General features: G+C 34.7%; 3 protein-coding genes and 1 long non-coding RNA gene across 5 annotated transcripts in view; 2 read left to right on the top strand and 2 right to left on the bottom strand.

The window, feature by feature from the left end:
- Prp5 (pre-mRNA processing factor 5) overlaps window positions 1–5,170 on the top strand; it is a 12,389-nt gene extending 7,219 nt beyond the window's left edge. Inside the window, exons 13-18 of the mRNA XM_053754481.1 lie at window positions 808–970; window positions 1,387–1,598; window positions 1,973–2,136; window positions 2,521–2,721; window positions 3,508–3,675; window positions 4,904–5,170. Of these exons, the coding sequence (XP_053610456.1) occupies window positions 808–970; window positions 1,387–1,598; window positions 1,973–2,136; window positions 2,521–2,721; window positions 3,508–3,675; window positions 4,904–5,146 (1,151 nt within the window). The 3' untranslated portion in view covers window positions 5,147–5,170. The remainder of the gene's footprint in view (window positions 1–807; window positions 971–1,386; window positions 1,599–1,972; window positions 2,137–2,520; window positions 2,722–3,507; window positions 3,676–4,903) is intronic.
- Window positions 5,171–15,289: 10,119 nt separating this feature from the next.
- On the bottom strand, window positions 15,290–16,327 carry LOC128675523 (enhancer of split mbeta protein-like). The gene has a single exon (XM_053754984.2). It carries the CDS (start codon window positions 16,252–16,254, stop codon window positions 15,655–15,657), a length of 600 nt encoding a protein of 199 aa, XP_053610959.1. The 5' UTR covers window positions 16,255–16,327; the 3' UTR covers window positions 15,290–15,654.
- A 29,425-nt stretch (window positions 16,328–45,752) lies between these two features.
- Window positions 45,753–57,301, top strand: LOC128675505 (uncharacterized). Of its 2 annotated transcripts, none has more exons than XR_008405289.2 (3): window positions 45,753–53,608; window positions 54,750–54,963; window positions 56,678–57,301. It is a non-coding gene; the product is annotated as an uncharacterized LOC128675505 (long non-coding RNA). The 2 variants fall into 2 exon arrangements; XR_008405288.2 differs by having other exon boundaries at window positions 48,231–51,514.
- LOC128675504 (enhancer of split malpha protein-like) lies at window positions 53,713–54,619 on the bottom strand. Its single transcript, XM_053754956.1, has one exon. It carries the CDS (start codon window positions 54,532–54,534, stop codon window positions 54,058–54,060), a length of 477 nt encoding a protein of 158 aa, XP_053610931.1. The 5' UTR covers window positions 54,535–54,619; the 3' UTR covers window positions 53,713–54,057.
- Window positions 57,302–72,089: the final 14,788 nt, after the last annotated feature.

Genomic DNA, 72,089 nt, shown 5'->3' with positions numbered 1-72,089 from the left:
TAATGTTAGTCGATATGTGGTATATGACTTAGATACTTGAGAGCCACTTTGGGCATTAAACACACACACTTTAAAATTTATTAAAACGAGCTAGCTCTATTTTTTTCCTTCAGGCACTTCGAAAATTATAGTTAACATGAATTTAGTGTGCGATCATGAAAACAAAAATAGTTCAGTTTCAAATATAACTGTGGTTGTTATATCGGATTTTTAAAGAAAACTTGACTAAAGAAAAATATTTTCCTTTCAGCATTTCGTCGTGTCTGAGAGCCGAAGAAGATATCTTTCTATTTTATTAGGCGTCGTTGAAGTAGTTGCGTGTGTTTAAATTTGTTGTCATAATTTATTTTAATTATTGTAATACTATGATTTTTTTCATATTTCCAGAACTTTTCTTTCTGAATAATTTTTTGAATTATTTTAGGTGTATATTAGAGCACAAAAATTTACTATTAGGTACAGGTTTCGTTTCAGTACGTTATGTTTTTTTTTTCGTAAAAGTTCGATACGATTGATTATATTATTCTTATTGAAATACTAAACAATTGTAAACTATTTGTTTGAATACCTATATAGTAAGCTAAACTTATGTTTCTCCTGTAAATAGTGTAATAAAAAGTTCATCTATCTATTTATCATATAGATTGGCTGGTTGAGAATGCAGTCAGCTATAACTCTTTACGTACCACATAGATATATTGACAAAAATATAAAAAAAAAACCGTTTAAAAACAAAACCACGCAGCAACTTCGCGCGTCCCGTACAAAGTATCGAGTGACGTATATATTAATGGTGGCCTGTTACAGGTATTGATCAATTCGACAGGGACTCGACAATCGTGGACTTCAAGAGCGGGAAGGTGAAGTTGCTGGTGGCGACCAGCGTGGCGGCGCGCGGACTCGACGTCAAGCAGCTCGTGCTGGTCGTCAACTACGACTGCCCCAACCACTACGAGGACTATGTGCATAGGTAGTTATATTATCAAAAAGAACATAAAAAAATTTATCTAGGTGGTGCTTGTGTGTATTCAACATTTTAAAATTCTTTATTCAATTTAAATTGTCCAAAAAATATTCCTTAAACTAAGTCTACCGCCGACTTCCATAGCGCAGGTGAAGAAGTGTGTAAATAAATTTTATCACTCAAAAAATAAACGTTTTACATTTTCGAGATTTTATTGACGTCAGTCAACATTCTTTGGGAATGCGGTCGTTGTCTGTCATTTGCCAAAGCTATTTCCCTTAGTCCCTTAGTCGCCCCGTACGACCAAGGGAGGATACAAAGTGGGAAGACCTATGTATTCTAGGGCGGAACTATACGCAAAAAAAATCGATATATTATAGAAAGTTGCAAAGAAATGTATAAATTATATATAAATTGATCAGATGCGGACGCACCGGCCGCGCCGGCAACAAGGGCTTCGCGTGGACGTTCCTGACGCCGGAGCAGGGCCGCCACGCGGGCGACGTGTTGCGCGCCTTCGAGCTCGCCGGCGCCGCGCCGCCCGCCGACCTCCGGAACTTGTGGGACAAATATAAGGAAGCGCAAGAGAAGGACGGCAAGAAGGTGCACACTGGCGGCGGGTTTAGTGGGAAAGGTTTGTTAATACTCCACCTGTCTCTTTCTCATCGTTATAATGATAATCAAATTTCGAAGATACGGCTTTGATTTTATGACCGACCCCCTTCTGGGAATGCTATTGTATCAGCTGTAAAGGCTTTTTTTTTCCTTATTCGCTCTTCGCCATGGAAGTTTATAGAGTGGTCTTATCTGGGGCGTTAGCCACACGCCTCAAAATACTTCATATTTTTATCATTAATATAAATCACAAAAAAACGATCAACACGGCAACAGAATTAAATCTAACAAAGAATTCAATGGGAAAGGTTTGATTATCTGTTGTGCAATATGCGCGATGAGAGCTAGGGCCTGGCATGGTTTTACAAAATATAATTAATATTTTGTTCACAGGTTTCAAATTCGACGAATCCGAAGCACAAGCGGCGACGGAGAAGAAGAAATACCAAAAAGCGGCGCTGGGCTTACAGGACTCTGACGATGAGGACGTGGAGGGCGACCTGGACCAGCAGATCGAAACCATGCTGGCTGCTAAGAAGATTGTCAAGGAGATCAAGGTATACGATCGCCACAGATGACCGACCCATTTACTTTTATTCTACAGTCGAATTTAGAATGCCTCCACGTAGGGCAATCGTAGCTGAAAGGAGCGGTGAGGGGGGGAGGATAATAATTTTCACAATATATTTTGTACAGTCTACAGTACAACAACTACTACAATTAATAGCCACGCGCATAGGTGTTCGATTGACGACTAGGTATGGGTACTTTAATAGTATCGATGATCAATTTATCTTCTTGATGAAAAATACTAATATTTCAATAGTTCTTTGCAGCTCTGGGAATTATTATGTAATTTAAAGTTTGACGTGAAAAAGTGCCTGGGACAGCTCAATTTCTAAATTACTACCGTGACTTTAACAAAATCTATTCTTCTTCAGCCCGGCGTGGCGGCGGCAGCGGGGGCGCCGGCAGCCGGCGCGGCCTCCGCAGCCGGCGCGGACGGGAAACTGGAGCTGGCCAGACGGTTGGCCAGCCGGATCAACTTGGCTAAGGGACTGGGTGCTGAGCAAAAGGGCGCTACCCAACAAGCGGCTGAAGCTATACTGAAGGGCGCACCTTCAGCTCATACCCTTATTACCGTAAGTTGAAGGTATTTTATCAGAATATATAGAAAACTGTTGCTGAAACCGCAATGTAAAACAAGCAATTTATGCCAAATCGGTCAAAGTTAGGCTAACGTTTTCGCGATGAAATTTTTGTCATACTCAAAGTGTGACTATGGATGGCGTGCCTTTATCATTCTATTTTTAAAAAGTATACATAATCCTTGTATCAATATTTATTTTGTGAGCTAAGCATCTGCTTCCGGGATTTGGTCTTTAATATAGATAATCTAGACGACATAATCCGTTGTACTTGTGCGTTAGCTGAGATAAATTTAATAATTTAAACTGCGATGTCAATAATATTAAGATTTATTGTGTAAGATAATTGATATTAGAAACCCACATGCCAGCTCGTAATAGCAGAACCATTTCTTGTAGACTATGATATACTTATATATATGATATGAAATACAGTATATTTGGTAGGTTAATACGCTTGTACATACAATTTATAACCATTTCAGCCATATTTGTCATAGTCAAGCGTTTCAAAAGTAAACAGGCAGGCTCGCTTGCTTTTCAAAAATAATAATGAGATGAAAACATTCTGGAATCGAGCGGGAATCGAATCCGCGCGGCTGCCTTGCCGTGCTCTTAATCACTGATCTTATTCTTAAAATTACTTGAAAGCAGGTGTGATATGTAAAATAAAACTATTTGAACGCATAGCATTAATAACTTAGGTACCTTGTACCATCATCATAATTTTTGAATACAATAAACTTTAAATATAATAAATACACAAATAAATCCATCCAGGCTAAGACGGTGGCCGAGCAGCTGGCGGCCAAACTGAACACCCGTCTGAACTACCAACCGCGGGACGAGAGCAACTCCGAGCCAGCCGAGGAGGTGTTCAGGAAGTACGAGACAGAACTGGAGATCAACGACTTCCCGCAGCAGGCCCGATGGAGAGTCACCAGCAAGGTACTTATGACACTTTTAATAGGGTATATTCCTTCTGCACCTGGGTGGTATCGTCTGTGTGGAATATTGAGTCGTTGAGTCATAATGTGTGTAGGTGATCTCAGACACAATGTCACACAATATCCACTAGAATTATTTTAAATTTTGCACATGATTGTATTGAAAATCAAAATTTATGTAATACTATTACTCCCGGGCTACGCTCCCATGAGAATTTCGGGATAAAATGTACCCTATGTGCTATTACAGGTTACATTCTATCTACCTTCTATTCTCAGTACACTTAACGAGATTGAGTACCAAACATCCAGAATTTTGCATATATGATATTAGTTGGATTCTATAAAATAACTTTTCATGCTGATTAGCCTGGTCATTAGTTTTACTTATCGCTTTTTTACTAAGTGCAAGTTCGTATGTACTTAAACTACTTAATGACTATATTTTTTATCTATTAGGAGATTAAAAATGCATCTATGAAATACGCCTTTGGTTCAGAAAAAAATAAAATATAAAATATAGACAAAATATGCTATATTTTAGCTATGCGCAGTTTTCTACTACGGGAATTGTGCTTCCAGTTTATTTAAATGCGCATGTTTTTACGCCTTATGTTTATTTGTGACAAAAATAAATCTATATCTATTTCCGTAACTGTATTATAAAAAAACACCGTGACACATAAATCATTCTGGAATTATCGTTCAGGGTTCGGCACTCGATTAATAGACTATCGGTGCACTTTTATCTCAATACATAAACATATTTTTTCCTCCTCGCCTTGCCATATCTCTTGACCTTAAATGTTATTATTTTTAATGCAAGTACACAACCTCATTCCGGTCGTATTTCCGTAGGGTCGTCGTTGCCACAGATAACCTATGCAACGATTTATGCACCCATGCGTTTTCATTCGCAGTGCAATTAGTATTCTCGTAGAAATCAGTCAAGATGTTGCTCAAACTGGCATTAATTGGTGCTTTAATATTTTTCTGTGTGAAAATGCTAAAGAAAAATCATAAGTGTTTCCATTGTCATTAGAATAACTAATAAAAAAATGAAGGTAAAGTATTTGTTATAGTTTGCGAAAAGCATTTTAATTTTTAACTCTTATTTTCCCTTCCCTTTTCGAACGGTATTAACATCAAAATAAACTGTAACGTGTTATAAAAATTATAAGTTTCGAAAAAAACAAAAAATTGCTAATATAATATATTGTCATTTATAGGAGGCGCTAGCTCTAATCAGCGAATACAGTGAAGCGGGAATCACAGTTCGCGGGACCTACGTACCCCCCGGTAAGACCCCGCCAGAAGGAGAGAGAAAACTGTACCTGGCCATAGAGAGCTCTCAAGAACTAGCTGTAGCTAAAGCGAAGTCCGAGATCACACGGCTCATCAAGGAAGAGTTGCTGAAGCTTCAGACCTCAGCGCATCACATGGTCAACAAAGCTAGATATAAGGTCATCTAAGCAGGAATAAATGGCGTCACTTCAGTTGTTGTTTTATTTCAATCCTGCTTGCTTTGTTCCCCATCCTATGTCCGTTCTAGATAGGATAAACTAGGTGCCGCGTGTTGCTCAGCGTAACAATGAACCATTGTCTATTGTGTCCATGGTGTCCACTTTCTGGAAGATCGGGGAAGCTCACTGAAATCTTACCTGAGGGATTACCTTGAAAGTCAGGGAAAATATAGATTTTTGGGGAAAAAGAAATGTGTGTGTAACATTAAAGTTTGTCTTTTGACTGTAATTGAAAAAAAAAACAGTAAAAATTATGCACTTTTTAAAAATTTTGTTGCGCAATTATCACTGTTTCTTTGTCTTCTTTGTGGTATTACTCACTTAGTATATGATATTTGTGTATGATTTCACAATAAATGGGTAATATTGTGTCTTTTACTTTATTTTTCAACGAGTTTTACCAACGAGTGGTTACCGTGTTTCAAGTTTATTTAAAAGAGCTTCTATGTACTGCAAAATATCTTTATATAACGAAACAATTCTGCTAAAGAATTGCATTTTAAGTACATATGTTACGGCTAGACCCCGAAGTGCACTTAGGTTTGGGCGGCCGGCTAGGTGCAGCCGTTCTCAGTTTGGTTTAATTTTAGCCTTTATCATTTCGACTAGAACTTGGTGCAGCCGGTCATCGATGGCTAACATTTAGGTGTATCGTACTTAGGTATCTTCGGATAGACCTAGGTTTTGCCTTTATTATACTGGCCAGACTGACTGTGTAGTTAAATGCATATGCATGTTAAATGTAAATTTAAGATTAGATTATTTCGTATGCATCCGTTTTTTTGACCTGAATGCTAGTAATTCCGCTACTGGTGGTCACGATGACTGTCTTCCTTTAGGATACGACTATGATGATGAATGTGGCTGTACCTAAATATGAAGGCATGCGATTTTTGATCTCGTAATAAGAGACATTACTCCGTTGCCCTCCGTCACGTTGACGTCCGTCGACGAATCAACGCGGAACAACGTAGAAATTGTATGAAGTTTCGACGTACATCAACGTATATCCAAGTCAAAACTTACATACTTACGTGTGTATAAAACGTAGCGCAACATAGCTATGAGACATGGCTCGAAGTGTGTAAATAAGTAGGTACCAACATAGATCTGACCCCGCGTTTTGATACATGATGCAAGAGGGCGCCAGGGTATTGATTACACATTGGCGCTTCGGCTAGAGCCGCTACTTATCCATAACTTTTCACCCACATAAAAATTGATTACGTAAGTATAAGTAGTATTTTTAAGTGAATCAAAGTTTTGCTAAAATTGTTGGAATTGATAGAAACTTATATTAATTATTCTGTTTTATTTCAAATATAACAAGTAGAAATGCTTTGGATCATTTTAGGTAGGTATGTATTAGTATGTGTGACCGTGGCATCATAGAAGCCAAGCTTAGCTGATTTTGATGTAGTTTATTTTTATGCAAAAAACAATATAATCGAGAGTGTTTTACCTATCTTTGAAAAATGTGTGATCAGCTGTTTGGAAACCGTCGATCTTTTCTAGCAGATGATAGGATGCCAACAATATCGTTTTATTTTAGTATTACGTTTGTGTGGGGATTGCAGGTCTCTTAATCGTCCAATTAAATATCCAAGACTGCAACTGCTCTATCTTTATCGTGTTTCCGGCTCCTGACACAATTGAGAATATTTCATAAGCCTCGGTCTTCACCAACTTACTGATAAGGGGAGAGCTAACAGCACGTGGCCGAGCAAATGTATGAGTCTGCGTGTCATTATGTTATCCTCGTCAATTAAAAATAACCTCAAATGGTCTCGTGCGGGCGCAGATACGGGGTTATCAGCGCGGGAAGATTCCACGGCAAACAACTCCAGACCGCCGACACCAAATGACAAATATGCTGATAATAAATTAAAGCAATAGTTACGTACTATTCTAAACTATCAGCTACAATCGTTGTAAAACGAATTACATTGCTTAGTATTCCTTTCGTTGATACACAACTCTTATTAAAACTCAGCAATGTTTTACTTCGATTGTGTAGGTGCGGGCATTATAAACGGCCAGTCTCACGAACTTTAAAACAACTATTGTTGGATTGCGAACACGTGAATTTCAGCTGTTTTTGTTCATGATAACGTCTTAGGTTGTGTCCAAATTGCCGTGGGATCAAGTGCTTCAGTGTTCACGCTTCGGAACACGAGTGTTCAATTTTGATAATAAGAATAGCTGATGGTAATGACACGGTGTTGTTACATGACTATTATGACGGTCTTTTTGCCTATGGCTAGCTTAGGCGCGTCTTGTCAAATGACGAAGTCACGATTTACAACGTTCAGTAACTATGCACTTTACTGCTCTAATTCATATCTCAATTTCTATCTGGAAAAATGAGACTGCAGAAACTGGGAATTGTAGGTCGTAGGTCTAATATGACTTAGCAAAAAAGAGAAAACAGTCGCTAATCGCGTAAAAATCATTACCGTCACGTTGAGTTGCATGATGCACTTGTTTGTATTTATCAATAAAATCGATAGTGACATTATTTCCTTTGTTATCTTATCTAATATTCTTTGAGCTATTGTATGCAGACCGTTACGTAACAATATCAATAAGTAATTTGATAAAATGGATGCATTTCCTTATTTCTTACCTCTTTTATAGAGTTTTGTATAATGTACCTAGTCATATATTTATAATATATTTATGACGACACAGAGCAAATGTTTAAAAAATATAACATTTTTTTTTGTTTGCCAAATTGATATACCTAGTATTGGCTAATTTGATTTGGTACGAAAAATCATAATTTTATGTTTTTGAAATTTTAATTCTTTATTTATGCAATTAATATTTTATGCCATAGCAAAGATAGAATAGAAAATAATATATTATCTCCTTATTGTGAGTTATTGTATGATATTCGATGTATGAAAATAAAAATGGGTTTACATTTAAAAAGCATAAGCCAACTTATACCTAAATATTGGGTTTGCTCACTCAATCCTATTATTAGGTAGGTAGCAACTTTGTTGTGTCCTATCACTATTGTTATAAATTTTATTTGAAACTTCTATTATGCCATGTAATATAGTGACTAAGTAGACTAGTAATGGCTGGTATGTCAATTTGATAGATACCTACATACCTACTTAAATCCTTACATAATACAAAAGTCTTCCACTGAATATTACCCCTATTTCCACTATCATAGGTACAGTTTATAAAGACAGAATGTCGTCATATATTTTTTTTGCGTTCGTTATTTAATGAGTTTCGTTAATTGTTCTCACATGCGTCTCCAAGTCACCTATTGATCCCTTATCGCCGAAAATTTGCAACTGTTGTGAATACATAACAGTTGTTGTTGCTAAGTACCGATAGCGCCGTCTCATTGAATAAAAATTACTTACTATTGATTGAGATTTTTTCCTGTCGTGGCACTAGATTCTGTTTATGTCGTTTTCAAGGCGAATTAAAAAGCCTTGACCGCTGAGAGGCAAGAATAGCAACCCCAAAGAAGGTTCACAACTCCCGTTTAGGTGCCGGTATAAAACCACAACGAAACCTTCATATAAATGTTTATTTTTTAAGTTAATCCGGGGTTTCGGTGTGTCGTCATTTTGGCGTCTGTCGTGAATGCAACCGGGAAAAAGGTCAGACGAGAGGGAGACATGTCGAATTACTGAGGTACATATTAAAATATTTTTCTTATGTAACTAACTCCTAATTTTGGACTCTTAAATATTTTTATACGAGAACAGAATAATAATGGCGTCTTTTTTTTATCTTTATGTGCATTTTAGTGCATTTGTATCTACATTGACGTATAGGTGAAGTAAAAAAAAATTAAGAGATTACTGAATAATGACTATTTAGTTATTAAATACTACTCGAGTGCAAACTCGAGTTGTCTTTGACTGAAAAAATGTGGAAAATATAAATAACTATCCGTTGGCCGTGACTCCGACCGCTTGCTCTCGCTTGCTCTCCAACTAGCTCCACAACAAAAAGCACTTCCATGTTCCGTTTGATGTTAAAGAAGGACAAACAACACTTCCACATGGATAATACTATGGAAGGATGTTTATTATGTTGGACAAAAGTTCGAAACATTATATATCGATAAAGTTTCAATATTTTGATCTTTTCATCGAATTCTCTGGAAACCGTGAGAACATAGTAATTTTATATACAATTAAGGGCTTTTATTTCATATATTATTGATATCATAAATAATAAAAGTGGGCCATCACCGACCACAAAAAGTGCCCGTGTTCCATACCGATAACCTGAGCAGATGGACCACGACGCCCGCCTTGTTTCCTTATTGCTTTCCCTATTCCTATCCCTTATAAATTTCATCATAATTCAGATCAATTCCGGGCTTTTAATTTCGCAATAATTAGGAAGTCTCTCAGTTGATTGTGATTTCAAACGTGTACTGTGGAGATATCAATATTACTTAAAATACCTATGACAACTTCACAGCCATAAAATTGGCTACAATGCTACATCGCACTACAGTCCGCGTGCAGTCCGCGCTGCTGCTCAGTCGAGCCAGCCCAGCTCCTTCTGGAAGCGGAGCACTGCCGTCGCATGCCGATGGCAGGGACCGGACAAGCCGTTCGTTTGCTTAATCCTTTGAAAAGCTTTCCCATATTCTTGTGTAACCTGTTCAATGGCTAACCCAATCCAATGACTATCCCATATGGTGAGGCTAACCCTTTCAAAGGATTTCCCATATGATATGGCTAACTCTTTCAAAGGGGTAACCCGTTCGATATAGTGCTTACCCTCTTTGGCTTTTCCCTTAAATGCCTGCGGGGGGAGAGGGGTGTACTTTTCATCACACCCCGCTCCTGCGCAAATTTGCGTAGCTCCGTGTGTGAAGAGCCTAAAAGACACGAAACGACATATTGAATCGTGTAAATAATAACGCACCGCTTTACCGCACGTGCTTAGTAGGTATTTGTTGTGCATTGCAATTTATTAAAATTAAGACCGTATGGTCTGAGCTTAAAGCATAAATTAGCCTGCTATCTGATCGGGTAACCTTTTCGTATGACTTACCTCAAAGAAAGGGTTTTGTAGTCGTTGAAATAGCGCTTACCAAAGCAAATTGAATGGGTTATAGCACCGAACGGCTTTCGAAAGCAAACCCATTCCAAAAACCCCTTCAAAACCGTGAAAGGGATAGCGGTCCGGTCCCTGGGTGTATCTACAGTAGGCTTCGCTCATGCTATAATGTATTTCATATACCTAACGATCAATTTCGATGTCTTATAACTAAATATCTATAAGATTACACATTTAATTTAAATAAAATACTTGCAACATGATTTACTTCCGTGTCGTCACATCACGCACCTGTTCGTCAGATTATCTCTACGTTAAGGCGACAAAAGATAAACTACTTAATCGAAATTTCCCGACACTGAGTGTGACGAATCACGTTATGTATTTTTGTTGGTTTAATCGAATAATTGTATTTATTGCAATTAAGTTATAATTCATTTAGGTATATTTATTTAGTGATGCTAACAAGGTTGCCTGCCTCAGCCGTGATCTGATAACATCATCATCTGCAACCTTCCGTAACACACAGCTGGGTACTGGCCTCCTTCCGTCTACGTCAACCATCTCTGTCCTGGGCCATCCTTATCCAGTTCTTGGTAACAAAATGGGGTAAATCCCTATTTAGTTCATCCTGGCTACGCCATAATACATACAAGTAGGAACTTGTGTGTATTATGCTGTATCGAGTTGCTTTTCATATTAATTTATTCCGTAATGCACTATATGGTCATAAAACTATTTACAAATTTATCTTGTAAATTACTTAAAATGGGCTCATGACTTAATGATGACTTATAATATAAATAATTACTAGATATATGTTTAATCCTTTAAAATATACATTACGATATATTATAATATTATTTTCGCAGACTTGCCACACAGTAATTTACACGTACAGTACGTGTAAATTACTGTGCTTGCGAATCCATTATAATAACTTAGATGTCCTTGCAGTATCACTGGTACCATGTTTATGGATGCAGCGATGATGACATCAATGCGACCATGTGCAAGAAGTCTCTATCGCAGATAGATGAGCTATCTGATTTTAACTATCTAAACATGCAATATCATGGTATAACATCAGTTTACAACCTCAAATGTTATCCTATTTTGTACCTTATCTCTCAGATTAATATAATTTTTAGTCCTGATATTTGTTATCATTCTTATTAACTTGTTTTTTTTTTCCACCTTACCTACTTTCTTTACTTGGTACCAGCTGAAAATCAATGCTTTGGCTCGTTACCACGGCACCGTGCTGAGCTGGTTCTTGGCTGGCATGCCGTTTCGGCTGACAATTTTTAGATATTCTTTGTATTGTTACTCTCAGGTGTTAATGTTTGATTTCTTTCTTGAAATGATTTCTTTCTTGCAATAGTCATAATCAATCTTTTGAACATTCCCCTTCCACAACCTAGTGCAGTGATTCCGTGATTTATCTTATCAGCGAGGATGACGTCGGGTCAAAAGGGAAGGAAAGTTTTGCTTATCTTGCTCTTTCTCAGTTATTTATAGACATCATTGGCTTACTCCGTACACATTTATATATTATTTCTGTCAGCCTGTCTGTCTATAACAGGCAGACTGGTCTAAAATTGTGAAAAATTCGGCAGGGACTAAATTACAATCGTTGTGTAATATTACATCAGCCAAAATAAAATACGCGTCATCGCAGAAATATATCATGTGACAACGTAGCAAGTGCCAAAACAAAAGGTGGGTAAGTCTTTGATAGCAGTGATAAGAGCTGATAACATCACCTGGGTGTGCCACTCCGGTTTTGCCTCGTGGCGTGAGGCGAACATGTTTGTTTACGAGATCAGCAAGTTCATAGAAACTTTGTTCTGCGTATTCATTTAAAAGAATGATAAGAGTATTTTTGTTCTTGTTGAACTATGAAACGCATGTTATTTTCAACCGAGACAGATCTGTGCTCGAAAGAATGGAATCTTTTTCAGATTGACCTGGGTCTTAGATGTTTGATCTATGTATACCTATATATATATGTTATGGAATATAGTATTGTTGAGCCTATCACGTAACACAAGTCTCGCACTTGGCTAACTCAATCTGTGTGATTTGTGCTTATACTAGACTACGATTATTATACAATCGAGTGTGCAACAAGAATGTGCAAAATGAATGATTTTGAAATCTCTCTTTCTCTCTCATTTAAAGTTTTAGCCGGCTGCTTGCTCCGATATTGAAACTAGTCGACGAGGACGAATTCTTCATCAATAATTACATAAGTGTTTATTTTTAATTAAATGGAAAAGTCTTATTGTAATATACGTGGGTATTGATTTGTACAACGGTTAAGAAAAAAACATTTTGAGGTTAGTCTCAAAACTCTAAATGGAAGGTATATATGCAAAAACAGATTGAGTTAGCTCAATCTGTATAATATTTATTTAATTTCATATCATCGAGTGCCGCTAATTAAATATTACGATTGTCCACCCCACAGCCTTACTTACTTACAGATATACAGATGTACAAAAAATTTACACATTGTTTGTACTAAATATTTTTATAGATGCTGTTATCTCTATGACCACTTGTATGTTGTTGTATCATCTGGAAAATTTATGGAGTTGGAATAAGAGTGGCAAAGTCGAATGTATGGATATTACATATACGCGACAAATTGGTTTCAGACTGATATAAAAACCTTGTTTACGTTACGATATAGATTATTAAAATTCACCTACTTTTTTGTTTTGAGTTTTCATAAAATATATACACGAACAGAGTCAGAGCAGGACGCTAGATTTAAATATTATATCATAAACAGCAAGCTGGTGCGAGATGACATACGGCACGTATCAATGTAATTAGGTGTCAATGGAAAGTTTGCTTATAGATCGATTGGACGTTAATCAAACAGGATGCCAATAATTATGCAGATACAAATGTATGACGTAACAGTGGAAGAATGTTGAAATAAATATTTTTAGAGTAAATTCTGCATAATGCATAATTCATGCAATTAGACTCTTGGTGAATTTTGATTGCCCGTTGATCTGTTGCGCTCCGTCGTTCTTCGTCAAGTTAACGCCATAACATTTCTGAATTGTGTGTCAAAGGACGTTGAACAACGCTGAAATTGTATGAAGATTCGACGTACGAAAATAAATTATTTTAAAAAGATACAAATATTTAGAAACAGTGGTTACAACGGGAATTTTTTCGTGATTAACGCTGATTTCAGTATTTTCGTTGTGGTATTTATTTAGAGAGTTCTAGTTAAAAGTTTAAGTGCGCGATGGTTCAAAAGATTTAATCCTGTAAGTATTATTTTTTGCAATCAAATGGCGGCGTTGCAACGGAGCGTGACTGAGCAATGGGGCATGGCTCTAACGGCTCCAATCCACACTGTCGCCAAACAGTTCGACAAACTTTGGCGGATTCGGTATACAGTGCGGTAATAAAAGCACTCATACACTATGCAATGTTCAAGTATTCGCGTCGGCATCTGTCCGAGTTCGGTGACAGTGTGGAGCCGGCAAGCCGCAGAGCGTTTCAACCGCTGTGGCCGCACCGTCATTATGATCCGTCAATTTTCTTGAGGAAGGAACCATTTCCAAAATCAATCATTCATAAAATTGACATTACTACAGTGAAGAGTAATTAATGTATAGTCATATAATAAAACTCATTCTTGTCTTTGTTAAAATTTGATCGCAGCGGTTGAAACGCTCTGCGAACCACCACGTCGCGTCGTCCCCAAAAAAAAACAAAAATACAGGTACCAATAGCAAGCTACGCTAGTTCTACGAAAAGCTGAAATGATTGAGCTTTATGTAGCAAGCGCAGAATACGACAAGAGCTACGAGATTCAAAAATTAAATTCATTCGCTTTCCGCCAGATGTCACTAAAAACAAGCTTTACCTTTCTCATTGGTTCTAATAGATGGCGCTATAGGTATCAATTTTAAACATTTGGAATTTGTGTCCTTTTTTACATACTTTTTGTTTATTCATAAAACTAAAGACTATGCAGTAAAAAAGACTATGCAGTCCTTGTACATGCGTACATAGTTATAATTAAGATGGGATTTTAGACCTAGAGGGTAGAAACTAGTTAAAAATAAATGGACAAAATTTGTCATCCAAATACGCTATGTAATAATTTATTGTTGTAATTATTTTTCAATACCATCATAAGGGATTAAACATTCATTTTACAATACTTTTATAATACGAGAAAATTATTTAGTACTCATACAATCCTAAGCAATGATGGCAAAGGACTTATGGGCAATGTAAGGACTTATTAAACTAATTTACAATAATTTACTTTGATTTCACCACTAAATTCATATTCTGATTTTAGAGATACATATTAGTTTTAGTATTAATATCACAGCATTTAGAATACTAGGTGTATTCTAAATGCTGTGATATTAACTAACATTCGTGGACTAAGGTTTTATCTTCAACGTTTACGACTAGCGTACATCGTAATAAGTAGTCACCTCACTAGCAACTATTAAAACTGTTATAACCAATTAAGTGGTATGACTAATTATAACATGTTAATTATGAAACCTACGTCGAACAGGATGTGACATGTCAATCCTGTGGAGTAGGAAAGTTACTCAAGCTAGGTTTATCATTTAATCTGCGCAGGCGCCACATGATTGGAAAACTACGACTACCCTCTGATCGTGTTTATCAACATTTGTCCAGTGGCTCAGTCACATGACTGGTTGTTTACAATTATTACTTTTAGTTCGATTTGAATTGGATTATGCAAGACCGTATTGTCTTACAACCTCATACTGGATGAATGTGATGGTTAAAAGACTTTATGTAGAACATAATTTGTGTTATTTATTTCTCAGTTTTTGTGTAGTTAACTTTGAAATTGATCTTGTTATTGCAATTGAAATTTTGTTCAGTTATAAATTGAAAAATATATATTTTTATACATTTAATCTTTACCTAACTTTTTAATATAATGTGTAATATCTTGTACTTATATTGAATTGTGTGCAAGGGGGCATGGATTGTAGGAATGAAATGCAGAAATAGATTAAAATAATATTTTTTTATTAACTTATTCTTTCTTTTCTTGTTCACGATTTTGTGAAATCTTTTTAACGATAAAAATATAACAATACGACCTCAGGAAGGCTCGATACAACATCTCTTATACAATAATATTTACTCTTTAATATCACAATAGACTTATAGGCTATTTTATTAAAGCTTTGAAGTTGAACTTACGAGCTAGATTTCCCTAAACTAGTTAAATTGTGAGATCTAGAGTTGTCGGCAACGTTTCACATGAACAACACTAAACTTGTGGCGGACACAGGGCGCTGGCGACTCCGATCGGTGCTGGAACAGATGTGACCGCGGAGCCGGTCCTGCCAAGATGGGGTTCCGGCTCCTTACCACGGCCTCCACACCTTGCTGTAGCTGGTGCTGCAGTCCAGGGGCGTGGCTGTGTGCATGTGCACTGGGGATGCTGGCGGAGAGGGCGACACGTAGCCAGATGATGAGGAGGCAGTGGACGGCGCGGGGCTGGGCGGACTCGCTGGTGGTGTGTCAGAGCCGGCCGCCGCGCGCTGCATGTCATTCAGTCTGTGTCCGAGGTGGGTCATCAACTGAGTCCCCAACCTCACATCAACTCCAGGGATGGATGCCAGGCAACGGGACACTTCGTTGGCGGCGTGGGTGAATCCAGCTCGGAAGCGGTCGGCGTCCACTGTCGGGTTAAGAGACAGGCGACGCTGGCGGCGAAGTTTGTGTAAGTGGCGAACGGTCAATTCCAAAATATCTGCCTTCTCCAACTTGGCGACGTTCTCTCCTTCTGATTGCAGGGCGCTGACCATTAGCTCCTTGAGTTCGTCGAGGCAGCGATTGATGCGAGCGCGCCTCTTGCGCTCGAGCATCGGCTTCATCACTTTGCGATATTGGTAAGTACGCGAGACGGGTTGCGGGCCGTCGTCTGCGAGCGAATACGCGATCTCGTAAGACATGTTGGACATTTGTGTGGGGAGTGAGTGAGCGTGCGTTAGCGCTGAGCGTTGAACGCGGAATGCGGTGTGGACGGCTGGCGGGGGCTTATATAGGGATCCTCGGGCGCGCGATCGTGGGAACGCACGGAGCTGTCGAGTTCCCACACGCGCCACCTGTGCGAGGCAGCTGCCGCCGGGGCGCGGGGGGACACGCGCCGCCACCGCGCGTGCGCGCCGTAAACAATCGCTGGCGCGGGCGCACCGCACGTCGCATACCCACACCAGTAATTGCCGATCTACTTGCTTGCTACCGATCACTTAGCTCATGACCTTAGATTTCTGTTAGATGACATTTCAGCAATAAGTGAGCGCTTGACACTCTCAAGTTAAGATCAGAGCGAACTCCACTTACTATAGGCAGGATTGTGTAGGTGCAGACAGTATCTTATGTAAATTAACTATATCGTATTATGGATGATACTACATTGATATAAAAACCGTACACATAAATGTAAAAAATAAAAAAAAAACCAATTACTTAATTTTTTGGGATTCGTAGACCGTCGTCGTAGCACTTTCGTAGCATGTTGCTACGCGGAAAAATATAGTTCACATTAACAGTTACATGTTCCTATCATTAATATATTTGGTTGGTTGGTTTTGGTTATATCGTTTATTATATCATACCAAAATGAAATGAGAGTTTTAAAATAGATTTTTGTTCGTCACGATGAACTCTCAAACTTTGTAGTTTAAGAATTAAAGTAAAATTTTTAATTTGAATTAACGCTTGCCGTAGCTACTGGGCCGGTGATCAATCAAGCCACTTTCAATACCTACCTCAATTATAATCCGATAGAGCTGGCTACTGTTGCCATTCGCCGTTCATTTCATTCATTCAATACACATTATTTGTATAATTATTGACGTTCATTGTTTCGCCCCAAATATGCTTGTTTAATGACACGGAGAAATCAAGTAAAAGTCAGTGATTCGATGTTATTTTCATCGATGTTGTTATAACTTCTCGGTTAATACTACTATATAATCATGTAATTTTTTTGTTGTTTTTTTTTTTTCATTATCTTATCAAATATTCTATCTCATTCAAATATTCTTATTTATCTATAGTACTTCCGTATGTGTTGGCCATATACAATGACAAAATGTTCCCTTGATATTTTTTTATCTAATTGCGATACAGCGAAGAAACGCTTGTGTATTAGAAGAGCATTGCTACATATATCATATATTAATTTCTGTTTTTATGTATGTTATTGTTATATTTTTGCTCAAAATTTATATCGCATTCACTTTTGTACTGTTGACGCGAAATGACGAACAGCACATATGAAAAATAAAGATAAGTTTCTGCAACCGGTCTTGAACATTATTCGCTTACGGTAACGTGCGTGCGCGGGCGCCGGATAATGTCACGATATTTATATGTAAATGTTGTTGGTTGGTTAGAACGTAACTTCAACGAACGAATTGAAATTCACAAAATACAATTTAAAATAAATACAAAGGATAACTTATACAAAAAGCAAATTAATTCAGATTAGCTTTTAAATAATAAAAAAACCCTAAAAATAAGCTCTAAGTAACAATAAACTATAACTGTACTATCAACTCTTTGTGGACAATCTTAGATTTCTTTTGCAAAATTATAGTGTCATAGTGTTGTCAGTTACTTTTCGTAACACGTTTTCGTCCTCAGACTTGATTGATTGCTCGTGTGATGAAAGTGAAAGGGTTATTAATATTGATTTATAAATTAGCAACTTTAAGTAGCTTAAAAGATGTTGTTTGGAGAATTTGACGTAAACTTAAAAACCACCGAACAATTCACACAATTTCTTTTCTCCAATGTACGCAGCAGGCAAAACTTTTCATTCATGTAACAGTATTTGTGTGTAAATAAATAACTTGTTTACTCGTAGGATATAGCTTATAATTTGGGTGTGTCAAAGTAAATAAGTACCTACGTAAACAGCGTTCGTGGTACTACAAGCTGCGTAGGAGTGGTCACCCACGCGCGCCGTGCCTCGAGAAATTGTCATGTCTCATCGGCTTCGTTTATTGGAGCCCATACCTCGGAGTTGTCGAGAGTACAGGAATGAATTACTTACTTATTAAAAATAGAAATTTAAAGTTTCTTTCCAGATTTTCTACTTTGGGTCGTTTCGCCAAGAATTAGGCGATGATTTAACAATAGAGCATTATAATAAAATTTATGTTTAATTTTGCTAAGGACTTTATATATATATAAGCTAGGTCTTGGATTTAATTGAGTTTTTTTTTAATAAAAGTTAATTATATAATTAATACAACGCTTATATATATCACTACGTTTATTTTTTGAATAATGTTAGTTTCGGTGTTCAAATTCTGTTCTTTCACTATTTTATTCTCCGAAAACATCGAAATATCGTCAATTTATTGTTATTGGTCACTTCTCGTTTTAGCCGGTAAGGGTCGCGTTCGTGGGAACTTGGACGTTCGAATTTAAACTGTTGTTTATTAACTGGATACGATGATTTTACTCATTCTGGCACTGTCTTCGGGTATATACAATTTCATTAAATATAAGCTTACTTTGCCCTATTTAGTGAACTGTTTACTAAAATGTAACATTATGTTTCATTAATTATATCATCTCCGACGCAGTCCCCCGCTGTACAAAGGCCTTCAGTTATTTACGAGTACTATAGATATCAGCCTTATATATCTTCAGAATTTTGTCTTTCATGACTTTGTGTTACGCTACACATCGAGACGAGCATTATAAAGACTATATATGAAGAAATATGGTATGTACTATTAGTAATGATCATAAACGTTAGTGTTTTGTTTGTTAACTATTCATATTACTATAAACTAAATTTGACTTCCAAGCCCAAATGTTTATTTTTTCATTGGTCTTTTAACATGTACACGGTGTAATTATTTTTCGATAGGTAATGAATATTTAGACTTCCTTACAGCCCTCGCCAGCATACAAGAAGTAACATTATTCTAATTCACAATGTACTTATAATTTAATAAGTAACGATGTTGCGTTGTTCTGTGGTTTTCCCGTGCGCCAGAATATTTTGCGTTGCCAGTTTTAGGCTATTGTTGTTCAATGACATGACAAATGGGAATGCGTAAATATGATTAGAGTTAATGAAAAAATCTTGAAAGACTGTACTTTCCGTAGAAAGTACTTATGATATACGTAATCATTTATATAGTTATGTCCATGCCATAACTAACTATAATGTGTTCAAATTTTGAAATGAAAAGAACAACATTTCCCTAACCGAATATAATAATACAATTAGAAATATTGTATAAAATGCTACACAGTTGTGTAAGCGCAAGTCATCAGTAATGGGCGCTATAAAAATTCCACTGCCCTAATGTGTGGTGGAGCGGAAAAATGACAATTAGTCACTAATCGTATCGACGAAACAATAAAATATAATATTCATAGGACAGTATCGCTTTCGAGGTGTGTGGTTCCGCCGTAGAATAGAAGCACTTCATTTTTGTGAATGTCGGACGAAGCGCTCAAGGGAGGCCTTGGCAATTTATCTTAATTTCGCTATTTCATTTCCATTTTCGGGAAACTCAGTCAATTGCTTTGCTCTTTAGGTACATGTAAATATAGGTAGCTAAACCTACCAACTTATATTTTTGTTTAAGAGGAGATCACAGAATGTTATTGCCCACATATGTCATTCCGATCCTATCATATTTCCAAAGCAACATTTTTGTATTATATAAGTAGTGGAAAAATATTTAGTATACTAAAAACTATACTGAGACATTATAAAGTATGAAGCGTCTGATCTGTGATATATCTAATTTGTTGTAGAAATTATGTCAAGCGGCACGCGTTTGTTGACAAGGCCGGTCGCACAAGTTAACGTCAAGTTATAAGACTACACGAAAATATTCTTAGTGTGTTGCTTATAGAAGTACCATTTCTGTGATTTTGTCACATATTTTCGCTTCTTCATAAAAAACTTAAATAAATTATTTTTTGTATTCTTTCTTGAAATAAAGATATAATTTAGAAAAATCGTTTCAAAATTTAACAATGTAAGAGCTTTTGACGTCCTTCACCAGTAATGGAAGGATTTTAGATACCAGAATATAAAAAGAAAATAATTTAACCAAATTGAATGGTAACATAATATTAAATAGTTTGGTAGATGTGATACCTATATAACGAAAAACATTTTAGTATTACATTGCACCTAAGTAAATTAGATACTATGAATTTATAGGAGTGTCAGGAGTGTTAACACTATGGTTATATAAAATGTTGAAAGATGAGTCACAAACTTATTCATCAGAAATCGTGTGTTGTGTATTTTATTGAAAGATACGACGATTCCACTTTACGGTTGCAATGAATAAGCATTTATTCATAAATGAGTAACATAAGGATTGAGAATTTATTTCACAATAAAAAATAAAACTTAAAATGGTTTTGAATTACGCTATGCTATGAATAAAATTATTTGTAACACAGTATATCTAACTACATAGATTTAGGATGTTCGTCTGCCTTTATCATTCCCACGTGATCTCAATTTCTTGTAAAAGAAAAACAATTAATTTGGAAGATTTGGCTGTTATTGTAGGACCGGCTGCCGTTGGCTGCTGATGCTGTTGTTGGCTGTCAGGAAGGGTCCGAGATCCAGCCGTCAATGCTTTTTATCGCCTTGTACATCCAAAAGAGGATAAGCAATGGTTCTATTCCACATGCCTTAATTTAGGACTTAAAATTGTGAAAAAGTAATGACGAAAACAAACTACCTACTCGGTAACGTAACTACTCCATTACACCATCGGTAACAAAGCTATACCATAACCCTTTGCTTTGTTTAGATCATAGTCCGACATACAGTTTGGTGTAACTATATAGTTCATACCTTGTATCTCAACCTACCGCAGCTAATGCCTTTCAAAATGCTGTTTGGAAAGTTTAGCCAAGTTATGATGTTTGCCATTAGCTGATTGCTTGTGGTGGCTGCACTAACGGCCAGTTATTATATTAAGTGTTATTGTATTGGCTATTAGAAAAAAAAACATTCCATAAGGTAAACATATTAAGAGCAGAACGCAACAAAAATATAGCTTACAAGGATCATTGTGATATGTAAAAGTTTTTTTTACCTCTTCAGTCCCACTGCTGGGCAAAGGTCTCCACCAAGTCTTTCCAAGCCGTTCTATTCGATGTCAAATCCAACCATTCCTTATACAGACAAATAAAAATTCTTATTTACTCAAAACTCCATTCAGAATTATTGACATAGGTTCGAAACATACAGATAGATCCGGTATGATTTATTTAATTTTTTTCCCCTTTTGATGGCTTTTGCGGAAAACCAGCGTCGTGGTTACCACCATACTTTATGCTGAGTGAGCATAATTTTGGTACAATCTTAAATTTTATTTTTGGTTCAATGTTAAGTTGTATTACTGTAAGCCGGCCACTAGTGAACCGCGGATCCCAGGTTTCTCTTCTACTGGTGCCATATCAGTTTCTATACTAAATCTGACTCATGCATATAGTTTTCTTTAGTTGCTTCCGGTGAAGGAAGACATCGTGAGGAAACCAGCTTTCTAGTTGATGATTCATCAGATTATATGAGAAATGGAGAAGGCAATGGAATGATGAATGAGGAACGATCCATGAATATTGCACAGGAAGTCGTAGTGTGTGTTACATTCGAGGAATACGACTCAAAGATAGATTTAAATATTAGTTTTAATAGTAGCTGCCACACGAACTTAGTGGTAACTGAAAAAACAGCTTGATATAATTCTTTTACTATATAAATTTGCTCTGGACTTGCAATAAAAGCAACTATATTTTCGCTATTTTAGAAGTTTCGAGGTTTTCAAAGCAATTATTTTACTGATGTTTTTGTTTATTGTTTTGTCGCGTTTAAACTGCGTAGAAAAAAATTGAGTCGTCTAGGCAATTCGTTGTCCCGATTTCATTATATATGTAAGTACGTGATGAATGGAATATTTCGCTGGTCGCGTTCTAGATCTCCTTGGAATATTTACAATTAATAATTCGAAAAAGAGTTTGCTAAATTTTCCTTTTCTTCATTAATGTAATGTGTCAACACATTTAAACTCTATTGGCTCTATCGACGTATTAATAACACATTCAGGTCATACGGCTTGTGGTCAGGGCTGTCGGAGTGAACTCTGATATTATTTTGCCATTGGAAATTATTTGTACATATAACATACCATATAATATAAACTAGTTTCTTCTGGAGGTCTATCTCTGTGTCAAATTTATTTAAAATCCAAATTTTATAAACATGTTGCAAATCTGTCCTTTTTGTAATGTTAATTAATATGGATGATCGCTTCTGTGGTATTTTTTAGGTACTGGATAGCCTATTGTTTCCGCATAAATATCTTCAAAATCTACTGTCATCCGATCGGTGGTACCAGTTAATTATTTGTTCAAATACACTTTAATACAAACACTTCAGTTTTATTATGAATAGAATGGATAAGGATTTAATTAGCGTATTCATATTAATGCATTACCAATAGGTATACCAATACCTCTCTCTCTTTCTTTCATTCTTGCATATTTTACGTTTCATTCATGGTTGTGAAGCCTCGAAGGCCACTTGGCTTCGCGTAAAAATGAAACCTATCTATTTTAAAGATTCGATTTTACTAATGATTGCCTGACGTCATAATTTTAGTTGCATGTGCAGTATTAGGTACATACAAATTAAAACTGTACAGTGATATGACGTAAATATTATCCCACATTGCGTCACTTTTATATTATTTAATGCATAAAATGTATCTTGTATGTTACTACTAGTAAATTATGAATGATGAAATCTTTTTTAATTTTTAATATTAATAAACAGTGACTAAATATTTACAAAGAAATGAACGGGCAACCCTGAACGATGCACTCATATAATAATAGGAATTTTCCTATTTATAATCACATTGTGTCGTAAACAAGCGCACGCGCACGTAATCGTCCATTGATGCTATTTAAACTCGGCTATCAGCAAGATAACGTTCTTTATTTAGACCGCGGGTGACGTTACGTCGACTAATGTTGAATATGAATTTTTATTTTTTTATTTTTAATTACTTGTTTTTAACGAAGCTTGTTGTGGATGTATTGTATAAGTAAAATTAATTTTGTGAACACAAATTGACTTGTTATAAATAAATAAATATATAATACGTCTAATATCTAAATAAATCCTATTACTTGTAACGAAATTTAAACTCTTAATCTTTTTTTTTACAAGATATATTTATATACATTTATCAAATAAATTGCCAGTCTTCTTCATGTGAACTCTCAGTCGTTTGAAAATACCTACTTCCCAAAATTGACACCATTGAAGCCTGTCCGTGTTATAAAAAGAAGTCACTGTCGCGGCTGTCTGTATGAACGCGTTAAACTCAAAAACAATGCCGTTGCCTGTTAGTTACTCTTCAATGTCTATACTTTTTTATTTTATTGTGTGATATAAACAAATAAACTGCCATACGGATTTTTCTACGGTTTACACCAATAGACTATACATGTATGATTCCTTAGAAAGGTTTGAGTCTATAATTTATTGTGGTTTATCCAAGCGAAGCCTAGTAAATAAATTTGTAGTCTTAAGCTAAATACGCACTTGTTAAATCAGAATGTTCAATCCAAACCAGGAACTAATCCTAGGTTTATAAAAATATTGATTATCTGTACCGGAACCGGATGATAACTGAATCGGTTCCGGTAATTATAAAATAGGCAATCTATGTAGGAAGATCAGAGGAAATATATGCATGATATATCCTGTATAATGAGGGCAACACTGAGGTTTATATAATATTTATATTTACGGTATCAAACCAACGTGATTAGTATTATTATATGATTCTAAATATTTATTTGAAATAGGATTTCGAACACAAAACATACAGGTTAGCCCGGGTCGCTCCCATTCGGCTTGATAATAATTCTAGAATCGAGCGGGAATTGAACCCGCGCCCCTGTCTATCCAAGCACTAAGAGCACTGTCCCGGGCGCAGGTTCAATTCCCGCTTGATTCCAGAATTTTTTCATCTCATTATTATTTTCAAAAATTAGTTAAAAAGCAAAAAAAAACATGTACGAGTATAACAAGTCCATTTAAATAGATAATAATTTCCTTACAAGAAAAAACTTTCTAAATTGTATGGGTTTAAAGTCTAATACATACTATAACGTATCAAATTTTAAAACCCGTTAAACCGTCCATATTCACACATACTTAAACAGCGGATTTTTTGCATATTTTTTGTGGTGTCAAAGTCCTTAAACCTATAGGTATTTACGATGAGTTAACTACGAAATTCTTGCTTGGAGAGGTCAAGAAGAGGTCATACGTAATGTACTAGAAGTATTAAAATATAAATAACATATATACATTATTACGTCAATAATAATTCGTACAAAAAACATGAATATTTTGACAGTCATTATCATGCACCTATTTACTTGTAAATTGGTTTTAGTTAATCATCAAATACTAATCGATTGTTATTTATCTGTGATGAGATCTAAACATACAAACAGTCTGATGTAATTGCGCGGAATAAATGATTAAATAATATATTGCTTTGTACAAGCGTAAAAATGTTAACTCAATTGCTGTAACGGATGTTAATATGCAACATATATTTTCAGTTCTGACATTTGCTGTAGTTGATTCTCTGGATATTAATCACAAATAAAAACACTGCCATTTGAGACGTTTAATGCCTCCACTATTAAATATGCAGTTAAATTACTTAATTAACCTATGATTAACAGCCAGTGACCCATTCGTTTGTGAAACCGACGCAATTTCCTGGAATCATTAGTATGTTGCATTTGTGATCTCTAACCGCACATTAATATGTATGGTCAACCAACCCATATCTATTGCACATTGCCGCTATTGCCGCCACATAGAGGAGAATCTAGGGTCATTTGACATGCAGTTGGCTGTGCTAGCCTGCCAAATGTCCAGAAAATCCTAGATATTTTGAAATTAGACATTATTAAAACCCTTGGGCAGGAATGAAACGAAATTATATAAGACCAGTTTCTATCAATTTCTGTGTATAAATTTATTTTAAAACCCCGACGCAAAATGAGGGGTGTTATAAGTTTGACCGCTCTGTCTGTCTGTGTATGTGGCACCGTAGGTCATCGATGGGTGAACCGATTCGTATGCTACTTTATATGCGTTGGTTCTTCGATGTGTTTGATCATAATTGGTTCAGCCGTTCAAAAGTTGTAGCGAAATAAATATTGAAAGTCAGTGGTTTTTTAATTTGTCTACCAAATAAACTTGTTGAGTCAGATCATAAGTCAATGGGGGTGTCTAGATGTCTCATTTATAATTGTTGTACACACATACTCATAGTCTGATGACCAGAAAGTGGGTGATTAGGATTCGATTCGACCGGCGCCCATTCGTAAGACTTGTAGAATAATTTGCATATTAATGTGTACTTATGAAATGTGAATCATTATACATTATGATTCAGCCCATTTTCTTTAAAGCACTTATAGAGTGTCAACCGCATGTCTACTTACCCTAATTAGTAATGAGATGACTCAGATGTATACAGCAACACTGTCAACGAACTATATTTTATAATTTTTAAGTGCAAATAGTGAAGCTAAGAATGAAATGAACCTTAAAACATGAGGAAGCAACATCAGTTCTCCCTAACAAAACCCGTTCACAAGCTAATGGGTCTTTCCTTGCAAGGCACGACGGTATCAGAAGCCTTACGTCTAACCCTACATTGCTACATTGTATTGCAATGCACGCTGCTTTACACGTGCGCGTGTACGCACTTGTTAATGTTCGATACTAAGTGGTTTGTCAAACGTGGTGGTGGTCAAACATCTATATACTAAGTGGTTTACTTTATGTTGATTGTTATTATATAAATCATAGTTAAATTGCATAAATACACGAAGAAGCGTAGTCACCTGACTTTTGACAGTTCAATAACATTCCAAGTAACAAAACTCATTCAGAACTCTTTCAGAACTCGCCACTTATCGTAATCACTGTCACCGAACTCGGGCACATGTCGACGCGAATGCGTGAACATAGCGTAATTCGTATGAGTGCTTTTATTTACTGCAATTAAAAACCAGCAATGTATACCGAATCCTCCACAGTGTGGAGCCGGCATAATGCATTGCATGTAAACCATAAAACTGTAAACATACATTTATTTATTAATTTGCGACAATAATTGTCGTATAATACAGTAACAGATGTTATTTGTATCTTTATTATATTATACATATTATTCCCGTGTTAAACCTACTTATGGCAACATTGTAAATGATGGAAGAGATCTTCGTGATCATTCGTTAACTAATTAACCTTCATCACTATCATACAAACATTTATGTCCAATAACAATGCTTTAACCAGCTTACTTTGTATGCTATAATAATCTACTTAATAATATTCTATCATAATAAAATTTTATTTCGACATTGGATGTTTAACACATTTCTTATTGAGTTGAAGAAGAAGCGGCACATTTGGAAAATTTCAAAGACTTTGTATATCATTATGGGTTTCAACAATTCTAAGTAACTTATCTAACAGGTATATATAAAATGTTATTTGTCACCATTGACATTAACAGTTTTATATAACGTAATCGGTATCTCTATTTTCTATTCTATTTTTTAGGAAAGGTCACAATGCTCACAATCATCATGACGAAGCCAGAAAAAATTGCAGAGTTATACACAGTTTGTATTACAGGTAAATATTTAAAAAAGGTAAGCAATCTTGACATGTCTTTTTATTGAATTAATATATAAATCATTAATTAATTTATTTATATATCATGAAATCATTCTAATTCAATAAACAGAAAATTATTAATTTCTTATGTTTCGCTCGGGTAAAACCATAATAAATTATATACGGAAACCTTCCTATATCTTGAAAAAAAAATAGCATTAAAATCTATTGCGTAGTTTTAAATATCTAAGCGTACATAGGGACAGACAGCGGGAAGCGACTGTTTTATTGTCTCGATAACGACTAGGCTATATTGGTTCTTAAAGTATACCTATAAAGACATACATTGTGTGCCAACTTTAATGTAACTACCTACATAAATGATGTCAATGCAGTTGTGTAACAGTCTAGTCCGACAATATTTATGGTTTATTCTATGAGAACGGAGAAGCGTTTAAAAAGTCATTGCACATAAAAAGTTATGATGATTAGAGTTACGAGGCGATAACGGAGGGATTTCTAGCAAATAGTAGACTTGCGTCATTATGGGCAATTTCCTTGGTAAATCGTCGTCTTATGGTTAGCGATTCAGATTAGTTTGTAAGCTACTGTGCTATTGCCTCACTCTTTTATATCAGCATTAATTTAAAATGTATTACAAGTAGTAGTCTCCTTTATTGGTTATGAACGGTGTACTTACATTGTTATATTACTGATAAAAAATTATACATAAATTTATATTTAAAAAATGGTAAGCCCGTCTGGCACCATAGGGACCAACACTGTTTAAATGAGTTTCTTTCGGCATTTCTTCTCAGCAGTGGTCGTTGCGAAATGCTTGTAGTTTGTAGCTTTGGTAAACATCATTTAATTTAGAATATGACGTGAAAAAGTGCCTGTGAAGGTCTAATTTCTGAATAAATGATTTGATTTTGATTTTGATTTTGAACGGCCCATCCCAGCTTGCCTTGGGTAAAAACATAATAAATTATACACGTAACCTTCCTAGGGAATCTGTGAAATATTATACTATCTATCTATGAAAACCGTACAAAAGTTCATTCGGTATTTTCAGAGTTTATTGCGTTCATACAGGCAGACGCGACATGACTACTTCTTTTTACAATTATGTAAGTTGTACAATATTGTAAGCACCTAAATGCACCACAAGTTGAAAGAAGAGTTGTACCGTGGAGCTGAGCTGCAACAAATTTTGTTCTGTATTTGGTTTTCAAGGGAAACTTTGAAGCTAGTTTAAAATACAATTTCCTATTCAGACGTAGTTTTGAGATACAACAACCGCCATATTATATTATTTTAGCTATAACATGTCCCACTGCTGGGCAAAAGCCTCATATTATAATAGGTACATTATATAAATACCGTTTGCTGAAAATCCTCTTATATAATGTAGGACTATACTTTTGCTTCTTTAGATTACGAAATGTTTACTTGCTTATGATAAGTATTTTCCTTCACCGGAAGTACATAATACATTTCTATTATTTCCGGTAAGGGAATCCAATTTATCTAATCATACATGTGACTAGATTAGTATATGTTATTTAATTGCAAAACCTTCATGTGTGAGTTTTCATGGAAACAACAGAGAATTAACTCGTCATAACTTAGTAAAGGAAAATGTATATACGAATGAATATAAAAAACTTTAGTCAACGGTCTTTTCTGAAGAACCAATCATCATGTCATCAAAGAAACTCCAAGAAATACCAAATCACAGCCGTACTATTCTTCAAACTAATTTGCACGTTGTGAAATGTGTTTCCTCGGATGGCGAAACCTTGTTTACTGGCTGCGTGTGACGTGTCAATCCGTGTACGTGCCGCGCTTGCCGTAGTGGCGTGACTCATGCCACCATGTCACCATATCTCACTACGTCAGCCTCTAAATAAATAATGTATGGAACAGTCACCTTATAAATGGAGTGTTCTCGAAATATACTAAACTACAAATAATTTAAGCTATGTATATAATGTTGCAAGTTGCAATTAGAACGGTCGACTAGATGAAGAAGAAGTCAAATAATCAGATTGGATTTGAGGATCTAAAACATTTTGAGGCAAAGTTCAAAGTTCAGAAGTTCAAAGGCTGCGTCTAGCTATTAGTCAGGTTGTATTGAACTTTACGAATTTCGATGATATGCCAAACTTTTAATAATGCTCAGTGTTATATATTTTTTGGAATCGACGGTCGGTAAAGATTACTACTTGCATCGTTTCTTATTTTCCCTTATCTACACTCAGTACTTTATCATTTTTTCTATATACCTACCATACTCTTGTCTTGTATTCTCATTATTCTGCACATCAGGTGACCTAGCGCGTGCGCATTGCCCTCAATGCGAGCATGGTAATGTGTGCCGTGAACTTTGATCCAATTCAAATGTGAATTGCTATGCTATGACGTTGTTCACTTGTTAACAACAAGGAATTGCTAATGCCTGATTTTGCATGACAAGTGGCATGTGGACTTGTTTTAATGGACACACTAGTTTTCGTCGAAGTCTGTGCTTGTTTTTACTTTCGAATATATTTCTTAATAAGTAGTTGTTCTTTTAACGAATTATCTTTTACAAAATTTGACGTCGATTCGACTTCGTGAAAACTGGTAGTTATTTGTTCCATGAGAGACTTATATAGAGAGAATATTCTCAATATTATGTTTGGATTGACATGATCAAAGTTGTTCAGGAAAATTTCTTGAACCTCACATATTTTATGCAGATTGTAATGGTCTTTGCATTTTGTTTGCTTTGTTTTGTTCTCATACTTAATTCCATCCAATGTAATATTTAAATGTAATATCAAATATCCATTGACATCAGGATTTCCCGAGGTCGCTATGGCTAAGGCCTTCACAGAATCCATACTAATGACGTGATCTTCGTGGTATCCAGGATTCCGGATATGATGACGTAGAACTGTGATTACGACGGGGCCGGGGGCGAATCGACCAGGGAAACCAGTCTCGCCATGACGAGGTAATCTAACCTCTAATAATAAAGGTGACGTGGCGCGCGCGGCTCCGATAAAGCGGCGTGACGTAATAGTCCCCGTGTCGACGCTTCATTTGGGTAAATCCCATTTGTTATCATCTATTATATGGTACGTGCCGGATTATATATATTACCTTAATACGATAACGAGAGTAGTTGTGCAAATATTATTATGAAAACAAAAAAAATACGTTAATGACATTATTAATAGTATGAACGAAGGACGTGTAAACTTACCGTTACTTTGACGATTTGGTAAAACTTTTATTTATTTAGGTTTTTGTTGTCGGAATTTACATTTGTCACCTGGTTGCTTTTAGTATCTAATCTGCTGTGAAATGTTTACTCCGGATGATGTTCTGAAGATTTAACATCTCAAACCCGCTACTATGTACTGACATTCAATCTTATGGTCATTTGTGTTCATTTGGCGTTCAGCAAATATTGTTAAAGCTGTCGTTGATGCCTTTCCTTGGAAGCGATGTTTGTTCGGCGGCGTCGTCCAAAGGCCACATGTGCGGCTATACGCTGGCGCCGCATTTTGCCACTCTCGCCAAATATTTATGCCAACCACTCTTGCCAGACTAATGAGTAACATGTGCGCGCCATTTTTTCCCAAATATCATTTTTTGCCCAACCAAAGAGCAAGTCGAGCTTGCGAAAAAAGTCTCCAATAAAAATCAATGTTTACGCAATAAACTAACTGTTATGTCTAACTGTTTTAATGGTTATGGTTAGTAATAAAATATTTATTATATGCAACGCAGCGGCATCTTTCAAGTGTTAACTAAAAACACAGACAATGCAACCGTGACAAGACAAAGCGTTGCACGTGTACATTGGAATTCCTCAAAAACTGAAACTTTGACAATGGTCTATTGAGCAGGTCCTACAGAAATGTCGTGAGTAAACAATAGGAAGATTATTTGAGACAGAGACGGCCCCGGGGGTCGGCAAGACGACAATGTCGGCGCCAAGTTTTTGCCACGCCACTTGTCGAGATTAGACGGTAAGAGGTGTCGGTACAAACGATGTGAAAGGTCTGGCTTTTGTAAACCTCGAGTGCCAGGGGACAGGGTACTTGAGAGCAACTGCCAATAACGCTGTCCAAAAATGGTAATGCCTTCCATGTTACCTTACGGCTCGGCTCCTTTCGATCTGTTTGCTCGCTCTACATGGGCATAATTGCAATCGGATTCGTAGATAAGGTTGTTGTAATTTATTAAAATTTTGCTATATGTTCGGCCGTGTAAATTATTGATCTGGTTCTTAGCATAATTCCAATATTTATGTACTCCTCAACTGTGCTGATTTTAGAGATGACCGAAAGGGAACAAAGTGGATTGGTACTCTTTTTTGCAATTCAAAATGCATCAATCCTCAAGTCGGATCCGTGTTATAATTGCAAAGTATAATAGAAGTAATCATATTTCTTACAAAACGTAATTCCTTTCTTCCTTTCATCATTGTAATCAGTATAACGGGCTACCAGACTCGTTGCGAATCAATAATTTCACATTGTTACGCACAGAGGCGCATGATTTGCAAGCTACTCCAACAGGATTTATTTTCTGCTAAAATTCACGTGTTTTGGGATTTCCATTCCAGCATTTAGCTGTATTCAAATAACGTCGGCCGACTTTACAAAAATTTGAATGTATCCGTTTGTTCGTGGATTTGTAAGCTTCTTTATAGTTCGTGCCGCCTACACGAGCCTCCTTCTCGGAAGGTAAAACTGCCAAACCCTTCTCTGACAAGTGCCGATACATCCACGTGCTAAATCCGACAAAGGCTTTAAAAGCCCGCTTCTCATTATTGTGAAGGACGCCAAAAATAATAAAATTTTGGTAACCACTCGATGCTTTAACTTGAATAGACGTTTACGATTTCAAAAGTCATATTTTATTACGGACTGTATTTTATGGGTGATTTTAATTTTACAACGTTTGAGTTTTACAACCGCTTTTGGGGACACCGCGATTTTATGGTGGTTTGGTAATTATCGACAATCTTTGACAAGAATGGTGTTAATGCAACGGTCCGGATGCTTTTAGCGGGGTCTATGGTTTTTTATTTATAACATGACATGAAATGCAATCGTATTTTGCAACTCTTCAATAGTTGCGTATATAGTCTATGGCTATGTTTTCTGAAATTTGATTTATTACATTTTGATTTTGAACTGATAAATTGCCTTATATAATTCATTTCTGATCTAGAATATACAAATGATTACCTAATAAAAAAATATTAGTCAAATCAAAATAGTATTTGGAATTGATAGTTACATAGGTAATAATGTAGTCACTACATCCACTACAACGCCTATAGTAGAAAAAGAGTCGGATTGATTATTACGATAAAGTAATTTATTTCATTAAAAATAATGTATATAATATCTATATCATCATCGGAAACTTGTATTGAACGAGTAATCGTGACGCAATGGAAGTGACCGGTAGTCATTAAAGAGATTTTGAGATTAGCTTCGAATAGGTTTGTTCCTTTTGTTTCTTTACTTATATTTCCAAAAATATTAATAACGATATTTTTTTTAACTTATGCCGTGTTATTTATACTTCACAATAAATATAAAAAAACGTAATATAAATCTCATGTATGTAAATTACAACATAATAATACCCCTGGTGTTGCACCTTAATTTGCTTGACACCTTCCACCACCTTCCGTCAGCTGGAACGCATATCTGTCCCTCAATCTGTTAAATCGTTAGGATCCGCAACGCTTGTGATATCACTGGTTACATGTGTGATATCTATTTGTGGGTATCAAAGTGAAGACGTGAAGTATTGAGATACCTGGAAGCCGTCTAAATTGTCTGGTAAGAAGAAGGCGCACAAAAGAAAAAATCAATATGGAAAATAGCAATATAATTGGACAAGAATGTGCACAGCTTATCTTTCCGTCCATTGAAGTTAGAAATTACTAATAAAACGTTTTTATTTTTTTATTATTAGTAAAAAGTACAGAAAAAGATAAAAAAAAGGGATAAAAAGGCTAAGTATCAACGGGAACGGACCATTTTGTACCAGCGGCGAGAATAGCGGTCGTGTCTATATGATTAAATTGAAATAATACCACCTCATAAAGAAGAAGATAACCGGCCAGTATTAATCAGAGAACACCCGCGCACTTCGGCGTTCACTATTCCAATTTTGAATTATGTTTTGTTTACTTGCGACAATTAAAATTATTGATTTTTAAAATGATGTAGGTATGTAATTTCTGAACACAAGTTGTAGATTCCGTCTAAATTTTGAATTTTCACAATGCTTGTCTAAAATCAGTTCCATAGTTTCACAAATTTCCTGCGCATTTTCCTATAATAGTCATCCTATAATAGTTAGTCGACTTTGACAAACTCGTTGTTACGGGTTTATGCGAAGGAAATTATGGAACTGATTTTAGACTTGCATATAACGGAGATGTTTCTGTTGATAAATGTATACTGACACATCTCCGTTATAGAAATAAAATAAACAGTAAATTGGCCAATAATTCTGATCAGAAATAGTCTGAAGGTTCTCTGAATTCCGATCTGCATGTCTCACCGCCCAGCAATTACTTGCCGATACGATCGATACACGAACATCAACGAAATACGACCGGCTACCGTGCTCCGAGGCACTGGCGATAATAACATGTTAACCACTTATAAATTCAAAGTAGGATCCTCAATGACACACTGCCGGATCTAGCATTACAAGCGTCCTGGGTATTTTTTACGGGGGCGCCCCCTATTTGAAGGCAGTTGTGTAGGGTGTTTAGGAACTAAAAAATATTATATAATAAACGGACAACACTCGATGGTCTACACTAAGCAATAAGCTTGTATCGCAGATGTCAACACAGAATCTGAGATTTTAAGTATATAATTATTTCGTGTCAGATATAGACGACTTTGATATAATTTGACATAAGTGTTAGAAATTAACACACACGAAAAACAGAAGAAAAACTATAAATAGTTGCCCGCACTGAGAATCGACCACAGGATCTTCAGCTGACGGCCATAGAGACCACTACGCTAGGACGCTCGTCCGAACAACGAGGTAAAATGAATTTATTTCTTTTATTTATATTCGCATTATCTAACAGGGGCTTCGGTTACATTTGCGCGCAGTTTCTTCTATTTGTTAGTATGGGGAGGCTGTCTGCTGTGCCACTTAAAATAAGGTTCATTTTCAAACATGAGGCGCCCCATTATTTCCAGCCCCTTAGGCGGTCAGCCTACCGCCGGTACTGAATGACACCAACCCAGCAATTAACCACATACTCTTAGTTGACCAGTTATGGCTACTGTGAAATATTCATAATAACCACTCTCCTAAGGAATTCAGGCATCTACACACCTCCAGTCAGACACATTAATTTTTATGTTGTCGTCTCTATATGTACTTTCAACATGACATTTCCGGTATATTTTTCCTTTTAATTATTACCAATGAATAATAACATTATTGTAAATTCTTTCATTGTAAATTTTCATTGCACAGTTGATATTTGCAAAAATGAATTGTACATCGAATTTCTTTACAAATAGCCAACCTATAAAATTTAATCAATATAAATGTTATAAGAATAAATATTTAAAACTTGTGGATTAATTCCATGAATTATTGGCAGCCACATCCTTATTATCTTGGAAAACCTTAGTCCAATAGGACATAAAATAATAAAAATAGTAATTATTATCCTGTAACTACTACGCGTTTATTTACACCGCAAACCACAGCGACCGACAGCACAGTGGTTTTTAGATAAAAAAACAAGACTCATGAATTTTAACAACTTTCCTGTTATGACGGTATTTCTCTAGTGTAGTTTATATAAAATACCAGCTCTTGCCCGCGGCTTCGTCCACGTTTATTTCATGTGGAATGAATGAAAAGGGAGTAACGAAATGTATTTTTGAAAATCACGATGTATTTTTAATTTTTTTTAATGTAGATATATCGTATTTTAGCATTACTTATATTTGTTATTATTATGTTACATAAGGGTAAATCCCTCTCTAAATAAATTTAACTTATGCCTGCAACTTCGTCCGTGCGTAACTTTATGGTTTCGTCTGCTCATGACATATTATTTTTAATATCTCGGGTTCTAAGCTATATATCGTGATTAAACCTATACCAATCAGATTTTAACTGAGACCATCCCCTACCGCATTAAATTCCATCCAGTAATTTTAGCGTGATGCGCGAACAAACATACAGACAAACAAAACAAAAATTGTTTTAGTTTCTGTTTCCTATAAAACATGTAGAGACATATCATGTGATGTCAACATGTTTCACTATAACACAAACTTTACGTTTTTTCGCTCGTCGTCGACCTCAAACATTTGACTGGCTAATTTATCGGATACCATAAAGCTTAGAGTCATAAATTCCCTAATTAATTCAACATTAAAACGTATTTATGACCAGTGCCAGTCTAAAAATTTTTGAGCTCAAATTACCTTAAAATGACCCATAAATCATGCAGTTATTATTACGTATTTAATTAGGTTACTTGCTCTATAATATATTACGATTAAGACACGGTAAACGAAAAATAAAATCCTTTAAAATATGTTTATTTAAACGAAGCTTGGCTTAATGAAATTTATATTGCGCATTTATAACGGAAACCATAATTTAAAATAGGTAAATAACATAGCAGCGTAATTTATTTGCTGTTTTCCTCCAGAAACTTAATGCTGCCACTCCATAGTTGCGTAAGATATGCAAGTGAAGCTTGTCTGTGTATGTAACTGTTTATAACAATCAACTATGCCTGCATAATTAGGAGACATTTTCTTTTTTCAGACTAGACAAAAAAACTAGACTTTACAGACCGACAAGGTCATTCACTTTCTCGTTTTGTAAAAATATTTTTCTTGTCAAATTTATTCAACATCAGCTACTCCTTCGCCAGACTAGATAAGAAATCCTTATCGATATGTATGTTTAAAATTTAGAGTAACCTAAACGCATTTCACATGCCGCATAAAACATAAATACGACAGTAATGGACGGGAGCCAATCAGCCCAAGCGTAATCACGATTACTAGTAATTTTCTTTGTACGTGAATTAGACTTATGCCCATGTATGTTATTGTTCATGGCGGCCCGTATTTTCAATTACTTATTATTCTTCTCATTTCCTCTTCGTGATAGAAAAATAGCGAAGGCTATAACACTTAATGAGATTAGTAATGTGACCCAAGTTTAGTTCAGAATAGTATAGGTTTTTTGTTTTGAGACATTAGCAACATACATATTTTTTTTGCACCACAAAGAATTTGCCGTGTTAAAACATAAAATATGTGTGGATTTATAATATAATTATTTTGGTAATCAAATGCAGTGAGTAGTTAAAATATAATATTTTTTAATTTATCGAGGCAATTTATAATATTTTTATTAGAGTATAATTACTGCAACCGGTGAACGTGATGAAATTTATTTTACTAATTAATTCGTTTGATGTTTACATAAGAACCAGGATCACAAAATAGAAGTGATATGGAATTGACAGTTCTGGGACATAGAATTTACGTTCAATTCATACAGTTTATATAATATATATTATATTCTACTTATAGCTATACTTCTTACAGCTAAAATACAGTTTTTTTATTGTTTCGGATTAAAAATGTATGCCATTATGATAGTATAAGATATTGTGATAATATCGAACGCAATATTTTAGTTATCTTCTAAATGATTTCTCTCGATTCTTTGCTCCACTTGAGTATTTTTTCTGCATTCATATTATTGTACACCGGAGTGGACGGTCCACTAAATGACTGGCTCGCGTTTAATTGATCCAAATTGGTTCTTTATGCTTTTATAAAACAATAATTATAAATATTTCCGGTTCTAATTTAGTGAGCTACGATTTACGACAAGATTGATACGGGTTTGTTCAATATAATTGAAGGCTTGATTATTTTCTGGACAATACGATATTTATGTCATTATCGTGAGATTGATAAGAGATTGAACGAGTTTGTAAATCATATAGTCAGCCTAAAGCCAATTATATATTATAATATATATATATATTGCATATTTAATTTTAATGACTTTTCAAGTTGTGATTTTATACTGATTTTTATTTATTTTATTATATTTTCATAGATTTTAATTTAATTATCTGGATTTTGCTTCCGATGTAGTCTAATATATTTTTACCATTTTGTGTAAATAATTTGTATATACCGCCGCAAAACTTAAATGCATTGTTTCATATAAAATACGCTTTGACAAATGTCTGTAATTTACATAATTTCCTGCTATTTAACGCGAACTTGTGAAGCATTTTCATAGTCCGTCATATAAAAGGACGATAATTTAGTTTTATTAAACAACGATATTAATTGTGTGCCTTTTCTGAATGAATATTATACCGTAATGAAACAACCGTTACTGGCTATAACCGTGCACAAAAAGTTTATTAAGAACATATCATGCATAATTGCAACAGTATATCTGTGGGAATGCACCGGTCATGAATGGGACATGCACTAGTAAGAGTTCGCGTATTCATGTGTACCCCTCACTAGTAACCAAAATTAACGATAATATGGAAGAAGTTTAAAAATTAACATTTATTTAAAAAGCACCTCAGGCCCATTATAATTTTTTAATGATAAACTCAGATAAAAGTTAAGTTACTTTTATTTATTCGATTTTGTTTTGTGGGATGATAACATGCTCTCCATTAAAATTTTCATAGTTAAAACTTGGCGTTAATAAGCTTGGCAGTTAAAACGATGTTATATACAGGCACATATATTATTACGTACTAAAACACAACTACTATCACTACAAATTTATTTTTGCGTAGCACCCACAGCCGGCAAAACATGTACGATTAACTTTTCTTTTAACAGCACATTGTAAATAATGTAAACTCATGTTTGCAAATAAAAAAAATTTGTCTTTATATTTGTTTTGTCATATAAAAGTAAAATCAGGTTTTATTATTAATTAAGAACCAGAGGTTCTTAAAAAAACATTAAAATTAGTGGAGTAGGCATCTGTATTCTCTTGATTTTGTGTTACAACTGAGATAATTGCGTAGCCGAGGCGCATTCTTGAATGAATAGTGCGATAATTATAGGAAAAACCTGAAGATACATTTTTTCAACATGCTACTACTTAATTGCGTGTCTCTCAGTCTTAGCTATAGCTACGTGTGCACTAACTTGAATATATATTTTTAAAGAACTTGTAAAAAGTGTTACGTAAAGTTTTGTGAAATTCAATTCTTCAAACCTAAAATTCAATGTCCATTCTTGACAGCCATCATAAAATATACATGTTTCAACAAAGGATTTGAATACTCAAACAAAAATCAATTAGTGTTCGGCTCACAAAAAAGTATCCCAAAACAATTAAGGAAAGTTAATCCCGAGTTAAATCCACGACGCGCGCCCTCCCACACGAAATGCATTTAAAAAAAGTTCGTCCACTAACTCTCGCGCATATCCCGCGTCTAACAGACACACACACACACGTAGGACGCCCATTAGTATGTGAGGCGAGGACGTTGCGCGTGCTCGCCACTCGCTCCACGGCTTCTTATTATTATTATTTATCGTTGAATAATGTGAATGGTAATGCCTGGTTGTTCACGATCCCGCATAACACCTGCCGTGTTTTCCCACAGTCGAGCTCGGCCTGACGGGCTGGAGGCGCGCGCGCAGGAAATGCTCGTAGAACGTGCATTGCACGCGCGCGACAAGGACAGCATGCTACGTGAGAGAGTATAGGAATCCCGGCCCACGCCGTAGCTCGTAGCGTCGTAGCAGAAAAAAAATGTGACTACGAAAAGGAAATTAATGACAGCGTTCGCTTTAACTCGTCAATGTTTTGAGTTAATTGAAATCCGCTGTCTCCGTGATTTGTAAACCTAACCCGACTTTAGAAGATAGCTTGCGTGGTCATAAATCAGTGGACGCGTAGCTTTTGACTTGTAAATCTTTGTAATTAATGTACTGTTGTTATGGAAATTAATGTATTCGAATTATGGTTAAGGATGATAGGTTTAGATATTTCACTTCAAATTAACACAAAATTACTATTGGTGACTGCATTATATTGTAGCACATAATATCGTACTATGCGCATTACATTTATTGTATTGACACTTCCAATGAACTCATTAAAATTGTAATGGATTCAATGTATAATTCCCTTCATTATAATGGCGGCGCCAAAGATGTGAGTAATTGATTTCAAGTTGTGTAATGATTTTCATTAGAAAATAATCATTAGTGATATAAAAATCCAGTTGTGACTGGTAGTTGGTATGCTAATGAAAAAGTATTTAATCATAGTTACTGTGTACATATTTCATAGAATTATGTATTATGAATCATTGACGCAGTTTATAGACTCGTTTCTCACTCTTGAAGCGCTGTTTAAAAAAACACGTACCAAATTTTCATAAATGTCCACATAGTAGAGGGACGTAGTGGAAGTGAGATTGAGTAAAAAAGGATACATTCAAACTACATACGAAATAGTACATGACGAAATTTTTTTTTTTATTTATTCAGTACAAAAATTACAGACATACATTTACGACAAATTACTGAACTGCGGAAACCTCATTGCCCAGTGGAACACATCATTGCCCAAATTACAATATTACTTGAGCTCACATTACAATGCATTGTCAGAAGTGAGGACGCTGTATTTCCTATCTCAAGACGTAGCAATCTTCTTGTTAGTCCATCGGCCATAGTTAACGCACAATATCGCAGAATAGCCCTCAATAGGCACCCCGGATGTGCGCAATTTAGTTTCGTTCAGGCCAATGAATGCTTGTATAGTTGAATTAACAATAAAAATTGCTCATCCCGTGTCTTTTACTCAATATTCAAACTCTCGAATTTCAGTTCTATTTTGAATCTAGTAAGGGCTCTTTTGACTTGAAGTGTAGCGGTTTTCTCTTTTTGCATGGGACTGTCCACCGTGTAGGTCAGTCTATTAAATCGGCTCTCGAAGGCCGGATGCAGTGATCGAGTTACAGTGATTTTATAAAAACACTGATTAAGTTACGTCACCGTATGTTTGTTTACGAGGCGCCCAGGGTGGCAATTTGTAACCGAAAATAATTGAAAAATTTACATTGGTCACTTATTATGTCAAGATCAGGATATAAATTTAGGAAGCACATTAGGAACGTTTGATATTCATCTACTTTGATCTTTATTCACTGTAGGTTTTATTGGTTAGCAGGTTTATGTTGCTGGATGAAGACAATTCTTGAAATTACTTATGTACATTAATAGTTGTTAGGATTGATATTATATTCTATATAAAGTGTTTCACGACCAAGTCTCTACGGCCATGTGCATTGACAAGAATTTGCTAATTATTTATATAATAATGGACTTAGGGTGCGTTGCACATGTCAACTTTGATGTTTACTTTTACATGGTCAGAAAAACGCAAAGTTTTGTCATTTGGTCTAAATGACGGCGGCGACGTGCAGGTTAATGTTAATGTAAAAGTTGACTTGTGCAATGTGCAACCTACTCTTAGTCAAATAGCTTTGGTTTAAAAACAATACCCTATTAAATCATAGGTTGAGATAGCTCTACGGCTGACTGCGCGTGCAGCCTCAATGGCGGTCTTTTTGCGACATTTGGCGTCCAGTGTTGCCAGTGTGGCCGCCAAATGTGGCCAGTAAACTGAGATTCTCGCACATGGCGCAAAGGTCACCCAAGGAGCCAGACTTTTTTGCCCTTCTTTGTTTACGCCATGTTACAATGTTGTTATCAGTGCAATATGTGCGGTGGTACTTCCTTGTATGCAATGCAATTTTCTGTACTCATGAGTTAAAGTAATACGACGTTGTTAATGTGGCTCGTGAGATCGTGAGTACTCGTTGGAGCTATAAAGATTATTTTCATCGTAAAAAGATTGTCGACTAAAGTGTTGAAAGTATCGAAATAATTATAATATAGTAAGTAGGTACTATCTGAAACCTTTGTAGTTTGTTTAACTTTTCGTTTAAACATAGTTATTACGTATACTTTGTTTTCTGAACAACTCAATAGTACTGTTCATTCAATATAAGTACATAATATCTGAATGGAATAAGCAAATTGCGTAACTGTTTTTCGAAAACATAATCAGATATTGCGTCAATCAGTGCGCGTTTTTGGCTAGAAAGCTGATTAGCATTTAGACCTACTGGTTTAGATTACACTGAGTCACCCCCGCTCCACGTTTCAGTAGCGGTAGCGACCAGTTAAGAGTCATTGCCCGCCTCCAATTATTCCATTGTAATCATCATCCTCCAACTGCAATTTAAAAATAACAAACGGCTCTTAAACACAGTAGCAATGACTCTCGCCCGCAACACCTCGCGATAAATCATCTCCAATCTTATTCTTACTTTCAAATAAAACGAGATCTGTCCCGTCCCTTTCACGGTCCGAAAGAAATTCGAACGATCACAAATTATTGTTGGTTCTCGTTACTTTATTGCCATATTACTTTTTGCTTTTAGTTTTCGTCCTTGTCTTCTGCGTGAGCTGGGCTCGCTTCGTCTCAGTTCCTCTCGCGGCGGTCGTGGTAGCGTCTAGAGCACGTGCGACACGTTAAAGGCAGATCGTTCCCACGGTCGCGCTCGGGCCAGACGGTCCCCGTCCCCGCGCCCGACCCCCTCGCTCGCCCTCTGCGCGTGATCCGACTTCGGACACTCGTGCCAATGAAATAAAGTGGCCGCACACCACGTTCCAATTGCAAAACACTATTCAGTGATATTGAAGCGATGAAAGTGGCGGAAATGGCACCTCTAAGAGTCGTGCTGCAGCAATGCTTTGAAATAGCCAGTTGTGTGCTAACGGAATGAATATCTACAATAAGCACGCTTTTATTAATAATTGGGTCATTATAATACAAAATATAGAAACAAGAGATCTCAATTTGAATATTGCATCATTGGATGTATTGCTTCATAATAAGACGTTAAATCGACATCAGAGATCGATTTCATTAATGCATTTGGAGCTAAGATAAAAAGCTGTCGGTGCTTATCTGCCAGTGAGACGCGAAATGACGAAAGCTATTATCGAAGGTGTTCAAGTTCATTAAGGCTGTCCAGTAGCTAGATATTGGACGCCGGTCAATTAAATTGCTTGGTTCTTGATGCTTGACCAACCAGTTCCTAAAGATTACCTTAAAAGTAATGTTGCTTGCTTACGGTACAATGTTTTTTTAAAAGTAAAGGGGTTTTAAGAACTTAAATATCCTTTATTTAGTGTAGGGACCTGTTGTTCTCAATACTAGCGTGAGATTCTGCAATCAGCCTTAACTCACAAGAACTCATGACAAAAAGTGATATCAGCAATATTATCTACCAAAACCAACGTCGACCACAAAATACTATAGGTACATAACAACTAAAAATCAGATCAAAAAAGTAGTCTCTACAAAAAATTGTGTAAAAAACAATACTTTTCTGAATCCTTAACGATACAAATAGCTATAACCTCCTCTTTAATGTCGTCAACAACATATAATAACAACGAAAGAATGCTATTCGAGGCGATGTCCCGTGCTAACGACGCAGCGCACAAGGCCAAAGGCCGCGCCGGGGTCGCACGCGCACGACGCGCACTGTTTTATTAATGGGCCCTCGATGACAATGCACAGTTGGATTCTTACCGAGAACTATTTGCTACAGTTATTTTGATGGGAAGACGAAAGAGGAAGACGCATAATGAAAGCGTGATCAATTGGTCTATAAAGAAGTTTTTGGGAGAGGTCATGTGATGTCCTGTATTGGTCTTCATGTGGATTATGATGATGATTTTTAAATAAGTTTTTGAACAACAGAGTACCAGTGAACTACAATAATATATTTACTACAATAATGTATTTTGGGAAAGGGTTATATGGGCCTGAAAGTTTCTTACAAGCAGGATAAATCTATTATTTTTGGTGTAAACTTTTCTATGTAATAACAAAGGCTGCGCGTGCGACGGCACGGTCTGTGTCGACCCTTGATCGTGCGTGCCACGCATGTCCACTAGACCCGCATTTGTCATTGCTCGACTTTGTAACAAGCAGTAATTTAATGTTAATCATTTGTGTACATTGGTTTTGATTATGAGAATAGAAGAACTTTATGTGCTATGAGAAAACCAAATAATACAGGTATTTTTTATCGGAAAATATAAATATTATTAATTTAAAGATTTGTTATCAATTTTAATATGAACTTTATAATAATATGATTCAGTATGGAGTTACAAATTTTTAAACATGATAATAATAAGATTTTAAATGCAACTTTCTCGTGTGAAGTAGTTAATAAAACGGTATTGTAGGATGGTAGGTTAACAGTAAGAAATTGGTAATCCAACCTACCATATCCATAACTGCTGTTATTAAACAGCAATGGTGTATTGCCAGAATAACTTTCCGTTTAAAGTTTAACTGATGGTTACCAATTTCCTTTTAAAATGAAACGGGTCGTATGAAACCTTGAAATTTGTAATAACAGAATACGAAGTATAGCCCCAAAAATTAATAAAAGTATGTTACGTACAGAGTGATCAAACTGATAAGTGTTCTGCTTTTTACGAATTTATATACGTAAGGTTAATTAACCTAGGTCAGGAAATAGGTATTTTTTAAAGATCAGTACTCCAAGAGTTGCTATGGAGAAAGCTAACCTCGCTGTATGTGAGCATTACACGGCTGTGCTAAATAGGAATCGCATAACGGGTTAAATAAACTGTAAGCTCTTAACAGCATATTATAAGACTTACTTTAACTAGTTATTATGCTACTTTGTTAGTAAGTGAGAAAGTAGCAAAATTTCCTGTTATTATACTTATACTACACGACATGGACATATTCTTGAGCCATGGCCTTGTAAAATACCTGGTGATTCAGGTTGCGTGCCACTTACATTAAAGGTACCGAAGACGGTGCGAAGTGAAGCAGAAAAAGTAGGAAAGCGAACTCTGGGCTCCGACGCAATATGTGTAAGGAAGAAAACGAGATGTGCTGTATTTAATTGTACGTCCATCAAAAGAGAAACTGAACTGTAGTTTGTAATAACGATAATATTTTGCGAAACAAATAATAAATAATGTTAATAAACACCTTTATTTCAGTTAAAGTAACGTTACTCCTCGAATATGAAGCTTGCGCAGGCGCACAACTTAGCGGAAGTAACATTTTCTCTTATCATTTCATGGCTGTAAAATACGCGCACATCACATTGTATGCGAAATTGCCCATTTAATGCTGGTATATTTTGTACTCATATTCACTATAACAAAGAGCCATGATAATTTCCAACTTAACAGTTCTTATTTATTAACCCGACGTAAATTGTTGCGAATTATTATACGAACAGTTGAATGGTCGTTCCAATTATCAGTAAAATATTACTCATGTTTACCCCCTGGGCACTTGAAGGCTCCAGTATATTTATCATTTAAATAAAACTTTTTAAAAATGTATATCGTATTTAATAACAGCGTCAGTTTCACACGTATAGCTTTCTAATAGGTATCAGTACTGTAAATCAAATTGTTATTATTACAGTAAATTTCTGGGAACCAAAGGCATATTAAATATTTACGACCGTAAAACACGATATAAACAAAAGAACTTGCATATCTAATCATAGGTAGCCCTGAGAAAAAATGTTATAAATCGTAACAATGCGCTTCCTACGCGCGAGAATTCTCAAAAGAATCGAGCAGCTAACGGAGCGCGATCGATTATCATTTTCATACAATCGACTATCTAAAGGTCACGCATAATGCCATTCAGTGTACACATAGCGTATATTAATCTGTATTGAAGAAACTGTCCACAAATACACAGCAAAACACTATAACTTGCAACATCTGTAAAGAGAAAATTAGACTCCACGCATAGACTACATAGCGTTGTTTTTCGATGAAGTGTTCCATTTTCAAATATACTTTTCAAACTATTTGTTATCAATGAAAATAGCATATAGGTTACTGGAATGTAGCATCTGTGTACACTGGGTTAAGGACGAAAATTCCGAATTTGGGGCCTTACACGCATGCGTATCGTAAGTAAGGAAGCGCATTGTTAGGTCACGTTCTCACAACTCCCCTTTTCTTCGAGGGGGAATAAATAATTGCACTTTTTTCTGTCGCATATGGCCAAGGAAACGGGGGATTGTGCAAGATCGTTCCCACGGTTCGCCCCTCGGGCACAAAGACCGAGGTCAAGAAAAAATACGTGCCAGCATAATGCGGGGGTTTCTTTGTAACGGCAGATGTACTTCCAATCTAGGGTTAAGTGTGGAATCGCGTGTAAAAAGCGAGTTGATTGACGTCATACTGTTACTGATTCTCATGAGGTTTTTATGACAGTGAAGTTTGGTTGTTTACTTTCTTTCTAATTAGGCACTTAGAATTTTGAATACTTTCTACTTTCATAAAACGAACACAAGTATTATGAAGTTAAGGTAAGTTTAAAGTAAATAGTCAAAAGGTTATCATATTCGTACAAAAAATTATTACAGAGATCAAGTGCATATTGTAGAGATCGAGTTTTCTACGTCTCTGTCTGAAATTTAGTAACCCAGAGTGATTAATACCCGTATCCCGTGATGTAAAAACCAGAAAAATATTCACTTCTCCAAATCAATGAGGTGATGAAACGAGCACACATTGGTGTTTCCGCCGAGTAATAAAGTATTATTTTTTTACATTATTTAATTACAAAAATACAATTTAAATAAAGATTCAAAAAATTATCAGGCAACTGTAAAATGCATTTACAGTTCAAAATATTTTTTGCTATAAGCATTTCAAAAATATTGCCAAACAAATTCTAAAGGTTCCAATTTCGAAATCACTCGCCAATTCATTCGGTTGCCATTAGAGATAAAAACTGGCCGACAAAAAAATTGAATTGCACCTTTTCTAAGGCGTTCTATATTTGAAATGCGTCGCGTTCCCACGATCGCTCGCGCCAGTTGCGCGGTCTTACCCCTCGATCTTACATTCTTTTTTTTTGCCATAATAGAGGTGATGTTTGTAAGGAGACGGCTGATGGGGAACCATTTGTTTTTATTACTTTAAGTAATTTTTGCTGATTTATCTTTTCATAACATTTTCTATAAGATAATTAAAATTATAAGTGTTTTCTTATAAACAGTGCGAAGAGTAATTTTAACTGTATTTTGGTCGTTTTTGTAGAAGCACTAAACTCTTAACTAAACTGGAACTTTCCGTTTTCCCATGGTTACTACAGAAAAGTTACAAGTGTGTTCACAAACTTTAAAACAAACGTTTAATTACATAAACAAAGTTTTCACGCGTACTTAGTTCTAAGTAATCATAATACACAGTCAATCAATAAGGGGCATGTGCATAAAAAGAACTTACTAGAGTCTTCACCTGTAAAAAAAACTCAAATTTACCGCTCGAAGAATAAAGTCCAATTTCGTATAAACCACTAACTGAAATAGAAATTACTCCATCTTTTGAAAATGGAACCTTATTCCGAAGTGTTTGAATTCAAATTGAGAACTTGAAATTGATTCAGGTTTAAACGAGCGACGACAGTTGAGAAAAGAAGAGCACACATTGCGTTTTACGCAGGATCCGTTCCCACGACCCACGAGACATATGGCGCGAGCGCTGCACTCGCGGTGACGCGTGGGCAAAAAACATCTCGGACTTAGCGGATCTATGGCTGACTATCCATAAACGGAGATAACGAACCGGTATAATGGATGCGTTGTCACATACTGGCTTTTTGGACGTCATGTTCGAACGATAAAGCTTTTTGTTATAGACATTACTTTACGGTTTGGAGATTAGTCAGATTTGTTATTTGATGCGGCACCATTAGTTTGGTATTGATTGATTGCTGGGAAAAAGCTGCTATCAGCGCCTTCCATACTGTATTTTGTTTACATCACAACTCTTTTTAACAAATCCAATTGTAATAAAATTTGTATAAAATCAAATTAGTAGCAATATGAGTTATGGTTTTTGAAAATCCTTTGAAAATCAATTGCTTTGATTGTTGAATGCAATGATTGACCGGTAAAAATTAATCCTATTTGTTTGTATTGAAATGTTTTATTTCATAAGTATATAATAAATGTTTAGGTATAACAACTATTATAATTAAAATATATTAAAAACAAATATGTCCTATATAATAGGGAAAAAAAATGCTGTTTAATTTATTTATTTTCCATGATATCGGTCAACTAAATGTTCAAAAATTTCTAATCACAAATCGTCAGTTAGTAACAGAGTCCACAAATACTGCTAAAAAATAATTCTTACCAATAAAAAACCAAGGTCAGGCGAATCATTCCAAATTTGAATTTTGGAATATGTTTTTTAGCGGGGCAGGTGGCGCGGGTAGCGCGCAACTGTCGCCGTTCCCACGATCTCGCACACCGGGCTTCTGCCATACATCGCTGTATCTGTATACGACCGTGTCTTGATTGCCAATTATAAAAATTATCCAAACATTAAATTATTGTTATCTTGTCTTCATTTATTTTTTGAGATTTTCATAGCTTAATTGACATATTAATTAAACATTTAGCAAAGAAGTTTATAACCTCTAGTTAAACACATAGCCATCTTAGTAAATCAAAATTAAAACATTGTTTTTAAAACACGTAAATATAAATTGGTAAATAACTATAATTCGTTCTTCGCTCTCATAGAAGTGTCATAGATCGTTCGGTGATCTTTCGTAGACGTGCTACGAAAAATCGTAGCTTGTCTACTCCGCCTACGCGTTGTAAATGGGTTATAATTTTTTTCAAAATCAATTCCTGCTTCAATTATAGGTTATACATTAATAAATATTAATAAATGAGTTACAAGGACATTAATAACATATGATGTATTTATGTTTCAATAGAGTATATCGTGATACTTAATACTAGTTATTTTTGTTAAATTGTAATATATCGAAGGTAGTTACTCGTAACTTAAATCACAATTATACCTATATTCATACAATTATATGTTAATATGTATGTAAATATGTCATTAAAAAAATATGACATGCGTATGTCAGTTAATATGAGTATGTCATACTAACAATATCAAAACAAAATTGATAGAAGCCACGTGTTTGCGCGTACGCACGACATGACACGAGACTGCCACGCGGTCGTCGGTAGCATTAAGGACTATTTTCCTATGAATTTCCACCACTTTTTAGAAAATATGCACCTTTCTACATTTTAAGAATTCTGCATTTCAAGAATCATAATAGAAGTGAATTTCGAAATGTCGACTTTGAACAAATAGAAATAACTATGGCATTTTTTTTTCAGACCTAGATTTTATTTCTGATACTGAAATTTATTTGAAAAAGTTTTTTATTAAATGGGCAAACTTGAAAACATTATACCAGATACATTTGACAGCGACATCTCTCGTGATCAGTGAGAACTAAAACCAGAAGGGATAAGCCTTGAGGAGCGTCGAGTATTGTCCATTTATTTAGCTATGTAAGCTATCATTCTTCTTCATAGTCGTATTCCTCATGGCTGAGGGTCGTGGTTGTTACGTGGAATGAAACACACACAACAACTTTCTTGGCATTATTAATGGAGTAGTTTGCCATTGCCTTCTCCATTTCACACACAAGTTAATAATCAGCCTGTGTGCGGGTTTCCTCAGGATTTCCTTCACCGGAAGCTATCATTATTGGCCACTATTTTATAACTGACAGATCTGAAGAAAATAATCGTATTTTTCATGTATTTCAATTATTTTCATTATTACAATTGCAACAATGTGGTTATTGATATTATTTCTATGTTATCATAAATTGATGGGATATTAGGAGTGTTACACCGCTTACTTGCTGATAAAATACCAGATAGCCTAAGCCTAAATGTAACATATCAAACAGATCAAACGGAAAATAGTGTTTCATAAGTGTTGGATAGGGCTAACTAAATAATAGGGCCAATTACATCAGGTAGATTTATGTAACTAAAATTAGTTTATATGACATTTTATCCGAAAGTGATGAAACAGACGCTTTAAATTTAAAAAAGTAAATATATTATACAATACCAAGAATACATTCCCCTATTTGAAACCAGAAAGATTCGTAATAATAATACATAGACAAGGGGGGCTGCGTTTTTGCAAGACAAGGATTCGCAGACAATGCTGCGTAATTCTCTAAGGGTCAAAGTTTAAGGAATAAAGGAAGAGTCCGTGGGAAACAAGGAAATATTGGGGTGAAGCTTGTATATATTTTGATACCGTTACAATAATAGTTCAGTTATCCGAGTGTCATCGACCAGGAAGTAACGGGAGCTGTAAGGAAGTGCGGAGTATGTTTCGTGGAGAATATTTTAAAGTTCTTAGTTTTAAGAAAGTGTTGGCGGTTCCTAAGTATTTTATTTGTTTTGTCAGTCTTTAATAATAAGTGCAAAAGTGAAGTTACCGTGAAATAGTGAAGTGAGAAATGTGTAGAGTTTTCTAAATGTGTCTATATCATTGAGTGGGCGTTACTAAATAATTCTATAAAATAGAGAGTATCTTTATATTTTTTAAAAAATAGCTTTTTAAATTAAGAAATAATTTACTATTAACTGTTATTTGTTTTGGCAATTTTTTATTATAACACTGTTTAGTACAACTTTTAGTATTTAAAAAGTTACATAGGAGTAATAATTATTTTTATCGTTTGGTTGCCAGCAACAAAAATAAATTGTGAACTATTTTAAAAACTATCGTTTCGTAATGAACATACTTTCAGTGCTGTGATATGTTTATCATATTACAGGAAGTATTTTAGTACAACAACTTAGTAAAAAGACAGAAATTCCTAAACGTACAGTAAATAAGTTCATGGCATGTTTGGGCACGAGACTCCAGTCAGCGCTGAGCTATGTTGTTTGGTTGTAGTATAATTGTATCACTTGTGTAATGAAAGTGTCGTAGTCAACAAGAGCGGTGACTCATTACTGTTAGTTTTAATTAAGGGAAAGATTCACGAACTATTCAAAATTATGTTAATATATACGAGTACCTACTTAACGTAACAAATCATCATAAATGTAGTAAAAATACTCTACTAAGTATTTTTACAGTACATCTATTCAAAATAGTAATGCTCAATTAATATAATATGGTTAGAAATATAAAAAATATGCCCTAGTTTTAAATAAGTGAAATCTTATTTCTATATACAAAATTGATTTTGCAGCATTGGCCACTCAAAATAATTCTATTTTTAAATATTTAAAATTAGAGCTCAATTTTTTGATCGTAAAATGCTAAGCCTTAACGCTAGGGAGCCAGCTCATCGTTGACGCAAGTCGCGTGTTGACTCGGTGGTCCATCATCTGAGCAAACACCTGATGATATCACCACTCAAATCGATGGCTCGCTTGCTCAGGTGTAGTTCATTGTTCTATTTTGAAGCGGTTCTTGTGTTTCACTGTGTGGGCTCCGAAGGTCTGATACGGGGCCAGTAAAAATTGTTTAATGTTTGATCGCTAACACGAGTCGAGATAGTCTCAAATGTTTCATTTAAAATAATTTAAATAATAAAGTTATATCAAAACTTTTCTTAGTATATTCAGTACAAAACAGTTCAGTGGTAATAATGAATAGCCATATAAAGGCCACAGAGCAGTAGGAACGCGTTCTGATTTTTTCCGGCTGTAATGGAACTCTAATTGCTCCCGGAGTAATCTCGATAACCGCGTGAAATGCTTCTAAATGCCGCTTTAATTACTTCTGGCCAGTTCATACCTTCGGCACCCCTACAGCAATTTAATTCTAATTGAAAACTAATTAATGGAGCTCAGCGGCGCAATCTTCAATTAGCTATAGATCATTATTGTTACAGGTTTAATAATACCCTCTCCGTCCGGTTTTAATGACCCTTCACTAAAATGTACTACACATGTGTAACTACCTAATACGCATTGGTAAACTGCATTCCATTGTAATGCACGTGTCCAAATCGAAATTGGAGTTTGAAAAAAAAAATAACCCAAATTTTGCAAGAGTTGCGGAATTCGAAATAAGGGTTGCAAAAAATCCTTTTTAACCCGAACGTCCGAGCAGTGAACACGTGCAGTCACAATGCATCGATGAGTCACGATCGAGCTCGATCCGACCGTGTTATTAAGTCCGGAGAAAAAAGATAAGCGTTCACTCGTCGTGCCGTCAAGGAATTGAACATCTGCCAAAATTTCTCACGACTCGGTCGCAGTAGTATTATTATGTCCACTCGCTACCCGCGTATCCGTCCCACGCATTATAGCGAGATGTTGCTCTGATAATTATCTACTAGCGGTATAAATATGATCTGTTAGTTGTTTTTTTTAGGTTCATTGTGTAAATGATAGATTTTCGTTTTATTAGTCATTCATTATGCATTCTATTATATTTTACAACCATCATTTATTTCACTGTGTAAGTATAATATGATGTTTGTAATTGATTGAACAGATTAATTGGTATTTGTATGATGTGTTTAATATAGTCATGAAACATAATGAAAAAATAATTGTGAGACTTTTATGCACAATTTTTTGGAGAAAATTTCCTGGTCATAATTTTTTACAATTTAATCATTAATTGTATGACCCATAATGAGACAAAGCTTTCATGATAAGTACTAGTGAGATGCAAGTAATGGAGTCTATGACATATTTTTGTGAAATATTAATAATTTTCTCCACTCAACTTGTAATGGTAACTGTTTTCTCTGTTTTTTATACTAAAAGATGTTAATGGATTAAAGAAGTTGTATGTGTTTTACGGGAATCCCGTTACATAGGTGTTGTAGTATTTTATAACTTTAGTGCTAACATATACATACTTATGGGTTGTACCGTATTATTCCAATGTCGTTTTTCTGAATCAAAATTTTTTGCCTGCTCATCTGATTTACTACGCGAGTACTAAGCTCATTCTACGACAATAATTTCATTTGAATATCCTATCAATATTATATTAATCGATTGTATTTGATAATTAAAATTGGTAGTTTTAGATGAGCGTGGAAAGTATTTCTGAGGAATATTGAGTTTAATTAAAATATTGTAATTGGGTGAGCATGGATTCTGGTTTCGTATACGAGATGAATTGGATCAAATTATATTTAAATGCATTACTTACATGTTCATAATATAGTCAATGTATTAGATGCATGGAGGGTAAAGTTGTTTTTTGTAAAATTATGTTTAAACTAAAACCAACTAATACGCATGTTTTAAAGAACATTTAATTTTAAAAGTCTTGTTTAAAAGTGTATCATATTTTAGGAAATCGTAGATTATATTTTTTCGTTTGTTGACACTAAACAATGATACTAACAATATACAGGTAGGTACTTTTACTAATCGCATGAATGAATATCTAAACATATATAAAAATAAACATTTTACAAACGACTTCTTAGTAATATAATAATGAATAAGTTATTGTCATCGTTACCATTTGCATCGCAATGAAAGTTAACTTTTGCACGTGCACGCGCTAATTCATTGTTACACGTCCTATGATTGTTTACCTGACAAAGCCTTGGAATTGTGCAATAGTAAAAAAGGCTTCAATGGGGAGCAAGTTCCGACATGCTTCGATTGGATGGAAAGCTTGCAGGTTGAGACTTGTCGAGACTTGTGAGGTTTTCTTGCTTAGGTTGCATTTATTTTGCATTGTGATGAAGTAGTGATATGTAGAATTTTTTGAAATGTATGGTAATGATTACATGGTCAACCGTAACTTGAAAAAAATTGAGGTGCTTTCCTGAAAAGCTTAGGAGCTAAAACTTGGTTCAAGAAGGGGAAGAATATAAATATATTTACTAATTAATAAACTAACAATTTAGTAATCAATTTTCGATTAGATTTATAAATGCACTGTAAATAAATGTTTTTAATTTGTTATTGCATTTTTAATATCTAGAATCGTGATGTGCCATAACGCATGTGTGTAGAGAGTTATGTATAGTATGCAATTATATTGTACTGTGCAATTCTTCGGTTCGTCTGTAGAAATAGTCGCTGATTGTGTTTTTTTTGTTAGGTACTTGGCTTTCATTTGAAATACATCTATCATGCTCAGTAATAAACCTATATTTGTATTATTATTTGTTGAATGTTGTAATAATCATAATACAGGAAGTATTCTATTATTGCAGTTATTATAGCACATGATAATGTAACTATAAATGAGAATGTGATGTATCATCAACTATTAGAATATCATCAACAATCGCCTGATTCAAAATAAATCAAATATAATTATCTAAACTGAGATAAAAAGCGCGGCAGCAAAAAGGTTTAAACCCAGTAGCTGTGCCCGGGGCCGTGCACGTGCGACGCGCGGGGCCGTCCGGCCGGTCGGACCGGTCCGGGCACGGCGCGGCCGGCCGTGGCTCGCGCCTGCGCCCGCGCCGACACTAGTCTGACGGCTTTTTGAAATCAGAAGATTTGAAACTTATTGGAATTGTATTGACTGTTCTGGTTTTTATAATATTGATGTTGTATATGCTTTCGAAGTGTAAGATATTGAAAATTATTGCATCTAATGTTGTGGTTTGTGAATCAGTATTAAGTGGGTAATGTGTTGTCTTATATTAGGGATGAAGAAGTAAAAGATAGAAATATATTCAATATTCATTTTTATTTTCAACGCTTTTGACACAAAATTGAGTCAAGTTTCAATAAATTATTAACCCTAAAACAATTAAAGCTTAGATAAGGAAGATCACATTAAGCTCATTACAGCTACAGTTTATCAATACTAAAAATGTGTTTAAAAAATATCACAACACAATCGAAATACAATAAAAAAATTAAAGCTTTCGAAGAATTATCACGTTTGAGTGCTAAACCCTAACTTATCCCTATATGGCACCTTGAACTACCTAAAGCTAACATCACAGACGGTTGCAGAAACCAACTGGCACTGGTTTCACTGGAAGACACTGATTGTTGTGGTCAGAAGACTTATGCTTGGACCCAGCGGTCTTGGTAGACGGGGTACTGCTGTTCGGCTGTCTGGCACTCTGTGTAGCAGTGTGCTTCTGCGAAGTCTGCTTCTTGTTTGGAGACAGTGGTCCAGAAAAAGGTGCCGGCGTCGGTCCTGGCGAAATGCACTGGGATGTAGAAGTTGTCAGGGGTGACTGGCACAACGTTGCAAGTGGCGTCTTCGTTGTAGACGAGGAAGGCGGCTCCATTCTGGCACGCTTCCATCTCAGCGTAGATCTTGCGTTCGAGTAATTCGTTGCTAGAGTTCTGCTCGTCCTCGTAACACGTGTCGCAGGTTTTGGCGGGAACTCGCTTCGTTGTTTTCTTAATGATTTTCATCAAAGGCTTCAACAGAGCCTTGAAGCCGCTGTTCTTCATCTTCTCGCTGTTATATTTGTTCTCGTTCATCGAGTTGTTGGTCGCGATGATGTATTCGTTGTTGGCGTAGTAAGACATATTGGGAAATTTGTAAAAGTGGAGAGCGCGTGTTGCTAGTGAGATCACAGGCAGGAATGTGGGGCTGCAGAGGCCGGCCGGGCTTTTATACCCGGCGCGCCGCCCCCAACACAAAAGCTCCGCGTACATGAAAAGCTCCCTTAATGTGTGCGTGGGTGTATCAAGTGGTTTATTTGATATGTTTTTTTATAACTCAAAATGTTTTGCCCTTTCAGAAATTGTGAAGTAGTAAAGATAACTCAACTAAAGGATTGTAAGATTTTTATGCTCATGAAAACTGATTTTAGTAATGACTTTGATGACCATGGGAATTATGTAATAAGAAGGAGCTAGCTTATGATAAAGAAGTATTTTACGTACATTTAATAGCTACAATCACAAGTTTGAAGATTCAGGAGTTAGAAGAATAAGAAATGATTTCAGAAAGAGGTAAGTACCAAATTATATAATTTTTATGTTAAAATCGAATAAGAAGTATATTTCGCAAATAGTACTCTAACTGTTTATGCTTAGTATTTTTTAAGTCAGTATTACTGTGAATATGTACCACGGGTGAATACGTATCCTAGATACTGGATTAAATTAAAATGTACTGATTAAATTATTAACCTACTATATAAAAAAGTGACAGCTGCGTATTAATATGCGTTACAATAATCAGTTGACCCAATTTTCATGAGAAAATTGTCCACGTGCTGTACACACGCCCAACTGTGGGTAAACAGCACATGTTGTTCATAACCCCAGCCTACAGTCCCGCGACAATGCGATTGTTATCGACCCCTGTCCCGCCGGGGTCACTAAGTCACCCCGGGGTAAGTGGGGAAATAATCGACCCCTCGTGACTTCGCGCTGCTCACGCGCAAGTCACGTGACAACTGACGTCACCGCGATTAATAGACATTCAGTTCATTTATTTCATTTAGATTACAATTTGAGATTTTTCATAATGCGGTTTTTACATTAAAAGCCGTCATTAACGCTTGAGCGATTATATCTTTGGTCGCATTCAACATTTCTGTTAGATATTTTCTGTAATTTAACTCTATCTTCGAATCAAACATTTGAATTATTCAAGCTGTGTTCATTAAAATTATGTTAACAAAAAGAACTATGAAACATGAAATGCCACCTACACACAAAATATCCAACTCGTACCGGTTCAAACACGTATGGTTTTTTCTTGTGTCCGAAGAGAGTATTACAAAAAAATTAAGTTTAAAAGAAATCAGTGTAGCGGTGATAGTGGTTCCTCAGCCAATGGGGTGCGCGCGCGCAGGCAGGTGTCGCGATCCGAAGGCTCTCGCACACATATGCGCCAGTTTAAATATACGACCACTGAACACGTGCATTCGAAGGGGATGAAAATATGATATCGCCATCAACGTGAGCGGGAGAGTGAACATTTTTTATTGATATGAATAGATTCACGACTCCCTCATATCCGAAATAGGGTAACGCAAAGGCTAATTTGGTTATTGAAAATTGAGGGGTTGTTCGTGGGAATGCTCTTCGCTAGTCGGTTCCCAGGGTTGCTCGCACATTGACTTTTTTTCGGCAATTCGAGATTCGGAACCGCGACAGATGGCAAGCGTGGAGCGATCCCGTTCTGCTTTATAATAAATCGTATGGGTATAGGAATTAAACATTCCATTTTGATGGCTCAGCGCGTTCGGGGTGGGGGATGAAGATGTAAACAAGTGTAAAAGGGGTCAGTGGAACTCGCCCGGCTCTATAATTAAATGTCTATTAGAGCCATTTTAAGATTATTAGGGATGATTGTAAGGGGTGAATTTTCATTTTTAGTAATCACAGCAATCTAACGATTGCGTGGGAGGATTGTGTTAGTAGCTTCGTTGTAAATTACTGTAAGTCCTTAGGGGTAGTTTATTTAAATTACTACTTGAATGAGTTTTTAGAAAGGGTGAATGAGGTTTCACATGTGAAACACATCCTAATCCACGGACATGATTTTTTGTTATCGTTTCTTTTAAGACATCGTAATTTACGTGAATATATCAATGATACTAAGGATATCAATCCTTCTGGAACTTTCTGCCCCATATACAATTCAGACAAGATGTTTTTCAAGAGCATTCTTCAAATAATCTGTTAAAAATATCGATAAATCTATTTCTTTCAGTGTCGAGGCATATTCTTGGTTCCCACGGTTGAAGATGCAAAAACCACCTGTGACAATGGCCAGCTAAAGAATAGGACACTTGCTTTCGTCTAAAAAGAGAAAAAGTGAAACGTTGTAGGGACCCATAGGGAGACAAGTGGAACCGGGATGAACCCAGGACCCACCCCAAAATATGCATTGTTTGAGTCTGCACTTGTCGCATTTAGAGGGGAGAGAGGTCACACTGATTTTTTGTTATGAATTTAATATTTTATTCGCTCAAGTGCCTTAGTGACTAATGGAATTTAATAGAAATGATTGTTACATTTATTGATTGTTTTGATTTTATTGTTTAATAAATACTTCTGAAATTGTTTTAATGAACGCGTTGGTAAAAAAATAGCAGCAAACATTATTCCTTCATAGTCATAAAAATTTTGACAAAAACTAAAATTACAAACATTTGTAATTATTTTGTTATTTCATATGTAATTCTAATATCGTGTTTTGTATATATTTACTTAAAATGCAGTTCATCCTGTTAAATAAATGGTCTTAATTACATATATGTTTTATTTGTAGTAACTTTATTTAAATTACTCTAAAACAATTTAGCAAGTCCAATAAAATGTATTAAGATGTAAAGATTTTTTACTATTATTCTTTCACCCACAACCTAAGCCAAAAATCTAATTTATAACCGTCAAAATGTAAACCAAAGCGCATCTATTGTTAAATCGAGTGTGGGAATTTCAGTTACGAGATGATGAAATAAATATCGGGGGTGGAAAATAAAAGGCAATGTATAAATCACCCCTAATCGCCCCTTTGTTGCTCGTACGCACTTGTTGCGTCACCCAACTGTATTGGATTGTGCACCAAGATATTATTTTCAGCTCAGAAGATATCATCAAAAATAAACTGAGCTTTACTGATCACAAAATAAGTATCACAATATTTCAATACTTTGTTTCGTAGTGGTAATTGTATCTTGGTATTGTAAGGAATACGAGGGTGGATAATTTTAGGGGTTGCTAAACAATTTATCCGAATCACAGGTAAACTCATTTTGAATTGTTACAAAAAACACAGGTGATTTGGCATTTTATAAAAGTTTTCTTTCTTTATCAGTTTCACCATCTTTATACTATATCATATCTTTATACTTAATACATGACTATATCTGATTAATATTTGAAAGATTGGAAATGACTACGATAATTCAAATATTATACTTTAACTATTCTGGAAATATAACAATATATTTGAGAAATCTTATCATGATTTCGTTTAACTTTTTTCAATGTGAAATATAAACATTTATAGGTTTTGGTATTGTTATTTTATTGCACTGATTCAAATCATTGCCTTTGCTGGTTTAAATTCTGTTCAAATTTAAATAATTGATAAGTATTATGTTTTTCGCCTGCTAAGAATTTCTTTAAAATGTTGATTAGTGGAAATTAATTTTAAGTTTACCCAACTCATCTGCATCTTCCTTTATCATTTCTGCAATAAATAACACATAAAGGTTAAAATGATTTAGTTGTTACATAAATAATTAAATTTAAACTAAATTTTATTAAAATAAAGAAAAGATAAATAACGGAAATAAAGAAAGAACAAGCTTATTTCGTTCTTCCATTTTATTTACTAGATCTTTTTTCTAAAACATCATTATAACTCAGGATTATAGGGAGCAGGAATACGAAACAGTTTTTTACCGCCTTCAAAATACCCTCCTCTAATGAGGCAGTAACATGGAAGGGAGGTGATAATCACCCCCCATTTCGGGTCCTCGTTACAGCCTTGCTTTATTTTGAATAACTTGTGATGAGTTTTGGAGTCAGGTTTAATAGCACAGTATGCCAAGGAACCTTTATACTTTCAGACTGTCATGTTGATGTGGAATATTTGTAAGGAATTATTAATTTATTTATGGATTAGACTTGCGATGAAAGTGTTATTCCAATTAGTGTATATATTTATTTAAGGGGTTTTAAGATTCTTTGACGATATACTCGTATGAAATAAATAAAAATTATAATTTACCTAAGGAGTCAAACACCATTTACAAGAAATGCAACGATTTTCCATTTCATTATACAATTGATATAAAATGTAGAACAATACGACTTGAAAAAAAGAAAAGCTATCTGACAATATGAACGCCATTCTCTAATGCTTAGCAATGAAATCAGGATTGTTATTTAGAAATTTTAATTAAGAATTGGTCGCGCTCCATTTGAAGAGCAGGGCGGTGCAGTAAAACCTTATTCGATTTTTATTTTTCTCTATGATATACGAGTAATGCTTGGGTTACTTCGTGTAGCATCTCTAATTCGAAACGAGTGTAGGAGCCCGTCGATAATCTCTTTATTCATTATTATATTATGTATTTTATTTCATTTTTGGACCGCAACTATTACAAAGTGAGAAGGATTATGGAATATGAAACGTTAAATGTCCTAATGTAAAAAAATATTGTATTGTGGCGCATTTTAATATAAAAATCTAAGTAGGTACCAGAATATTCTTATAAGATTTTGTGCAAATATTCCGAACAATTGTGATGTGATATGATTTGTGAATATGTGTTTATTTTTGGTAACGTTCAGTACATTAACCTACTTGGTAACCTTTATTAGTTACTAGAGGACCGTCCCGGCTTCGCTCAGGTAAAACCATAATACAAAAGTAGCCTACCTATGTTACTCTTGAAGATTTCTTTTTTCTCTGTGTCTAATTGCGTAAATCGCGCCAATAGCTTTTGAGTTTATTCATTATAAAAAAAAAACATATTATTATTTTTTTTATAATATTAGTACGGACTTATCTCTACGCTTGTATTACCTTTTGAATAGCAGATAGTGAGAAGAATAGTGTAATAAATGACAATCAGCGCTATATGAAAATGCACTCACTGAACCTATGTCCTCGTCCATTTGTTGTTTTCTACTTATTACGGGTAATTATGGCTATAAACCCCACGCACGATACAACTAAACATAGAATATTGTTAATTAACATGAGTCGTTTAGTCGCCATTAGCGAAGCGGCTCGGTCAATAAATAGTGGGCGAGTGCAACGGACGGCTAATTCGAGCAATTTGTGGCGCTTGCGCAGTGTGTGGTCCAATGACGCTGGTGACGGCGATTTTTGTTTTAGGTTTAGTAGACAAACTTTACTAAATGTTTACCAGCAGTAGAGTACAATTCTTGCTCTACCAAAAATGCGATGTCTAATACGGATTTTCAGAAACAAAAAAAAAACCATTGCTTTATATGTTCAGCGCCCTGTACTTTGATAATATCATCACATTCAGTTAGTGGATGATCTACGCTGATTCCGCGCATTTATCACTCCAGATCCAGCACCATCGGCAAAAGATTTATGATTTCTTACTACCCAAAAATGTTATATTTTCTCTCTGCATTACATTTTGGTTACCTATATGTATTAATAAAAATAGCGGGTAAAATCTAGTACTCATTCAACAATAGCACATAATTTATGACTTGCGCACCCGCATGCTATCGTAGTAATTGCTAGAGTAGTCGCGGGTCGGCCATTTAGCTCAACCGGGCTTGGCGTGCGCTATCTGCTTATCTTTGTCAACAACTAATTACTTGTATGTTAGCGTTTATCTCAGAAACTATTACATTGATAAACTGAATTTTGTAGTTTTTAATAAGAAAAAGAGCCAATTTGTTGCGTCTCTTTAGGAATAAATAATAACAACTTCTTGTAGTACATTAATACAATGTTTATCTGCATGACAGTTTCTTTTACAATATAATTAATTATTAATAATGAGTAGTTTACAAACAAATAGATAGGAGATTGTAGAAAAAATGGTGACACCCATTCTTACATTGCAATTCAAAGTTGCAATTAAACGATGGTTTAGTACAAACAAGCAACATTTTATTACAATATTTATTATTTTTATTATAGACAATTTTTAACACTTGATTATTTTTTGTAGTTTATTCACATACCGCATGTGAAGTATAAAAATGACTTTATCGTTGTAGATGTACGAGTATGGATATAGCGATGATAATTATTTTGCATACAATCAAATTAAATAACGATTAAATATTATTAAGTTTTTATTATAGCCATTGTCTTCCTCTCTTCATACCTAACCCTTTTTAGTTGTGCATCCGACCAAAGTTGGTTGTTCGTTTAAAAGATTTTTGAGTAATTGAGTTGGTAATAAGCCGTCACCTTTAGCGGCAGCTAAAACCGATTACTGTCCTTCCTTCTTTAGTTTAATTTTAATTGTTTTTCTTGCCAGCCAGCTCCTTAGCAAATTTAGATAATTATCGTAATCACTCAACCAATTTCAACGTTGTAAAAAACTATTTATTTCTTCTTAATAACTGCTTGTAGGCTTTTAATATGAAGTTTAAATAAAGACGAGAAACTCATAATACTCGTAGACTGTCTTGATGTGTTCATTGGTAGAACTATTTCAATGAAAAATGTTTTTTTTTTCCTTACAAAAAAGTATTTATTATTAAAAATTAACATTATTGTACTAACAAAGAAAACACACAAAAATATATGAAAAATTTAAATAGCTTGAGATTTTTTGCTTAATTTCTAATTCATTCAATTGAAAGAATTTTTTTTTTATTGGGAGAGATCGTACCTAGATAAGAACTTACGATCTCCTCAATTTTACTCCGAAAGACTAGCAGATGTGGAGTTACTATTAAAACATAATTTGTAGAAGATGACGAGGTAATTATAATTAACTGAATCCTTACTTCCATAGGCACTTCCTAATCCATACTTTCATTCTAATATTATAAACTAGCTTTTGTCCGCGACTTCGGTTGCGTGCAATTTCTCTATGGAAGCGCAACAGACCTAATTTTCATTTAAACTTTCACCCCCACTATACTCATTTGAAGATTGTTTTTTGAAAAAATAGTAATCTATATTTTAACGGGATTTGGATACCAAATTTCATCAAATTCGGTTTAGCGGTTTAGTCGTGAAAATGGAACAGACAGACAGACAGACATTCGCATTTGTAATATTAGTATAGATGTGTCATCCACCTCAAAACAAAGCAAGTCGCCCTTTCACCGCTAAACAGATGGACCGATTATTGTATATGGATTTACATTAACCATTTGGGTAAAAGTTTATATAGAAAATACATCTTAATATAAAAATACTCTTATAGTTAGTACTGAACATAAGAAAAATAGATTGTTATAAATTATAGAATGGATATGTAATTATATTAATTAATTACTCTTACAGTTTAACTGAGTAATTAATAACTTAAGGCACATTTTTTACCATCAGGCTAAATTGAGGTCAAACGCCCAAAAAAAAAAAATAAAACATAATACAAAAAAATCTCTTGGTTAAATTAGAATACTCTGTGATTTATTAAGAATTAACAGGTCGATTGGGGTTGAAATGTTTGATAAAAAAGAACCCCTTCGTGGGTTGGCGATGTAACCCTCGAAGTTAACAGGTAATCAATTGGTTATAGGTGGTTGTATAATACTGCCAATTAACATGATGCGTTCAATAAATTTTATAATCGACCTCTTATTCTAATTGAATAAGCTACATAAGTTATATAAAAAAGAGGTCTTAAAAAACGTTATAGTGTGTACGTATAATATAGTCGTATCTATGTTTTGGAAAAGTTGTGATTATTAAAAATCTCTCAAGTCCAAGACTACACGCTTTTGTTTTTTATAATGTCCTCTAATATAATTGTCTATTTCATATTGGAATCCTATTCTAACAAAATTAGTGCTGGAGTTTTTGCCGGAGATCTTAGTAAGTGTTATAGGAAGAAAGGCAGGAAAACGAACGAACGGGTGAAGGTAGACTAGGGTATCATGAGCCAGGTAAAGGAAAAACTCATATCGAGTGTGTTGTTATTAACACTGGTGTCAGATTTTAATCCAGTCGCCTTTAGGCTTCTGACATACCATGGTGAAGTATCTATTGATAAGGGCAAATCAACCGTTAACTGTTTTATTTATAAGACACATTATTATGTGTCTTATAAATAAAACAGTTAACGGTTGATTTGCCCTTGTATCTTTCGGTTTTATATGAGATGCCAGTGTAAGATACCTACGTATTTATGATCGTAGAATGCAGAATGAAGTTTTTAGACAAGTTATTAAGTAATTAATGTGTTTAAAGATAAGCAATTATATAATAAGAATACCAAATTTGTATGCAGATCTTTTCACCGAACAAAATTACTGTCATCGAATACAAGTTATAATTTTAGTTAACAATCGATTACTATACTCTTAGGGGCGTAAGGCGATTGGGACCAGGAAATATTATTAGGACTGTGTCCCAATCGGCCAAGTACTGAATGTAAATGCGGGTCCATGGGACAGAGTTTGTAATGACACAAGTAAGTTTTGGAATTGGTATATTAAGAAAGCATTATTTTGAGAGCTACGTAGTTTTGTTACATATCCAAAGAAAAAAATATTTTTTTACTTTTACCCGTATTTCCAACATCCATTAAAAATCGATTGATCCATTCGGACATTGGTTAATTGAGACCGTGGTCCATATACCTGGCGGTCCCAATCGCCTAACGGCCCCTTTTTGTAAGAATTGTACATACCGAAACCTGCCTGTGACATTTAACGTAAATGGAAGGGCTTATAGGCAGCAATTACTATTGGACATATTCAATTCGTAACAAGCAAGATTATTATTTTACTTTTGCCTCAGTTTCCGGTAATATTATATGTTACCCCGATATTAAGGTCTCTGAAATGACTGATTTGACAGCACGGGCATAATTTAACATTTTAAAGCCTCATTACAGAATTTTGCAGGCGCATTTTCAGCAATGACATAATAAATCTACTTTGCAACACGCGATGGACATTTTAAGCAAATCGCAAGTGAGATAAGACCCGAAAAAGCGCTTTCATCATGTTTATTATGTGAAACTAAACGACGTTTTGGATATAATGACGGCATCAGGTCCCTGAAGAGATTTTAATATGCCAACGAGGCTCAAAATCCCCGAATATGACACCTTTTTTGCACTAATATGGCCAGAATACCTAATTATCGATGATTGGCGTCGTTCGACTTGATTTGTCTTAATGATAGTAAATTATGGTGGTAAAAACATTGGGCGGCGTGCGGTCCTGGCATAATTATGTTCCGAGACCATTCACAGGGAATTTTACTTATTGCCGTTCATTAGCTTCACTATTTATTGTGTCCGTGGATGTTAGTTGTAAAATTGCTACGAAAAAGCATATTTTTGTGCAAGAGAAAATAAAACAAATTATTCATTGAAAGATGTTTGTTATAAAATCTTTCAATCTAAAGGTATTGAGATAATATTGTCTGATTCTTTCCCCTATGTATGTGTGTATCCTTCAGTCAGTATAGATGATTTGAAAAAATCCTTAAATCCATCCATCGTAAATGTGTCTCTGACGTAAGTAAATTAATAGACCACATTTATTTCGAATGTCATCGATACGATCACATAAATTAGTATTTTACACAAAACCTTTGTGTAACCAAATCCTAACATCGGAGCAGCATAAAACTGTGGATATTTTAGTACTTTATCTCCCCTTAAATAATAGTGATAAAGTGGCGAATAAAAAGATGCAGCAGATAAATACACCGTGTCCTGAAACACAAACTAAAACAGTACAGAAAGTTGGATGCAGCTGACTTAAATAATATTCAAAGAGTTGGGACTGCCTTTGAAGTAAGACCAATTAAGTGTTTTAGGAGTTATATATTTACAATTAGAATTAAGTATTTTCATTTTATAAATGTCGTATTACGAATATCTCGCAAGTTGACAGGAAAAATGTATTAGGTTATTAGTAATGTATATGTATAATAATTTACTATGTATGTACGAGTAAGTTTTGTCAACGAAGTTTTGTTATCAGAAATATTGTAATTTTCTGAATAAATTCTTGTAATTAGGCTGTGAGACCTCAAAATAAATAAAATTAAGATAAAATAATGATGAATAACTTATTTTATCTTAATTAAACTTATTTTATCTAGTCTTAGCTGTCTACTGTTGACAGATATTGAGTCTTAGCTGTTGTCTAGTCTTAATCTTAGCCTGTTCGTGTTGATGTGGTATATAATATATAATACAATACGATGGCGATTTAGTATAATTTTATGGTTTAAATTGATTTAGTATTCATAATTTAGTTTTAATTTTTAATTTTCTTTAGTTTAATTTTAATTATTACAATATTTCTAATTACAAAAATAAAATACTGTTATTTAATTATTTCTTAAATGGATTTTAGTTGACGGGATAACATTTAAAATTTAACTCTTCTGTACGTAATGTATTTTGTGGCCGTCCTTGTCCTGAGGAGATATTTTATCGGGCGATGATAAAACATCTTTTAACACTACAATAAAATACTTAGAGAGAGGGCTTATCTCGCATCAGAGGGTTGTTATCAGCCAGACTATAATTTAAACTGTGATTAGGGCGCGTCTTGTTTGAACCATTCAGAGGGGCTTAAAAGAGCAAATCAAGTTTTTTGTGAGGATTTTATGGTGTAAAAGGGTAAGAATAAAATTAATTTAAAAGCTTTGGTAAAAAAAAATCTACTTAAGTACCTACATAAACTTTGGAGAAATTGATTTTCGATATTAAAACAAAAAAGCACATTATTTGATTTTTATAAATAAGTTTCTCAAATTGCGATAACATCTGTGCTGCAATTCGTTCATTAATATTTATCTGTCGTCATCTTTTCAATATAGCTATGTTTATCCAACCTCGAATGCCCTCACCGCCTTTTCAAATAGTCGTTAGCATGAACAACATCAAATCGATTTAGTGATGAACCTGTAAAAACAACAGAGTCATCGTCGATCATCACTCGATCGGACCGTTCGAGATCGGTAAACCGAAAACCGTGCTCCAAAATTATGGACCTAAGAAAACAAGAAAAAATTACGAAGATTTATTTAAGGGAGCGTAAAGATCTGTTTATGGTATGCGTCGGTAATTAAGGGGCGGCATGCACACGTGCGCGGGCGCAAAAACGAAAACGAAAAAACTATACCTGTTCGTTTTTGGAGGGACAGGTCCGCTGACACGCTCTTCAGGGGGGATTGTTCTCAAACTGGAGTGAATTAGCCAGAATTATTTAAAGTCGTTAGAAGCACATCTTTGAAAAAAAAATATAAAAATAAGGCGAACAAATTATTATAGTTATCTATCAGAAGTTGCTTGATACTAATATAATATTTATGCTTAACTGCTGCTTTATTATTTAGTATAAATTATTATACTACGTATATATGGGTTTTTAATATAATTTTTTATCAGTGAAATAAATAACGTTACCATTTTCCTCGCATTCTTGCATTCCTCACTCTTATCGTGCAGAGGATCCGATGGCAATTCTCGTAAGTTTCGGAACCTCTGGCCTTCCCTTCCCTTAATGTTATCTTATTATAGCTAAAATGACTTTGGTGTTCAAGATAATAGTCGGTCCTGAGAGTTTCTTTGCCACCATTTTTTATCAGATTTTTTCTAACAAGCCAAGATAATTTTACTTTTAGATATCCCGTGTTAGATGGTTCGATTTTAGGATCTCATAAAACGAACTGTTATTAAAATTTAGTAATTTTGCGAAGACAGCAAAATTAGCGCTTGGGCTGGTCGAGTTATTTTTCTGTAATTAAAAATGGTGCCGCGATAAATTGATAGGTATAAAATAATTAATCTATAAATATAATGTGAAAATATTTGTCATTAACAAGAAAGTTAATAAAATAAATCCATAACAAAAAAGATAATTTAAATTAAACAACATTATTGATATTCTTGATTAAAAATTCCTGATAGTTATTTCTAGAAATTGATATCATAAATGGATATCGTGATCCATTAAAAATATTACCTCACTATTGTTTACAAATTCATATCACGCTTGTCATAATACAGTGGAATGCAGCGTTCCTATTTCTGTGTATAATTCATGCGCAGACGTCAAAATAGAATGATAGCTCCCATAGCATTCCTTCGGGAACTTGCTTGTACAAAATAATGATGGTACAAAAGGGTAGCATTCAGGAATACACGAATGCCATTGAACGGAGAAAAAATCCCTCTCAGCAACTTGTATTGTTTTCTTCTTACAAATAGGCTACTTGAGCCATCTTTTAATTTCGTACACTGATTTTATTTTGAGGTTTTATCAGGTTATTTTTCTTTAATAGCACGTTCGAATAATCCAATACGTCTTATATTGAAAACTAGAATAAACTATATAGTTTACTATGTCTACGCATTGACTATTTACATATATACACATCTGTATTTATTTGAAGGTCTAGGCAGGTCCGACCCAAGAAAGACTGGGTGAAACTTCAGGGTACCCTTCCATCAACATCTGTAGCTCTTGCTCTGTTATTAATAAAAATAAATATTCTCTGTTAATAAAAATAGGTCTGAAATTATTTAGTTGATTGTTTCTCATTCTTCCAACGTCAGATACTAAAAAGCCTTTCAGTTGATAAGGAGACGAAATTTGGAAACTGGTTTTCTAAAAGGCTGCTTTTACGGAAAGAGAGATGGAGACGACACAAAGAACAAACTTTTACAGGCCTAATCACAGAATATTCTTTATTATTAAATGAATAAGTGATTATTCTATGCTGTCATTAATTTGGCCAGTACTTCACAATGTTATCGCGGCTCCATCGGCACGTGTTTTGAATGTTATCATTTGTTTTTGTTTACAAATGCGTCGATTTACAAAACAATAGTCCGTAAAGGATAGGATTGACCGGTATCAATAGTTTAATCTCGTACTTTTTATGATTTATAGCCTGATTGAAGAATTATAAATATTTGTCTTTTATATTCATGAATGTATGTACTTAACTATATTATGATACATCTCGATTTTTAAAAAGTAATCATTTACATTCGTTTGTTTTTAATTGAATTAACATTTTCTAAAAGAAAAAAAAATCGACACAAAGTAATAAATTTACGCTAAACAAAGTGCAAAATTCCCTATTTTAAGTTTGAGGTGATATTTTTATGTAATTTATTATTCCAAAAAAATATAATCAGTTGAACCCATCAGATTTTACCGCCATCATTTAGAACTGTCGCTTTTTTCAAATAGTAATTACACATAGTCCTCCTCAGATCTCTTTTTAAGGGCGAAGTAACACGCCACTTTATTATCTTTGATCTGGTGTGATCTGGTATTGGTTACCGGTCAGAACTGGCTATTACTGGTTATCTGATCGTCAGTCCGTTTGTCGACAACATATCGGGGACTGTTTATCTGCCATCGAGCAATTTCTGATTCAATGAACTGTACCGAATTCGTATTCGGTTTAATTGATATTGAAGTTGTCAATGGCTTCAGTTAAAAATGACTTGACTTCAAACGACACATCGGTCTACATTATTTGAGATTTTTATTGAGTATACATCAGTTGGGGAAATGCAGTTGTGTGAGATTAAATCGAAGAGTATATCAAAATGTATTTGAGTAATTATTTGAACCAAAAATTTAAGAGGTGCCATTATTTTTAACTTATTAAAAATAATTAAATTACCTACGTAGATTAAACATATAATAAAACCAAAAATAAATATGTGTCTACATAATGAATGAAACACTAAAATATAGTTCTTGCCCTTTTAGAAGGAACTGAAAAAGTTTTAAGACCCAAGAGAATACTATATCAGTGGTGAAGCTCGAAAGTCAGTCTGTTTTTTACTAACTCTTGTCATACTTAGTGAAAATTTCAGGAACATAGATGGCATCGTAAAGGTCTATGTCATAGAGAAAAGACTATGCGTATACATGGTCTGCGGAGAAGTGCCATTATTACGAGCAGGCAGCAGCATATAACGTTGACCGAAGTATTTAAAGACTTCCAAGTCGACCAAGGTCGGTTACGCCCTAGGGCGTGAGTCAAGGAGGTTGCCAAGCTGGGTATCTCTTCTTTCAGACATTAACTTAACTTCTTGGGCTCTTGTGTCACCAGTACATTTTTGTCTGTATAAAAATATATTCTAAACAATCTATATATAGCTGTTGAAAAAAAAAGATGATCCATCTTATTATATTATTAATAGCTAAAGGCCAACGAGCACATCGTGTATAATAAGGTATTTATATAATCACATTATTGTCTTTCGAAAAATAAGAATTATAGTCGATTACCAATCCCATATGGCTGGTAATGAGTGGAGTGTATCTGTCACCACTAATCGCGCTCACCTCCCGGCGATGATGTATCACCGTCAGCGCAGGAAGCGGGGTCGTGCAGACAACTTCTGACTAAACGCCAACAAAACATGCCTCTTATTAAATGTTCATATTGGGATCTAATGAATGTCAACAAAAAATGGGAACTCGGGGACTTTATGTGTGATTTATTTCTGTGATGTTAACTTTGTTGTAAATAATATTTTAAATTGAGATGAATTTGTTTTAGTTTAATATTTCTTGAAAGAACTCGATCTGTATCAAATAATTATAAAATATGAAAAAAAAAATATAGCTATAAGAATTTTATTCCGAAAAGATTCAACTTTTACAATTGTAATTTTTACTTCATACCGAATTTTCCTTATTATATTTACTTTTATTCGACATGAATTTTATTTATTATTTAATGTTAGTTATCAGCAATTTGATCAGAACAACAACAAATAATGCCACATCATTACTTATGATTTACAACAATACCAAACAAAATTTATTTTAATACAATACTACTCAATCAAAAACAGTTTTTTATGCTTTAGATGGGTCCAAGATTTACATTTATATATATTTTGGAGTTATCTTGACAAATGGTCCTTAACAATACCATCAAATTGTGTGTCATGCAAAATTATTTGCATTCATACCATGGTTCAGACTGGTCGAGTATAATTTGGATCAAACGAGTCGAGTGGAAATTTCTCAATTTTAAATGACAACTTTGATTCTAATATTTCATCTGAAATTGTTCTAGAATGTTCATTACTTAGTATGGTACATATTATATGAAATGCGAATAGATATTACCAATGCAAAGATATGATAATTTCAAAAAATAAAAACATAATAAGTATGCGTAAAAATGTGAAATATATTTATATTATATAGTATTTTTAACGTTTGACATCCTAGAAAAATACATTTGTAATTTCTTTCCATGCAGACAAACTGAAATTTTTGTTTCATAATGGTTTACATTTTCAATTTTTAACAGAAACTAAACTCTTACATAGGTCGAATTAATCAATCGAATTAGTAATTTTCCTACTAAGGCACATCTCGACCACTGTGAACTTGAAAATTTGTTGTACAATAGGAAGATTACGTATCTGTAATCTTAATACAAATATTATGTCGTCATTGTCACGCAAGATGTTCCATTTCGTAGCAAAATATTTGTAAAGAAATATTGATAAACATCTATTTTAATCCCGTGCAACATTATTGGCGTCAAGTGTACCGTGACAGGATTACGATATTGTGCAAATATCTGTAGCATGCTGTACCAAACAGTGGTAATATAATGGTAACTTTTTGTCGTGCTATGACAATAGACGAGAATTAAGACTTTCTTGTGAGGTAGAAAAGTCTAGTTATCTTATTTAGCTCTCGCACCTAGATGTCAAAATTAGTTATATATAATTTTATTTATATAATAATTATTTTTAAAATAATAGTTACATAGTACGAACTACCGTTGCTAGTTATTGTCCGTTTGAAGTGTGCTATTTCTAATATAAACAATTTTTGAGGCAAATGCTGAAATTATCTGTACGAATTAAGTACCTATACGAGTAAAAACGTCAGCGATTCAGATTTGCATTAATTGTAATTTGTGGCACATGTATTTACTTTTGTACTGAAATACTTAACAACTGACCACTATCCTTGTCAGGCCATATGTACCTACGGTTAAACCCAAGTTTACTTCTAAACAAATCCAAACACCAATAATACAAGTAACTTCCTCCAATATCTTTTATGCAACTTTCTTGTAGAAATGACAATAAAAGCGGTGTAAATCCGAATACAGCACAAACTGGGCGAGTCCAAATCCTACCTTATCACAGCACAATCAGTACGGTGTAATGTTACAAAGACATACAAACGGTGAATTGAACGTAAACCTTAACAATTCTGTCTTCTTCAGAGCAAATTCATGCCTGAAGTAACTTCATACAGTATCGCTAAATGGAATTCTTCCTATTAATTTTTTGTAGACCTCCAATACCGGTTAGCCGTTGATGTTTTAATAATACAGAATCCATTTTGATGATAAAAAATCGTGGATTTTGCAACGTAATATGAAGGTGCAATTTGCCTTTCAATCTTCAGTAAAAAGGATTTGAGATTGACTTCGAATATATATATGAAAATGACAAATATGACGAAAGGTGTTTTTTATTAGCTGTTATCCAAATGATCTTTCTCGCATTGGAGTGTTTTTCGGGATTTTTCTTCAGTAAGAACGTCAGAGCTCAGAGTCCGATTTCCTACTGTTTCTATTTCATTTCATACGGTCTTCGTATCATTGTCTTATTATCTGCGTTGTAAAATTAAATTTCAGATATATAATATGTAAATATTATATATACTTCATTAAATACAACTTATTTCTCCGAAGCAGGCCCGGGGGCGGTAGCTCGGCTTCACTTACAAATATTTTGGAAATATTTCTCCAACTTGTCGACCTTTTATCTACCGCTTCTTTCCGTTTAGTTGACTATTGCTTTGCCGCTACTTTCCACATTTTATCGACGTAAGAACTCATATTCGACAAGCAAATCTAAAACTAGTTGCGTTCGAAATAAATAACATTTTCCTGTAAAAACCTTTGAGATTTACTATGTTATAACATTGAATTATTTTATTATCTAGCAGCGAAATCTTTACGAAAAACTTGAAATGTGCACGCAAAAACTTAAGAATTAGGGTTGCCGAATAAATTTTAATTTATTAATATTGTTAATTTATATTTATCGTTCTTCAGATGATGGTTATGACTGCGATCCTCTGTTTAAAATTAATTTATAGTTATTTAATAATCGTTATGTGATCTTTTCATCCTTTGTCGTTTTTATGATTTTTGAGTTAGAGTGGTTTTTCAAAGGGAAAATGTACAAAGTATTATTTAAACATTTTTAAAACGGCATTATCAGCTTTTCATGGGTGTAATTTATGTTATTACGTTCCGAAATGCGAAAGACAAATTATAATCTTAGGGATATAACATGTCCTTTTACTAGTAATCAAAAAACAAAATCTAAATCCGCAAAATTTGGTATTACTAAAGATAGATAGTGAATAGGTATCCTTAGATATATGGGACGCGAGTACAGCCCTAGCAGTTATCTCCCATCTCGTGCCACGTAATTTGA

This window comes from Plodia interpunctella, chromosome 14 (genome assembly GCF_027563975.2).
Source record: "Plodia interpunctella isolate USDA-ARS_2022_Savannah chromosome 14, ilPloInte3.2, whole genome shotgun sequence".
NCBI lineage: Eukaryota > Metazoa > Arthropoda > Insecta > Lepidoptera > Pyralidae > Plodia > Plodia interpunctella.
This window is presented reverse-complemented; position numbering and strand designations above follow the sequence as displayed.

What these genes read in the sequence shown, in the direction of transcription:
- LOC128675523 (XM_053754984.2), bottom strand. Translation starts at nt 16,254, where the DNA reads ATGTCCAACATGTCTTACGAGATCGCGTATTCGCTCGCAGACGACGGC.
- LOC128675504 (XM_053754956.1), bottom strand. Translation starts at nt 54,534, where the DNA reads ATGTCTTACTACGCCAACAACGAATACATCATCGCGACCAACAACTCG.